We start from the raw sequence: 51,836 nt of genomic DNA, 5'->3' as shown, positions 1-51,836 counted from the left end.
TAAAAACACTCCCTATGACATTGAAGGCAAAAATGTTATCCCTTCAAATTCAAATGACCCCTTGATGACCATGTCAATGTGAGCAGCAACCAGGAGCTGGAAGGCTTTGTAGCTGCAGCAGCTCAACCCTTCTGGAGCCAAAGTCCTCACATCAGATTGTCCTTAATCTGGTTTTTATCTGTTGATGCAGTCACCTGAAGAGTAACAATCATTAGCGTAGACTCACTGCCAGAACTTCTTCAGTGATTAAAAAACATAAAATATATTATCACAGTGACACCATTTTAGTCATTGTGTCGGGAGTGAGTGCCAAGTCTCATCTTTTCTACGGCACATGGTTGCAGGTTGTGCGAGTCATCAGAAAGCAGGGATTAGAGTGTATCTCAGGAAAAGGGCAGGTCAGACAGGTGATGCATTGTACAGTGAGGCTCAGTGGATACAAAGGGTTTGGTATAGATGTCACAAATGCTCAAAAATCTTTCATTTAGTTTCATCGGTGACTTTGCTCTGATTCCTCTCAATGCAATTCTTTAGAAGACTTCACAAGTCACCTAATTAGTTAATATATTTTACAGCTGTTCTGGCTCCTCTGAGGTTTGTTAGAAAACTTTGGTGATCAAACTCCTTTAGGAAGACGAAACACAGCTGACAGGTCAGAAGTAGATTTGTAGAAAAATAAATCAAGGTTAGCTTATAAAACATCTCAAGCACTGTCTAAATCTACAAACCTACCAAGAAGTGGCAAGTCGCCTAACCTGACAGGGAGGCATTATTCACACAAGCGGCCAAGACACTCCTGCCACCTCTGGTGTTGAACTCTAAAAATCTGACACTCATGCAAGAGTTGCAAAAAGAAAGTTTAAAGAATAAAAGCTGTAAAAAAAAAAAAAAAAGTCTCATATTTAGAAAACAGCACATCCTGCACACAGCCCCACCACTAACAGTTTCAATGTTGCTATTAGTGGCAACATTATGCTCTGTAGATGTTGTTTCTTCTGCGTCTAAAAGGAGTCATCAGAATTGTTAAGACGAATTGAGCAAAATACTAGACTGCTTCAAAGGAAATGGGATTGGGGTATTTTCAGCAGGGTAACTACTGACAATACACATCCTAAGCTATAAATGAATGCTGTGTATAGAATAACTGTGTGTTACAATGACTCAGGGAAAGTCCAGGTCTAAATCCAAATGAAAATTAATGGCAAGGCATGAAAAGTTCAAGTTCACACTCCATCTGAATTAGCTATTTTGCAAACAGAATAAAAGCCTCCAGATGGGACAAACTGCTAAAAGCATAAGGTGATGCAACAAAGGATTGAGACCCACAAAGCCTGAATACAAGTGGATGTTTTAGATTATTCAAAAAAATACTGCAAATCATGCATTTTCTTTCTACTTCACCCTTTTGATGTTCGTCACATTAAATCCCACTAAAATAGGTTTATGGTTTTAACATAAAGAGGAGGCACGAATACTTTAGGAAGGCACCGTCATGTTCATTTTTTTCCCCACAAGAAAATGTAACAATTTTCCCATTTATCCTGAAACGCCAATGCAACAAATCCGTTTTTATTTATATCAAAGACTTGATTTAGCTGCAGTGAACAACTTTACAGTTTCAGAGTAACGTACTGACTTTCAGAACAATTACAGGCAAAGTTATTTAAAACCAGCAGGAAGAACTCTTCTGTAAAACTGGAATACAAAAGCTTTTGTTTGAAAGGAGAAACAAAAAAACCTCATGTAACCTTGAACATTGAGGGGAGGAGTGAAAGGAGAAGCAAAACATTTGAAAAAATTAGGCCAAATGGTCCATTTTACGTGGCAGCTTGAGCTTTTTGTGCCACTGAACATTATCCTCTGCCCCTGTCTTCACCCTCCGCCATTAATCTTCAGTCTCTCAAATGTCCAAGCAACGTGCCTTTCCTCTTTGGGCAGTCGGGCACGCTCAGAACTGTGGTGTGGTGGCTGAAACTACTCAGGCTTGAAATCTGAGCCCATTATGTCAACAGATGTTACAGACGGGGAGGAGAGTAACCGTGAGGGGAGAATATATCAGCAGGACAAAACAAGAGAGGTTTCAGAATCCAACTGGGGAGAATGAGCATTCAATAGTACTTATTTCAATGTTTTGCATTATAGAAAGGGTCCAAAACCATTGAAAGGAGCAAAGGTGCACATCAAGATTATTGTTGGGTATATTTTCATGTTGTTCACAAAGTCTAAATATAATTTTAATTCCTTTCAAAGAAAAAAAAAATTGCAAATATGGGTGTGGATTAGATTCAAAGAACTTTGGCCTGTGGCACTTCAGAAAGCAGGTAAAAAAACAAACCACAGATTGACTACAGACACACCAATTAACTTTAACAGTTTCATCATTGAGACCTGACTTATAATGTCGATTGAGTTTGAGTTTGTTTTCCCAGAAGACAATAAAAAAGTAGCTTTGAATAAAAACAGAAAGGGAAGGAATTACAAGATCATTGGCATTAACACCTTGAAGCATTTGTTATCTTTAATCAGAATTGGACATCATAGTGTATTTTGCTAGTTAAAGACTGAAAAATCAGATTAGAGTTTTGATGCACTTCATGAAAAAAAAAAAAAACTTACAATATTTTGCCCTGATGATGACCAATCAGTTGATCAAGAGAAATGGCTGATCAGAACCAGCCAATTGCACTAACTGGTGCATCTCTAGTTGTAACCCTGACATTTTCATATTTTGTGTCCCATTCCAAAAATAAGTGAGAAATTTCATAGGCATTAATAATTTTATATTTTCAGCATGACCTTGTAATAAGCGGGAAGTGAGAAACAAACAGGCAAAAGTCTAAGAATCTCCTCTTGACAAATAGTCTCTGGACATTTCTTTTGGACCCTGGCACAAAGGATGTGAAGGCTGAAGTGTGCATCTTGATTTTATTATGATTACAACATTGAAAAGTAACAATGGCAGGTGGTTATCTTACACTCCTAGGTGGCCCCTTTCTTTTCTCTCCTCTCTCAGTCCTGGAATAACAGAGCCAGACATCAACCACACAGACTTTACGTCGCCAAGTCTCTTTCCACACACCTCCCACCTCTTCACGTCGGCGTTCCCTTTGCATACATCTTCTATTTCCTTTCATAAGAGTTTCAGTAGCAGCTCGTAGGTGGCGTTGATGATCCCCCAGGAGATCAGTGACCGGTGGTAGTTGAGATGGGCTCCTCTGAAGAGCATGACCACGCTGCCCCCCCTCTCCCTCCACACCGTTAACAGCACCTTCCGGCACGGCTGGAAGGCTCCGCCGACTTGAGACTGAGCCCGCGCCTTGACCACGTTTAGCGGGTAAAACATAATGCCGAGAGCTGCTCCCAACACCCCTCCGCACACAAAATCATTTACCAAGTGACCTGCCTGGTTATTAGCTTCTGGCAACAGCTCCTTGATGGGCCCGCGCAAGCCGAAGAACAGCACATTGCTGGGACCGTTACGGAGGAGTATGGGCACGAGGCCGCGGTAACACTCTCGGACGCCGTACTCGGTCACAAGTGTCCGGAAGGTGTGTGCTGTGTTGTTGAAGCGCGCATGGTGCCGATGATCCTGCAGGAGAGTCTGAACGCGCTCAAACGGCGTGAGGATGGCTTCTGTGGTTCCTGCCAGCGCCGCGGCAAAGCTTCGCGTGACGAGCTCTGGCACGCCACTGCCGCCACCGTGGTTTTGGAGTACCCTGGAGAAGTCCTCGTACAGGCCGAACATGATGGCCACCGTGGTGCTCTTCTGGAGCAGTGGGGGGAGCAGGCCCCTGTACAGATTCCTCAGCCCGTCCCTCTGCAGCTGCTGCACCGCCTCGGTAACCAGCACACCGTGCAGCTGCTGGCGGAACAGCACTTTCTGAATGGGGAAGGTCACCAAGATGTTGGTAAAGGCTGCCATGGAGCCACAGACGTAGTGCTTTCCATGAGAACCCAACTTGGCGCCGAGAATCCCGTCAGGCAACAGGGAGGAGCCTCCTTTTGTCAGGCCGGCCCCGGGTTGAGGTGTTCGGGTCGGCTCGGAGTCCATGGTGCTGACAGCCATGAGAGGCTCAGTGCACTGCCTGATCCTCCGGCATCACATCAACTCTGTACAGCACTGAAACAATATGTTAGAAACAGGCATTACAGCATGTTTACAACAAGTACATTTATGTGAAACAACTAAAACATTTTAATTAACCCATTGTTTTTTTTTACACAATGTAGCCTCAAACATATGTATTTTACTGGGATTTTATGTTATTTATCACAACAAAGAAGCACACAACTCTGATGTATTGATTTTATTTTGTATTCTTATATTTTCTATTTTAAATAAACATCTGAAAAGTGTAGTGTAGATAACACATGTTGTACCTCTAAATAAAATTCAGGACAACCAGCAGCCCTCACAAGACACCGAATTAAGTGTAAGTATAACCGTTCTGTGAAAACATCAGAGGTTTGTTAGAGAACAATAATTAGTGAACAATAATGAAACCCAAGGAGCACAGCAGAACAATTAGGGATAAAGCTGTAGGAAGCAAAGTCTTGCTATAAAACAATTTCCCAAGCTTTGAACAACATTAATCATTGAACATGGTGGTGGCAGCATCATGCTGTGGTAATTTTTTTTCTTCATCGCCAAAAGAGGGAGAGGAAAAAAAAAGCATTTCTGAAATTTGTGTATTCTGCTCCTTCCACTTCACAGTTGCACATTACTTTGCAGGGTTTCCCCCAGAAAACTTGCTAAGCCCGGTGGTCGGGGCATCGAGGCGGTCCACCGGCGGTCTACCGTGTCTTTGTATTAAAAGATGTTAAGTTGACAGGAAATTTAAAAGTATTACCTTATGTTACAGGAAAACATTTCCAGTTTTAATCTGCTATTTAAACCCACAACTAGTCTAACGCGGCGGGTTTTAAACTCTTATCTAGAGTTCTCCAAAGCATCATAATTCCTCATAGTAAGTTGATGTAAATATCCATAAAGGCCAGCCTTTGTCCAGTTTGAGTGAAAGGAGGCGCGCGCGATCCCGCTGAGGTAAAGCAGCAGCAGCGTGCGAGGCAAAGCGCAGAGGCGCCAGCTGTGTGATTGGTCCGCGCGCTGTCGGCTTTAAATGCATAAGCTATAAACCTATCTATTATAAACCTATTATTTAGGAATACATCTGCTCTGCTAGTGAAATGCTCAGAGCAACAGAGACACTTGCAGCCCGGCTTCAAAAAAAAAAAAAAAAAAGCGATTTTTTTTTTTTTCTAGAAACGTAAACAAGTAAGCCTTAGCCTGGCGGTGGGGCTAGTAAAGCATGGCGGGCCGCCAGGCTTATAATACACTGGGGGAAAAACCCTGCTTTGTGTAATAAAACAAACCAACAGGCTCACTATCATATCCAGTCACACCTGCAATATAAACCAACAAGTTTGTTATATTACAAAAATGTAAGGAGTATCAATACATTTGCAAGGCACCTTTTAATAAGCTACTTTTTTACAACATAAACTGGGACTTAACAGTATGTACCAACTCGAAAATATACTCTAACTTGTTTTAAAGACATTTCAACAGTAGTATCGCCTCATTACATCTGAGGTGATTGATTTCACGAGTTTCTTTTTGCATATCTGGTAATAATAAAATCATTTCATGTCAACCATCATCTGACAGAAATTAAACTGTTGCAACCAGACTAACGCCTGTACAGACAAGCAGCCTCAACAGCCGACTGATAAGGATTATTGCACAACGGACTGATAAGTTAGGGCCAAAGTCATAGGAAGGGCCAGGACAACTATAAAAGCATCGACACAAGTACAGAGCTAGAAGCACCGTACATGTACAGTATTAAATGAATCATTAATATTTAAAACTATTTTTAAACACACTTTTCCTCCTACCAGAAGCAACAAATCAGCTCCAGTAAATAAAAAAAAACACATTTGAAAATAAATGTCTAGAAAAGTGGAGAATTAAAGCACTTTTTTATGTAGTAAAGTACAAGAGGCAAAATGTCTTCACGTTATCTAAAAACAGATTATGAAGACACCAAAATATCAAGGCAAAAATCTTTAGACAGTTTCAGGTCAGAACATGAGGGTACCATTAACCATGACACAGTAGTTTTCACGCAGGTGTTTTGCCCTGAAGATTTCTACTTTCCATGAATAAATACAGGCCAATTTTAATTTCAGACCAATAGTTACATGTGCATTGTTGATGCTGCAATTCTTGCCATGCTGCTTTTGAAAATTATCATCTTTTGTGCTTTGAATATCTGCAACTTTGCCACAATTGGCAAGATGCTTCTCTATATGCTTGCTGATTAAAGAATAGAACTACATGAATTTTGCCAACTGCGGTAAAATTACACAGGAAACCCGTTTAATAGACTGAGACAAACCCACACTCATATTGTGTCACACTTGGATCTTTTATTCTTCCCTCTATGCAGCAAGTATTATTTCTCAGGAGTTCACAAACATGTCCAGTCACGCCTGTTTTCCTTTTACACACGTAGTGTGTAAAAGGAAAACAGGCCTATCTAAACAACATTTTTCAGTTACAATAATTCAAAACCATTAGTAACTTTTGTGTGTCTGCATACCAATAATAATAACAAGAAAGATTATAAGCAGCTATCATGCTTATCCCAATAATCACACAGAACGCTAAAGAACTTAGCAACATAAGCTAGTTCAAGCCTGCTCTTTCTTGCCTCCTCGTATTGATTTTCAGTCAATACATACTCAGAAAATATTGGGACAACGCTCAGAAAACAAGCCACAATCCACAGAAAAAAAATACCTGTCTGCAAAGCATGCTAGGTTTGGCACAGTCAGGTGCTGATTGACGGCTGTTTTGAAGACCCCAATGACAGCTACTCAGTGCCAAGCAGTAAAGTAGCCGCTTCCCTCCAGTTAAGCTTATAGATGAGTGCTTACCTGCTATGTGCGCTGATCGGTTGCTGTCCTGTACCTGGACAGGTGGGTCGGTTTTGCAAGGTAAACAGGCCAACGCTGTGTAGGTCGTGTCTGGAGTTACAGCAGAATTACCTGTCGTGACACCAAGGAAGCTTCTGCGCATGCGCATTGCTACGAAATTGAATCTACCGTTAGGGCTCACACAGATTTAAGATAACATTTTATACTTTTGAAACTCATTTAATTAAGCTTTTTGACATAGGTAATGAGTAGTATGGTTTTACCAATTTATCTACGTGAGTTCGACGCACATATATACATTTATCGCGCTGTTTGGAGACACTAGCTAACTAGCTGTGCTAACTCGGTTGACCTGCTTGACAGCAGTGTGCCGTAAAGTAAGATTACTGTAACCATAGTAACGTTCCAGCCGCGGCACCCATAGACATAAATGGCGGCACTGATGTGTTTGTAATTTAAAAAGACACACTTCAGTAGAACTACTGTTTTGGCCATGCTCTCAGAAGGAAAAAGAAAATGGCTTAAATTGGTAGTTTTAGTTCAATTGCAAGTATTTTTAATTGGAGATTTGGGGTTCCTAATTTAAAGATCAATTTGTTATTCAGTTGTTTGCACTATAAATAACTCTTTGTGTTTTTATATATTAATACCTTAACTTTCTACCCTTGTTTCCAAATATTTCTCCTTAAATAATTTTATATTCATGTGTGTCAATGTTTTAACTGGAGCTTTCTTATAATCACTTGAACGTTTTGACGTCAAATTATAAACTGTCAACAAAGTCTGCGATTTGCTCATTGAACAGAAGGTGGCGGTGGGGCACCTTCTGTATCAATTCCAACTATCTTTAAACAAATAGAAGAAGATGTTAGCCTTCTTCTATTTAGCTAGGCTAAATCAAAGCTAGCCTAGCTTTGTTTGGCTAACTCACGGTGGTTTTTAATGCTTTATTATTTTCTAAGTGTAGTATTTGCTTTCTATATTCATGCAAGACGTATTTATAATTTAGAATTTCTGTATGGCCGGTTATTGCATAGATATCAACTTAAATTCGGGTAGCTATAGCTAGCTAAATAACGTTTTTTTTTTTGCTAGCAGTTTATTTATATTTTGTAGAGAGCGGCTATCTGTCGTTATTAGTCTTTAATACAGCCCTTAATGTATTTGCGCATGTGGAGAATCCTTGTCTTACGCCTCAGTCTCGACTGCTGGTGTGGTTTCTTTGTTTATTAGTCTAATTTAATGAAAAATAATAGATTAATGAAATGTCGGCGCAAAAAGACTGTGAGTTTTTGGTTAAAAGAGCCCGGGAGTTGGTTTCCGATGATCCCTGCGCGGCCAAGGCCTGGCTAATAACAGCCAGAACCCTATACCCAACAGATTTCAACATACAGGTAACATTAAGCATCCATTTGTAGCAGAACGTACCTCTGTCATGATTGCTTAGAAGCTCGTTTCGCTTGCTGTTTTTACAGTATGAAATGTACATCATTGAACGCAATGCAGAGAGGACAGCTTCGGCTGGGAGACTACTGTATGACATGTGAGTTACAGCACGGGATTCAGTTACCATCTTATGTCCAGCTTGTGCTAAAAGTTGCCAACCATGTGTTCCCCCAATAGGTTCATAAACTTTCCAGATCAGCCGATTGTGTGGCGTGAGATCAGTGTCATCACAGCTGCCCTCCGCAGTGACTCTCAGGACAAACATGCACAATTTCTAAGAGGTGAGAGAACAATATCTTGCAAAATAGGAATACTTATTGAACTTTTATCACAGCTTGTCGCACCACCACAATAAACTGCTTTCATGGGGACTTTTGTGACACTAACATAAAATAGTAGATAATTGAAGAGTGGAACGAAAATAATAGATGCTTTTAAATTTTCCCTTTTTTATATATTTCACACTGAAATACTGAAAAGTGTCCTAAGAACCTGTTAAACATTCTAGCAGTACTTTATAGAGCTGCCTTTTGTGGCATTTGTAGCTTTTGTTGTATTTTGAGGGGAAGTACCTACCAGTTTATGGAAAGTTGAGGATTTTCTCTATTCTTTTTTGCAAAATTATTTAAGCTCATTGTGTACAGCATTGTTTAAAAGTTATTTCACAGATTCTTATTAAGATGTATCACTGACAACCATATGTGTTTGTCTTTTTCCCTTGCCCAGCTCTTTTTGAGACGCTGCCTGGCCGTGTGCAGTGTGAGATGCTGCTGAAAGCCACAGAGCAGTGCTTCAACACCTTGGAGAAGGCAGAGATGCTGCTGCTCCTTCTGAAGCGCTTTCCAGAGACTGTCGTCCAGCACGGGGTGTGTAATAACACCTTTCCAGCAACTCTTAATGTTTTGAGATGTGAATCCAGTGTAACCTGTTTAGTGGTGTGCTTTGTGTTGTTAGGTCAATTTAGGCGAGACTTTGCTGGAAGCAGAGGCATCAGAAAATGTGGAGACTCCTGTCAACTGTTTCAGAAAACTTTTTGGTCAGTAATGGTTATGATTAAAATGCATATAATCCAAGCCATTTGAGGGAGAAACATAATTTTTTTTAACACAATTTTCTATTTTTGTAGTATGTGATGTCCTTCCCTTGGTCATAAACAACATGGACATGCGTCTGCCTGCAAGCCTAATGCAGAAATATATCCTGAAAGCAGCTGAATTCTACATCGGTTATGTTACCCGTGGACCTTCATCTGATGTGCAGTTACAAGGTACACCTTCCTGCCAAAATTTTGCAGATCTATCATAGTTTCTATGTTCTTACATTTTTATTTGCCTTGTATTCTTTAGGTAGCCAAGATGGTGCAACTCTAAAGTCTCCTGGAGTGTCTCGTGGCTCCCAGCGGTTTGTGATTGATGGCCTGTCTGAGAAATCGTCAGTAGTAGCAGAACCTTGGGAGAGGCTGCTTGATATCGTCACTGTCGTTGGTGCTCGCTGCGAGTGGCAGGGAGACAAAGGACAGAGGTAGCCCCCCTTTGACTCACTCAGACAGAATCATGAAAAATATCCAGTAAATGTCTGATTTATCATTTTTTTTTACTCTTTTAGAGACTCTTGCGGCGTGTTTGCACAGGAAACAAATTTTGGGATGAAAGTTTTTATGTTACTGATAAAATATGTGTGTATCTGTGTGTGCTAGGAGTTACATCGACATGCTGCAAAGAGTGAAAGAGCTGTGTCGCTATCTGCCTGGTCTTGAAGGAGAAACAAGGTCGCGCTACTGCAGTCAGGTGGTCATTTGTGCTGCACTCGTCCTTTTTCGCAGTGCCTTTCTCTATGTCTCAGCTGTACAGCCGTCACTGTTCCAGGGTCAGTCTCTGTGCTCAAAGCACTTAAAGTTTGCTCTGTTTTTTTTATCATCTTATAAGTTTATATGCGCATTTCTTTTTTTGAAGGGGTTGGTGCAATGACTTCAGGACCATGGATCCTGGTGGAGGACTTGAGTTCGGTGTACAGTGATGTGGAGGTGGACAGAGCAACGTTGAAGCATGCACATAAGAAACGCAAACTGGCTGACGGGAGAGAGAAAACAATGGTCAGAACAGATTTGAGATCTTTTTAGAAAGCAAAGAAAGATTGGTATATTTCTTTAAAATACTGTCTTGGCACTAAAAGGAGCACATAAACGCACTCGTAGTGTGATTTCCATTTTTTTTTTTTTTTTCTGGACATATTATTGTAGAGCTCCGATGATGAAGAAGGTTTGGGGAAAGGCCGCGGCCGACACATTCTGGTCAACAAGACAGAGATGCCCAACTGGTCAGAAACACTGGAGAGTTTCCGTACAGCGAGGGAAAGTTGGGACCTGCTCCATTCTCACGATGGTCTGGAAGCTGGTAAGCACCACTAATGGATTCCTGTGGTGTTTTTGGGTTCCATATTCTCTTCACCTAGATTGCTCTTAAGATCAGACAATTGAATCACTATTTATTTAAATGGACTTTGTTTCTGAATGTCTTTTAGAGTTCAAGAAGATCTGTGCAGCATGGAAGATGGAAAGCTGGCTCTGGTTCAGAATCTTCCTCTCTGACATGATTATACACCAGGCAAGGATCTTGTTCAAAGCCTTGTTCGCTTACTTTGTCAGCTGCTCTGAACTTACCCACAGCATATTTTAAATGCAGATATTTACTTAATATCAGGATTTCTGCAAGCTCCTAAAAGTAATTAATTTAATAGTTCAATCCATGTTTTAGGCCTTCAAATATATTAAATAGTTTTAAATTAAATGTATTTAAGTTTTAATCGTGTGTGCTTGTTTATCATTATATCCTATATATGATATGTTTATTCTTTGGGGGTGGTTGAAATATGTTCTGGTAGCATTGAATTGTTGTATAATTTGTAGTTCTTACTGAAGAATTTGTTGTTTTGCTGTGACAAAACTACAAGTCCCACGATGTAGGGAAGCAATGAACCCTGGAAAAGAACAGTTTACTAACTGCTGTAGACACTTGTGGCACATGCCAAGGACATTGCAATTTAAGTTTATTAGGGCTAATCAGTAATAAGTTAAATAAATAAATAGTTATTTGGTGATTAAGTTATTATTTTTCAAAATTCCTGTAGGTCTTAATGCAAGTCATAACTGTTTAAAAATATCTTAGATTGTCCTGAATTTAACTTGCCAATTGTTGCAGAAATCCTTTGACATATTGAAATTAAGGGGAATTTAACTAGCAACTAAGACATTTATTTAAATGTTAATATTGTGTAGTGACTAGAGCAAATGCAATAAATTATGAGGGCTGATTACACTAAGTAGATAAACATTTGCTTCATTATATATCTGTTTATTTTTTCCATGCCTGCCTTACAAGATTTATTTGTCTGTACTAATTGTGTTTGCATATGGTTGTTGCTCCCAGGGCCATTATCGCAAGGCCGTCTCCAGCCTGCATCAGATGGCGTCAGTGCAGCAGCCTCAGCCTGCACAGCAGAGCCCCACAGGCCAGGCCAGCCTGGAGCACCACAGGGCCCTGATACAGCAGGCATCCTGCCACTATGCACTGGGAGAGTACAGGGTAAACATATGCACACCATCTCACTCTACTAGTGTTTCGGTCGGTGCATGTTGGTAAGCATGCATGGGTTAGTTCAAAACATTTGACACAAAATGCATTCAGTCTTCAATCTTACCGTCTTTTAGCACTAAGCTCTGGATGAAAGGACTTTTTCAGTTTGTATTCAGTTGATTGTGTAACTTTGTGTTTTTTAGGGATATTGACCTAATATATAACCAGTTTAATGTCACAATAATTTATCAGCAAAGTGCCATGAACTTTGTCCTAGAAAGAAAACTAACAGCACTTCACCTGAAGGTGGCAGTATTGGTTAAAACTACTTCTGTAAGGCCATGTTTACCAAATTTTGGTTGAGAAACATAATGCACAATTACATTACAAGTGTAACCCTCTGGAATTATAATGGAAATTGTCATCCATTTGGTAAAAATGTTCCTGTTGGTGCACTTGGTATCTTTTTTGCATAAAATCTCTGTTTCAACAAACATTTTGGAACTTTCAAAATTTTTTTAGAGATTAATAGAACACTATATTTCAAGTAGTTTTTGATTTGGCCAAATTTTGTGACCTATTTGAACTTCAGTCACAAAAGGGAACCAATTTTAGCATTAGAAAGAGCATGAAAAAGTCGGCTATAGGTCGCATTTCCCTGCTGTATGGATGTAGCCTAAGTGGCTTAGCATATTACTTATGTGCTAAACATGTTTACTTGGAAGAGGGCTTTTACAATAGTAGAAAATGATGTGGTGGCAATAACCTTCTACTATTTTGGTGACCTGTCCAAGGTTTACACTGCCTCTCGCCTGTTGACTGCTGGATGTAGGCACCAGCCTCCCTCACAACCCCACAAGGATGACCGTGTTATTGGATGGATGGATGGAAAGAAAAATATTTTCTCCTGTTTATTTTAATGAGCCTTTGCATCTTTATATACACTGTGTTGTATTTTGTTGATCAGATGGCCTGTGAAAAGCTCCTAGATGTTGTGAGTGGGCTGGTTCCCCCAAACCAAGAACTGACCAAAGCACCAGAAGATGTGAGCAGAATCAAATCCAAGACCAGGAAAGGTAAGCATTATAGTTTTATCCACATATTCTGATTATTAGTGGGTTTCAATTTGAATTTCTATTAGATAGAGTTTAGGCCATCATGTTATTGCCGGAATATTCCTGACTGAAAATAACAGGTTTTCAGTATTACCATCAATATTTTTAACAAAAACATATCATGATGTGTTTAAAACGACTTCCTACCCATCCTGTAGCTTACTAAGTCTATTAAAAAAAAAAAAAAAAACCTTCTTACTTTAGCAAGTGAAAAGTTTTTCTTTGTTTCCACACTATGAATATCAGTGGTTTTCACAATTGTCAATATTATTTTATGTAAGAATGGAAAAAAAAACATTCATCTTTTCAGCTCTTCTACAGTGTTCACTGAAATAATTGGGGATCGTATTAGAAGAAGTTTTAACCTGATGTTTAACCTTGATATACTTTCAGTGTTATGAACAGTTTATGCCTTGTAAGTGACATAGATTACTTCCTTGTTGAAGATGGATTTATGTCCTGAAATGTCTGTTCAAACTCTGTACTATTACAACCATTCAATGCATTAGATTACAGAAAAGTAAATTTATTTCAGTAACTCAATTCACTGAGTTAGTACAACACATTGTACAGATTAATTGCACACAGTCATGTTTTAAAGCCTTTGTTTCAGCTTATGAAAACACAACATTTAGGAGTAGAATATTGTATCTCATAAGTAAGTGAAAATTATGGTTTTAATGTAGAAAGTAAATGTATGATGAAAATGTTTACTTAGTTAATTATTCATCCAAACAATTCTTCTATATCTGCCTAAACTAGGTAATGACCTACGGTTGCTTCCCTGCACCAGCAGAGCTGTGTTACCTTTCTGTCTCCAGCTCATGCTTGCTTGCTTTAAGGTACTTGGATTAGTGGAATCTTTGAAATGACAACCACTGATTTCTTTCAAATGTGACGCTTTGATCCTTTTTCTTCTTTTTTCTTTGATTGACCAGCTCAGAGCCTTCACAGACAGCCGTGACGACCTGTCTCTCGGCCATGTGGTGGTGCTGCTGCAGCATGACTGGCCACAGGGAGAGATGCTGTTCTTAAAGGCTGTTGATAAAATCTGTCAGCAAGGGAGTTTCCAATATGAGAACTTCTTCAACTATGTCACCAGTATCCTTATCTGTCGCTGCAAACACAATACGGTCAAAGTTGATAAGGACACATTTGCGTGGCCTGTTTGTTCATCGGCTTTTCTGTCATGTCCGGTATGTTGGTTTACTTAAACTCATTATTACACTCAGACATTGACATGCTGGAGGAGTTTGCGTACTTGCGGACTCCAGAGGGAGGGAGAATTCAGCTGGAGCTGCTTCCTAATCAGGGAATGCTGATTAAGTAAGGGGCAACCATATGGAAGTTTTCCACTTTGCATGGTGACTCTGCACTTCCCCTTTCTGTTGATGGTTTTAATGAAAGCAGATTAGCTACACAGACTTGGCCTGTGGGGAAAATTGTTGCTTTGGACTAAATGAACTGTTAATAGAGCCGCCTTATAGATAGGAGAACAGTCCCTTGCAAAAATATTCATACACGTTTAACCTTTTCACATTTTTTCTCATTAGAACCACAAACTTCACAAAGCTCTATTAGAAGTCTGATAAGTACAAGTGGAGTTAAAGGAAGTTTTTGGTTTACTTGCAAAATGCTATATGTGGAAGAAAACTAACCGTGCACCTCACCCTGCACACACCATTTCCCCAGTGAAATGCGATCATGGTGTTTTTCTTTAGCAGTGAAAGGACAGCTGGTCAAAGTTAATTTGAAGATGCATTGAGCTCAGTACAAGAAGTCCTAAAAGACCTTGTTAGAGTCTGCAAAAGACTTGAGACTCTGGCGGACTCTCTAGATCTGCAAAGCTGTTCCAAGCTACCTCACAAGATTTGCTCCAAAAGATTGATTCAGGAAGGCTGAATACATCTGCACACCACACTTCTATCATCATTTCCCTACATTTCACAATTATTCAAGTCTATCAGAAACATACACTGATGTTTCAAATAGTAACCTAACGAAATATGAAAATGTTCAGCTGCTGTTAATATTTTTGTAAGTGACTGTATGTGCTAAACCATAAAACCATTTAGACTCTCTCTGGTTCATTGCTGTAGCAGTTGTAGATTCTTAAGTTAACTCTCACTGACAGAGTTGTTGAATGTTGCTGTCCCTCAGGAACCCTAGCCCCGCCCTGGGGGTGGAGTTAAATACCCTTCTGCTCCAAGGGGTGCAGACAATGGACAGGTACCCCAGGCCCCTCCTCCCACAGTCCCCATCCCGCCCACACCAGTCACCCTTCCTCCATTCCCAGCTTTAAGGCTTGTCATCCCCTCCCCAGTTTTAATTTGGGACATTTTGCATCAAGAGTTGGTTGTTCTTTGATTTCCTGTTGCTGTTTGTTAATTTAATTCATTTCCCCTCTTTTCTGTGGTCATCAGTGTTGTTGTTATCAGAGGATGATGTCAGTGTTTTTGCACAGTCAGTTTAGTTTTTTTTTTTTTACAGTTCATAGCAATCTCATCCCATTTGTGGACATGTTTTTATAGCGTTTTTATTTACAATACTCAACATAAGTGGTTTAAAGTAAATTGTCTTATTTGTGTGTGGAAGGAATGAAGCAACATGATGTTACCATGACTGTGTTTTTGTTGTGTTTCTCATATTAATGTCAGTTTTGTCCGTCAGTATATTTTTGACCGTTTGTATGTTTATTTTTTTTTAAATAATTTTCGTCCTGCAGACACCACACTGTGACTCGAGGGATCACCAAGGGAGTGAAGGAGGATTTCCGCCTGGCCATGGAGAGGCAGGTGTCACGTTGTGGAGAAAATCTACTCAGTGTGCTTCACCGTTTCTGCATTAATGAGAAAATAATCATCATCCAGTCTCTTCCTTAACACCTGGCTTTTTTATTTGCACAGATTTAGTGCAGTTGGACTTATATTAGAACTCAAACAGTGGAACTGTTCTCTTCTCAATTTATCAGTTTGGGATAAATTTGGGTGTCCGTTGTGCTTTTTGTCATTTTCAGAGAACTGTAACGTCCACAACCTTCACACATTTTGTGTAGGTGTTGATGTCGAGTAAAGACTCAAATGCTTTTTGATACTCTTTATTGTTTTGCTATACTGTTTTGATCAGACTGTATGTTTATATTGATGTTGCCATTAAATGTCTGACTGGTTAAAATGCAGATAATACATTATTTCATGTCATGCAAGCATATCTATATAAAAATGTAATTCTTCAACGTGGAAAAAAAAAAAAGAAGCAGAAAGTAAAAACTGCACATTTTTACCAAAGCTAAAGCATAGTCATTCCCAAAATTTCTACTGTCACAAAATAACAGGAAAAGACTTTTCACAATCACAGCCAGCAAGCATTTCTATTACATCAATTAAACGGGGGTGCGAAGGCAACACAGAGCAACAAAACCCAATTTATAAGGACTTTTTAAAATTTTTTATCTCATCTGACATTTCCAGGATAAATATGCTTTTCCATTATGACCTGAACACCCCACAGCTGTTTTGATTCATGATTTCAGGTTTGGTCCTGATGCTCACCTTGGAAAGCACTGTTGTAGTCTAACTAATCTTTTTATTACACTGTCCAGCTCACACTTCCTTTAGTGCTCATATGCACTCCAGAAAAGTACAGAGTCTGATCAATATATTTTGTAGGACTGGCTAGTATTGAATAAGAAAATGTAGTTTGGGGAAACATCTATAGCTCCACCCTTTTTCCCTGTCGCATTATTCACAAGTTCCTTGGATCAGTCTGTCCAATCGTCTATTAATTTGTTTATTTAGTCCCTCTGTTTTCCAACTTTTTTTTCTATATGTAAAATCTGACCAAGGTGGATATATTTGCCATACATTTATTGTGGTCTTTTGTATCTTACTGTAACAATCAGCTAAGCTCATCTTGGTGATTACGGAGTTACTCTTCTGTTTCTGCCACCAGTCTACTCGGCAGGTCAGCCTGCAGAGCAGCCCTCAGATTAGCCCAGAACAGCCTGTGTTTGGCTTTGTCCTGAGGCCATTCCAGGTACGTGTGTCGTTTCATCATAGACTTAAGCTGGTAGTACTTGGACGGGATCAGATACTGGGGCAGAGGCTCAAGCAGCACCAGCACGAGGCTGTCCGACCCCTGAGAAAGACGTTGATGGCTGGCGAAGTAAAGCTCATAATGGCACCATTCACTCTTGATAAAGTGAGCGGAGAGCAGAAACACTGAGCGGCGACTTTTCTCCACACATGTGATTATGTTCTCCATAATTGTTTTCCCCGGCACAAAGTCTTTTTCATGGTGGCAGATTCTGAGCCCTCCTGCAGGACCCTCGAGGTTCAAAAGCAGGAAATTCTTCACCCAGTCTGCGTCGTGCTGGCTGTAGGACACAAAAGCATGGAACTCGATGCCCACCAGGTCTTCGGGTCGAAGCTGCCTCATTCTCGCTCGATGTTTGGCTCTGGTCCACTGCCAGATCATGCCCATGTACCAAGGCACATCCAGACGTCGGCACAGAAAGAAAATGCTGACAATCAGTACTACTGAAGGAACCAGGATGGTGGCTGCCAGAAGGCTGGCGCTGCAAGAGATCTCAGGAATCTGGAAGATTTCTAACGTGGAATTCCTGGCTGCTTCGGGGTAGATGCAGTGGTAACCCTCTGGCCATTTTAACAGTTCAAGACCTGAGTGGCCACTCTTATATTCGGTCTGAATGCCAAGACGGATGAAGTGCCTCAGAGGGCAGGTGCAGGTGAACGGGTTGTCACTTGCATCCAGGATTTTCAGATTAGGACATCTTTTCAGATTTCTCAGTGAAGGTGCATGGAGGGAGTTTGACTTCAGCAGAAGCTCAGTCATTTTTGGGAAGTCATCACATACCGGCAGGTCTCGGAGCCTGTTAGCATTCAGATTCAGAGAAGAGAGATTTAGCAGTTTGTGGACTAACTGTGGTATTACAGAAATCTGGTTGTTCTGTAGGTCCAGTGTTTCTACCCCTTTTGGTAGACAATTAAAAACATTATCTGTTAGACCTCCAGAAGAAAGATTCATAACAGTGATGCTCGGTGGCCACTTACAATAAGGGGAACCGTCATACACAAAGGAGTTGATACTGAGGTCCAGGTGTCGCAGAGATTTCATGTACTGCAGTCTTTGACTCACTACTTGTAGATTCTTCAGATTATTGCCTACCAGAGAGAGATTTTGTACGTTGCCCAGGGTCTCGCATTCAACTGTTTTTTGACCTTCGAATCTGGAGAAGATGGAATCAGACAGCGCGCAGAAAGAGAAGTCCAATTCAAGGATGGGGCTCTGTTTTTTCGGACACGTCATGTGAATCAGTGAAGTCTCTACGATTGCACAGTGCTCTACTGGCAGGTTGATGAAAAAGTTGTACAAGGCTTCCTGAGAGAAAAAAAAGGAGGTTACAGCAGCTCGTGAGGCTGTGAAGGACTGCATTGAGGATGTCTCTGCCAGAGGGGTGTCTTTAATTGGGGGCTTGTTTATTGCCACATCAGAGGCGCTCAGTTGGGCAATGGATGTGTACAGAGTGGCATTTATTAATTGAGTTAAATCGTCCCAGTCAATTACAATGTTGTTCACGGAAAGAGTGCGAGTGGAAATTATGGCTCTTTTACTAAGCTGTGTTTTTACATATTGGTAGCCCCCACTTATATTCCTCACTTCGACTTCTACAAAAAATGACAATGCATCAGCAAGCAATTCACTCTGGGTTATTTTTCCACCATTTAGATCTACTTGAATTTTTTCAGCATGACTATCCATTAAGCTGTTTGCTTCATAATCAAGTTCCTCCTCCAGAGAAAGGGTCAAGCAGTATAACGTCACGTTAGCGATGTTCTTGAAATCCCCCAAGCTGATGACTTTCGCTCCAAGTGTTAAACTCTCCAGTTTTCTTAAGAGACTGAACTCTCTTCCCAAGGTCATGTTCTCAAACTTGTTCCATGCCATGTTCAGCACTCTGAGATTCCCTGTAAATGACAAGTAACGTTGGTCTGACAGGTTCCTCAGCAAGTTGTGCGACAGATCCAGATTTTCTAGAAGCGGCGTGTCATGAAACGTCTCTGTGTCAATGAGCTCCAAGCCATTCCACGACATGTTCAGGAACCGAAGGAGGGTTGTGTTTTTAAATTCCCCTTTGTGGAGCTGATGTATGTGGTTGCATGACAGGTCAATATATTCTGCAGCAAGAGGCAGGTCTGTCGGGACAGAGGAGAGGTTTCTAGACGATCGGTCTACGATGCCGTCATGGGTTGAAGTACACATCTGCAGCATCACCAACACGGCCGCTGCCCAGAGGAATGCAGTCGATGGCCCCATCGCCTGTCTGGATAAATGGAAGATAATGTGGATTAATACCACTGTGACAGTGTCCCTGCAACATTTCCTGCTTACTTCACCTTGATTCAAGTTTTTAATGTAGAAGAAACGCTTAACGTATCCTGCTTTTACTTAAAGCCTTTTGAAACAAACAAACAAAAAAAAAATACTTCCAACTTAAACTTTTTCAAATATTGCCATGTTACAATTGGTGTATCCCATTGGTTCTCCTGTAGATCAAAACAAAGGCGTCCATGATTGTGAAGTGGAAGGAAAGTAATTTGTGGTCCTAATCATTATTGTTATTCTTGTTTCAGAAAATACTGGAAGGTGCAGTTTGTATGCAATCATGTGTGCACATCTCACTCTATGGAAGTCTGTGTTTCTCTAACATTGCTGAACATGTGAATATTTAATATCAATTTTAACAGTACTGAAAAAAATAACAAGATTATATACCAGAACTCTCAAAACCAAACAGCAGAATATCACTCAAGTAAGAGCAGTGATACTTCATGATAATATTACTCAAGTAAATGTAAAACAATACTGTGATGATGCATTTAGTCAAGGTTATTTGCTTTGGGATGCAATCCAACGTGTCTCTCCTGACGTGTACGATTATATGGGATGAATATTTTACCTTTAAACAAACTAAAGTTGGTGTGGATCAGATAATACAACCCTTTAGTACATTTCTTCCGAAACATTACTCAAGTAAATGTAACTAAGTAGTTACTACCCACCTTTCACAGACTAGATATTTATATGTGCACACAGATCTGACTGACACTTGCATGGTTTCATTTTAGCAAGATCTAGTAACACTAGAGGACGCCATTGTCTCACCGACAGTAAACTAACACTGTAGTTAATGAATAAAAAAAGAAACGCTCAGAATTGTTCTTAAAGAAACTATCACAACATCAGTCAAATACACTCAAAGAAATGAATCATTGACTTAATATAATTTTTTTATATATTGACTTGTATCAGGGCTATATACTATGATCATTACAGGAATTTATTTACAGTTATATCATAGTAAGTTATTCCGTAGCAAACATTGGTACTGACTAAAACCAAATAGCTGAATATACAACCATATAACAGTTTTTCATGATTTCCTTCATGCTAATTATACAGTGAATTTTGGAAAACAACCCTAAATATATAGTAAGTGCTATAGTGGAATGGTTTAGATTATAGCTTGTTGTGTGTTAGAATGACCCAAACAAAGTTAGAACTAAAACCAATTATGAATACGTGACAGGACTAAACAAAACTACTGTTCACAGACACTCTGTCCACTCCTGTCGCACTGAGCTCGAGCTATTTTACAAAGAAAAAAGGTAAAAACTGCAGCTTGAATGTGTAAAGCTGCTGTAGACATAACACAAAAAAACTGTAGCTGGAATACCATTTGAATTAAAAGCACTTCATATGTCTTCGGCAAGCATATTATTGTAAAAACAGAGGAAATAGTGCACAAACCTGAGCCAGCTTCAGATGCCTTTTTAATCCAAATCTTAGTCGCAGAAGACTGATTTCTCAAAGATGGGGAAAAAGTGCAGTTTACTCATAATAATGTTGGTTTTTCCACAAAATGGGTGGAAAAAACAAAAAAAAAAGGTTTCTCAAAAGACAAGCATCAATTCTACTGTTGGATTGGCTTCTGCTCCTTATTTGTAATAATGTTGCACTAAATAGCCACATTGATGTGAAACAGATATAGAAACGAAAGCTCCTCTCTAACCAGTTGTGTCTTTTCTCTCACATCCCCATCCTGTTTTCACTTCCTGTTTTTATTTACAGCACAGAGTGACAAAGAAAACTTCTGCCTCTTGACAAGACAGTACAGATACAGAAATCTGATTATTTTAGTGCTTCTGAACATTCAGTTCTATTTTCTTTATTTATTAAAATAATTCATTTAAGATATCTTCCTTCATCATTTTTAATGGCATAAAATTAAAAAATATTTTGTTCATTTCCAAGAAAGGTGTCGCAACATAAGCTTCATAAATGACAGATCAACTCAGTTTCAGCAGTTTCCATCCTTTAGCGTCATGGTGACCCAATAATGGCAGTGGGGATAGTAAATAGACATTTGTCACTTTTTAATTTGCTTACGCCTCGATCCCTTGAAGCAGAGTGACTGTGTTGTTTACCTTACTACAATCTCTGCCGCTGGACAAGGTGGAATCATTTTTTGATGTGCTTTAACTGTGATGGAAAGGCTTTTTTTTATTTTTAAGACACACATATCCCAGCAATTTCCTCTGCCACCCTGTGCGATTTTTGCCTTGGGTGACTGACTGGCACATATACAGAGAGGAGAGCTAAATTTAATAAAGTCAGATAATGCGGTGTGTTTGTTGTCACCTGGTACCATTAGATCAGATCTAGGTGGGAACACTGCAAACGTCCTTACCACCTCTTACAATAAGAAAAACAATGAAAAAGGAAAACACCTTGGATCATCTCTTGTAAATCGGCTAAAAATTAACCTAATTTGTTTATTCGTCATGAACATTTGGCAACTGTTAATTCAAACCTCATCACTAAGAAGGGTTTCCAGAGGAGTATTTCTTCAGGATCAGAGTACAAGCTAATTATTGACACGAGGATGTTCTGTGTAGAAAAATACCCCAAAGAAGAACAAGTCATTAATAATACAGTCACAAAGTGTAATGAGGTCTTACTCTTTGCTTTTACATTTGATGATATAATCAGACTTTTCTATTACTTTGCTTAAGTAAGAATTAATCTGTTGTAAGACAATAATAGCAGCTTGCTTGGGTATGAGTCAACCTTTGTATGTGTGAATCTATGTTGCAGGGAGGGGCTGAGTGGGAGCAGAAGTACACAGAGGGAGAGACAGATAGGGAGAGACAGACCAGGTTGTCAGATGGACACAGCAGCACCTTGAGGCTTCCAATGTCCCTCTCGCTTTGTTTCTCTGTTTTTCTTTCACTTACAATGGATCTACGTTCAGCTAGAAAAGGACTTATCATGGTGAAGCTGACTGGCACCTGCTGTCTTCAAAGTGGATTTTAAAGACAAAGTGGACTCCTTCAGTATGCTGAACCATCCTTCCTGTCACACACACCTTTTGGTTTCCCTTCTGTTGTTGACGTTCGCTTGGGACCGGGCGGTCTGTTCTCCTGGGGAAGGCAGGAGTATCTGGCAGCGACCTAAACCGAGCCCCATTAGCAAAGACCAGTCTTTTCTTCAGGACACCTTCCCTCCGGGGTTCATCTGGGGCTCAGGTACATCGGCCTTCCAAAATGAAGGCGCCTGGAACCAGGATGGGAAAGGCATCTCCATTTGGGACCATTTCACCCACTCCTCCACCAGTGACTATTTTCCCAGAGAGACTGCAGACGTGACAAGTGACAGCTACAACTGCTGGGAAGAAGATGTAGAGGCACTGGGATATCTCGGTGTAAGATCATACACTTTCTCCCTTTCCTGGCCCAGACTTTTCCCTGAAGGCAATGCCACTGGCGAGCCCAATGCAGCTGCTGTGGATCACTACAGTCGCCTCATAGAGAGGCTGATAGAAAAGAAAATTGAGCCTATTGTGACTCTCTACCATTGGGACCTACCACAGGTGTTCCAGGATCAATATGGAGGCTGGAAAAATAACACGTTAGTGGAGCTTTTTGAGCAGTACGCGACGTTTTGTTTCAAAACGTTTGGGAGTCGTGTAAAATACTGGCTCACAATGCACAACCCGTACCTGGTGGCCGTGCAAGGGTACGGGACAGGCGTGCACGCTCCTGGAGAAAAAGGGGGGGTCTCCGGCTCTCTCACTGTAGCCCATAACCTGATCAGGGTGAGTCGTGCAGGGTTACTCAACAACTTTCTTTGTACAGTTTATAAGATCACACACACAGTCTGTGAGCAAACTTTGAACTCCTACAGCTTTATCATTTTATGATAGTCAATGAATGTTTATATCTCCAGAATGGCTGTTAGGTCACAGGACAGAGTAGCAAACACAGACCGGATCGGTGGTCTGTTACTGACTTTTACAAGTCTCTTAATCCAATCTACTGCATACAATTAAGGCAATAATCCACAAAACATCCCCACTCACTGGTGGTTTTATCTTCCTGACGATTGGTTGGCTATATTCATATTGACAGGTTTTGTGATAAGTAAACAAGACACTTAAAGAGACACTGGGGTCAAAGTCCACCACATCAGCACTTTTGTGGTGGAGGGAATCTGCGTGTCTGTGTGTGTCAGGAAGTCACGGAGATACGCCTCATTAATACTCACTTACGTTTATGCAGTCAAGCACAGCTGGTCCGCTCCCAGCTAACACCAAGCAGATAGAATAAGTAAATAGTGATTTTCCGCTTCCTCATACTGATTAAAATGCTGTTACAAATGTACTTCTTTTTCTGCCCTATTCAAAAAAAATCTATCAAGCATGACATATCAGCTTGATATGTCATGCTAATATATCATACATATCAAGCGAAATATGTATGAATATCAAATCACTTATTTTCTTTAAATAAAGGATTTGATGTAGTCTTGTGTAGAGAGCCCTGCAAAAGTATTCCCCTTGAATGTTATTTGGTCAGAGCAAAGGAGGCTAAATACAAACGCATGCAATATTTTTAAGATGAATGAAATATATTTTTTCCACTTTACAATTATGTAATAATTTGTATTAGTCTATCTCAAAAAATCCTAATAAAATACACTGAAGTCTGTGGTTGTAATTAGACAAAGTATGTTCAAAGTGTAATCATACTCTTGCAGGCCACTGTGTATTAATATTTAAAAAGGTATTTAACATTTGTTTTGTTTTATCTCTATTTAATATTTTACTATTTTAAATAGAGAAGTAGAGAACAGAGAATAAAGTTTGTAACGTTTTAATATTGCGAGATTTTTACAAAATACCATAAAATCTATTCAGGCTGTCACATGTAACAGGTATCCAAGTAAGATGAATTTTATTAGTTGAACTGCTTTTGTACTGTTTTAGTATTTTGCCAACAAATTAACAACATCCTTACAGAGTCTGTATTGTTGTTTTTAGGCACACGCCAAAGCATGGCAGACATACAACAATCACTTCCGTCCAACTCAGAGGGGTAAAGTATCCATTGTTTTAGGTTCCCACTGGGTTGAACCCCACAGAGGCCAGCCTACAGCTGCCAACGTGGCTCTCTGTCAGCAGTCCATGGAGGCCATTCTTGGATGGTTTGCTGATCCCATCTTTGGTGCTGGGGACTATCCAGTCTCTCTCAAAATAAAATATGCCGGTCTCATGCCCATGTTCACCCCTGAAGAGAAGCTCTGGGTGCAGAAAACAGCTGACTTTTTTGCTCTGTCGTTTGGGCCAAACAATTTCCGTCTCGGCCAGAACCTGTTACACAATGGGCAGAGCATCACCCCTGACCTGCGACGCCTCCTGGGCTGGATAAAACTAGAGTATGGGAACCCGAGCGTACTGGTGGCAGAAGGGGGGTGGTTCTCTGACGCCAGTGTTGGAAGAGAAGACACAGTTGCCATCTACCTGATGAAAAGTTTTATCAACCAAGTCCTACAGGGTAAATATGAAATCTCTTGGATCTAAACTCTTAAATAGCACATCTAGTTCTCAGAAAGTAAATACTGAAGTCTTTTCATTTTTATTTTAGCCATCAAGTTTGATGGTGTGCAGGTGTTTGGCTACTCAGCCTGGTCATTGTTGGATGGATTTGAGTGGAATTATGGCTACAGTGTAAGAAGAGGTCTTTTCTACGTTGACTTCAATCAACCAAACAGAACCAGGGTTCCCAAGACCACGGCTCAATACTTCAAGCAAATTGTCACTGACAATGGTTTTCCAGCTGATGAAAACTCATCAACAGATCTTAAAGGCCATTTTCCTTGTAAATTTCACTGGGGGGTAGCAGACTCTACACTGCAGGTAAAACGCATCGTTAATTAAAGAAAGCAAAACAAATTCTGGTAGATCATTCATTTATTTTTTTTCTTAATTATTTGCTGCTTTGCAGGTCCGGTTCCACCCTTTCTCCCCACAATTTTCTGACCCTCACGTCTACAGCTGGAACCTCACAGGAGACGGATCGCTGCAACCACTCCCAGGGGTGAAGCTTAACACCAGAACTGCCCAGTGCACAGATTATCTGGCTATTCGCAACCATCTCCGCTTGTTTGCATCCACTGGGGCATCTCATTACCGCTTCGCTCTTAACTGGTCTCTCATTTTACCCGAGGGAAGCCGCTCAAATGTAAACACCGAAGCCCTGAGGTAGAGCTCAACAAACACACAAACCTCTGAGTGTGGAAAGAGTCTGCTTACTTTAATTTAATAGATTTTAATGGAAACACTTTTACAGCGAAAATTTTAAGTGTCTTACAGAATATTAATATTACATTAAGTTTTGACATTTTGTCACAGTACAACTTGAAACGCCTGAGTAGTTATTATAATTTTTTTTTTTCTGATAAATGGTTTTCAGCATATTTTTTCCAACAAGTAAAACTAGAAATTGTCTTGCGTGGCTTGCATTTGTATTCAATCATGTTTACTATGATACCCTAAAAAATAATTCAGTGTTACCAGTTGCACTGTTCTATCCATCAAACAAGAATGGAAAGAGTAAGGCCTCATAAAGGCTAGGTATTGATCAGATAACCAGTCAAAAGGAAAACTATTACTCTGGAGAAGCTGCAGAGATCCACAGCTCAGGTAGAAATGAACAACCCCAAATTGTTTGTTACATATAAATGGCCTTTATAGAAGAGTTATAGTAAGAAAGTACTTGTGAAATAGATGCCATGAGAATTTCCCTTAGGTTTTTAAATCTCAATCTTAAATTGGTTCAGCCCCTAGTAGGACAACAACCCTAAAGAGCTGCTATCGGACAGTTTAGATGAAAGCATATTCATGAGCTGGATCATCCCAAAGTCCAAACCTAAGTTTATTTGGTAATGTTTGGTGATGCTTGAAAACTGATTTTCACAGATACTTTAGATCTGACTTGACTTAGGTTGAGTTATTTTTTTAGAAGAATGGGCAAATATTCCAGTCTCTGGAGGTCCACAGCAGGTAGAGATATACCTTAAAAAACTTGCAGCTATCCTTGCATCATACTTGCATCAACAGGTGGTTCATCAAAGTATTTTCTCAGGTGTCAAGGATACAAATGAGCAGCACAGTTTTTAGTTTTATTTTTGTAAAGGATATTTGATAAAAATATTTTCCTCTCCCTTCACATTAATTCTGAACAACTTCCCAGTCTCCACTGTAGTTGAGCATGCTGACAACATATTGTTGCCACAGCTATGTATTAATATGGAAATGATTTGTTTTGCCTCATGTTATTTACATTTTTGTTAGTCTAGTGCATAAACTTGCAAGAAATACATTGAAATGTGTTGCAATATGTCTAAATGGGAACCACTTTAAGGGATATGAGAGTCTTTGTAAGGAACTGCGTTTCCCAACAATTAATTGACCTTCCTTTTTCTGAATTTGTCATCCAGAGTGCAAAAAAATAACATATTCCTCTATACTTCCAAAAGGTACTACCGCTGTGTGCTGACAGAGATCAAGAAGCTAAACCTGGAAGCTATGGTCATCCTGTACCACCCAACACACAGAGCTCCGAACTTGGGTTTGCCAGGGCCACTGCATGCGTCTGGCGGTTGGCTGAATTACACGACAGTGGGAGCTTTTCAAGAATATGTAGCACTTTGTTACCAGGAGCTGGGTACCTGGGTTCACTACTGGATCACCATCAATGAGCCAAACAGACTCATAGATGTATATTCCAATGTGACAGAGAGGCATCAAGCCGCTCATAATCTGCTAATAGCCCATGCCAAAGCCTGGAGGTTACATGAGAGGGAGTATTTCGGTGAACAGAGATCACTGGTGTCTCTCGCTCTACATGCTGATTGGGCCATCCCAGGTAACCCTTTTGTAGAGTCACATAGAGTGGCAACAGAAAGATTTCTGTTGTTTGAACTTGGATTCTTCTTGGATCCATTGCTTGGGACAAGAGATGAGAAGAAAAAGGGGAAATACCCCTCTGAAATGAGGGAATACCTGGATGACAGAGCAAGAGTATTTGGACTTCCCAAATCACCTCTTCCTCATTTTACCACAACTGAGAGACAGGAGCTCAATGGGGCATTGAGTTTTATTGCCTTGAATCATTTTACAACACGTTTAGTTTCTCCAAATCCTCACACACAGGACACCCTCCAAAAGAAACCAGCACCCGAGCATGACTGTGTAACTTTCTCAGACCCCACCTGGCCGTCCTCCAGCTTGGGGCAGGCTCTGGTACCCTGGGGCCTACGGAAGATGCTGAAATGGGTGAATCAGAGGTATGGCAGAACTCTGCCTATCATTGTCACAGCCAGTGGGATTGATGACCAAGCTTCATTTGAGGATAACCTCAGGCAGTATTACCTCAGGAGTTATCTACAGGAAGCTCTCAAAGGTAAGCTACCTTGAATGTCTTGTGGAATTATTGGGTGTAAGAAACACATGAACAGACTTTTGTTACGGATGTCGAAACAGAGATCTGTCCCCCTAGGTAGTACAGCTTTAATGACTGTATTGGTTCCTGCCATAAAAGTCAGACTTAATGAGATGGCATGAACGTAATCAAACCATAAAGGAAGGGAGAGGCAATTGCTGAGGCTACAGCTCTGATTATTGTTCCATATTTTGCTGATAGTGAACCATACAGTGAACCAATTTGTTCCCATGTTGGATAATGAAGAAACCCCTCAGAGTTAAAAAATAAATAAATAAAACTCTAATTTTTACTTTCTCTTTCCTTTACTCTCAGCTTACCATCTTGATGGAGTCAACTTGCAAGGTTTCTATGTGTGGAAGCTTCAAGATCGACATGCCCCTCTGTTTGGTCTTTTCACCTCAACCCAGCACCAATCCAAAGCCAAGGCCTCTGTCGCATTATACAGAGAAATCATCTCTAACAGTGGTTCTTCTAACAATAGCACAACGCAGCCGTGTAGATTCACTGAGCAGCAGGAAAAATGTTTGACGTGTGAGTGGATGTTGAAGAACAAACCAATGCTGGTCTTTGGGGGCTGCCTTCTAATAACGTCTGGCATGCTAGCTGCACTCATCATCTTCATTGTTATCAGCAAGAGGAATAAAAAACACGACAGACGGAGGAAGAAGAGGAGAGAGAACCGAAGGAGAAGAAATAAAGCATCAGCATATTGTATATGTCCTGATGTTATATACTAACTGTAGCAAGGACCTGAACTTGTACCAGAAAAAATGTAGAGAAGAACCACAAAATCCACCTTTCCATCATTAGTGTCTACTTTTCTTGCAGTGACAAATGAGTTCACTTGTAATGTATGTCACGAAACATGTCAAAACAATTGCTCTTAGATAGTCACGACAAAAAGAAAGTATACACTGTGTTTTAACTTTTTCATATTTTGTCACTTTGCAGACATAGACTTCAATGTACTGTGTTTTTTTTTGCTCTACTTGATAGACTAGCAGATAATGGTGAAATAGAAGGAGCACAATGTTTCTTTTTTTCTTTTTTTTTTTTTTTCTAAAAGCAAAAACCTAAAAGGTGTGGCCTACATTTGTAGTCAACCAATCAAAGCAATGGTTTGTATCATCCAGGGTATCTTTGCATGTCTGGAAACTGGATGAAGAGAACCTGTGATTATCCAGTTCTAAATTCTGCCACAGATTCTAAATTGGATTTTTTGTCAGGGAGGGTCAGTGTTAGCACATGAATATGTTTTTATCCAGACCATCTCATTGTAACTTTGAGTGATCTTTCTGCAACTAGAACCCCTACTCTATGCCAAGATTTTTTACAGAATCACCCCAAATTTAGCTTAATTCACATCTTCCTACTAAGTCTAGCCAGCTTCCCTGTCACTAGTAAGGACAAGTATCCTCACAACATATCAACGTGTTGTCAGTTTTTTATTGGCATGTTGCTTCAAGTCCAAAGAGTACATTCAAGTTTGTGCTTGTGAAATGACCAAACATGAAATCACTGAAAAAGGCTGTCTTTTAACCAGGTTCTAAAAAAAATTACACCTTTACAGATTACTATACTGACAATTTCTAAACCTGCCTAAGGCATTTAGTACTGAAAACAACATGAAGTAACTTCATGGAAATTGTACATTTATTATAATGTTTTTGTTCTGTGTGTGTGTGTTACTCTGATGTAATTTTTTATTTAATTGTGTGTAGTTCTAGTTTTTATACGAAGAAGTCTGGTCGTCCTTAGTCAAGCGTTCGTCACGCTGTGTAATTCTCCTGGGATGGAACAACAGTGCCATCTGGTGTTATTACGTGATTCTGAGATGAAACAATCAGTCTGGAAGTCTGCTGTGAGAAAAAAACAAGAAACATGAAATGCAAGGCCACAGCAGATCTTTGAAGGATTTAATGCAACTGCACCGGAGCCAATGAAGAGTTCAGGCTTTTTATAGACAAAGAAGTTGCCAGAAGGAAACTATGCATGAAAGACATGACCCTGTTGTGTTTGTTGAGTTTTTGTTAGTTTTTGTCACTTTTAAACTTCGGATATGAAGTGCTGCTAAACTGTACAGTGGGAAAATATGTGATGAAAGAAAATTTGATTTACATAAAATAGCTTACGTTTCCCAACAAGATGGTGTACATTCTTTTAAAGTCTGTGGGATTAAAAGTAGAAAAAACATTTAGGCTTTCATATAGATAATTGTAATCTATATTGTTATTTTAACTCCCTTTTATTTTACCTAATTTATTTTAATTATTAATAAATATTTTTTTTTTAAAAAAATCAGAGTTTGGCTTTTTTAAATCACATGCAAACTGTTAAACACGTTATTTCTTATTTTTATCTCATTTTATTATTTGTTATATAACGGCACTTTTAATTTAGTCTTTTTTAGGTTTAGGTAAATAAATAAATAAATAAATAAATAAATAAATAAATAAATAATAATGGGTTTTAATTGTAAATTGATCTACCAATGGGAGGGAGCGTTGACGGTGTTGATCACATGACCCTGTCTCCTCTAGACTGCATGCAGGTTTTGGTATTAAAATGTTTTCTGTTCTACCAACCATTGTGTTGTTGCTGCATATTTGAGATGACAGACTCACATTAAACTACTCCCCCCAGATTAAGCTTCCCACCAACTTCGGGGACCGACGAGACAGGAGGCGAACAACGTTCCAGCTGTTATTTTTGAGATCGTGTATTTTAAAAAAGTCAGGAGCTGTTGTCGGTAAAAGCAGCTAACGCTAGCTGACTGGTCGGACTGGCGACGAGGCCCCAACCAACCAACCGGACGGGAACACTGGGGGAACCATGGCCAATATTGCTGTTCAGAGGATAAAACGGGAGTTCAAGGAGGTTCTGAAGAGCGAAGAGGTTGGTTGTCGTGTTTGCCACTCTGAGTCGTACCTGAATTTATTTCACTTTCTGTGGCTGAATGAGTCACAGACGCTTGCTCACTAAAGTGGCTAGCTGTAAGCTAACTGTATCGGCTGTGATAATAAGTGGCGACAAACGTCAGCTCACCATAATGTGCCACTGTGGTCGTAAGTGTAGAGAGTAACAGTTGCTTTAAAATGGCCCAACATATTTTAGCTTGCAAAGTTTCTTGAGGATATTGCTAAGTAGGGTACCTTCTGTGGTTGCTAAGCTAGCCGGGGAAATCCAAGCAAATATTGAGAGTTGTATTAATTAAAGCACACATCACCCACGTGTTATCGTTACCCCAATATATAACATTTGAAATAAATTTGAAATCACTCTTACACATAGAGCTGTGAGTATGCAACAAGTTGTGGGCAACCTTTCATAATCCTGATGCATGAGTTGGCAATTAACGAGGGCTTGTTTATGACAGCATGGATGGTTAACTGCCAGTGTTTGCTCTTTTTGCTCTTCTAGACAAGCAAAAACCAAATAAAGGTAGACCTGGTTGATGAGAACTTCACAGAACTCAAAGGAGAAATAGCAGGGCCTCCTGACACGCCATATGAAGGTGAGGTAATTTTTAAGAGATACTGCCAACTTTTGGTGATAATAAATAATAATAAAAAAATCACATTGCACAACTTTCTTGACATTAAGGTGCCATCGAATTGATATTTCGAAAAACTATATATATATATTTTCAAAAGCTGAAATCTATGGATTGTTTTTAGGTGTTGCCATGAATAATTTTTCAAGGTTTTTTTAATGGCTACAATAAAGGACAACTAGAAGCTGAAGCTTATTATGCTAATGTTTGTGAGTCACTACCATGTTTGATAGCATTAAACTGTTCAAACTAGTGTGGTAGCAGCAATGTAAAAGACGCTAAGCTAAAAAGCTACTTTTAGATGAATTGCTGTCAATAGCATGCTATCTAACATTGATTAAATTTATTGGGTTTTCATAAAATGTATTCAAAACAGTTTTAGCTAAAATTTCATCCCTCATACTATCGCTCTTTTAGCATGTTGACTAAGTAAATTAATTAATGGAAATGGAAATATATCGGCTTAAAATATATGAAAAGCAAATCTTTATTTTTCTAAAATGCTAACATTAGCAAGAGGGCTACCACTGGTATATTGACAATGTGCTCCATCTAGCATGGAAGCTATAGATTGTAAACTTGAATGCTATTGTTACCTCAACAGATAATTGATCGACATTGATTCACTCTATTCTGTTTAGAAACATTTGCCTTTAGGGCCACAGATACCTTAAAAACTAAAGAGAGAAAAGTTCTAAAAGTACCCAGATTTGAAGGAGGGTTTGGAGAAGGGATGGTGTGAGAGTTGTAATTAGGGTTGGAAGTAGGGCTTTAAGGAGCATTGGGATTAGGGTTGCAAAGAGGGTCGTTAGGAGGGTTGGATGGAGAGTTTTAACTACGGTTGAAAGGGTGGCTGGAATTAGGGTTGGAATTAGCTTTGGCGGGTGGGTTGGTAGGTATTAGGGTTGGAATTAGGGTTTCAAATGAGGGCTGGAAGAAAAGTTGGAAGGACGGTTGGAATGATGGTCGGTGTTAAGGGTGGAAGGGTTCAGTTGGCGTGGGCTTTGTGTGAATTCATATCTGCCAGAGTGATGCATCTGTCAATCACCGTTCATCTTTTTTACATTCTAATTTGACACGCTTGAAGGCATGCCAAAAATAAGTTGTGCAGCAAATGATTTGTTATTGTTGGACAATTTATTAAGTGCAGAGAGCTATATTTAATCCCTATCATGGTCATCATCATCATAATGTCAAGCAACTGCTTGGATAACATTTTTTGAAAGACCACAGCATTTCAAGGGCCACACATTAAAACTGCTTGCCAAAAAAATATATTAGGCCAGTGAAATGGACTTTAATTGTTGCTGTGCAACATTTCCTTTAATTGCAATCAGAATCCATTTTGGAATATGTCGCAGTCTCGTGTTAATGTGTGCGTTAAGAAAATGTGCATGTGTAGCTCTACTATAAACTAAAATGGCAGAATTGATTGAATAGCAAGCATCTTTGCAAGATCTGCGTGTAAAATTGAATTGCAAAAGTAATTGCATTATTGCTGTACACGTCAATTATGATTTAGAGCAGTTGACAAGACTTTAATGGCCCTCAACGACAAAAAACAATGTTTTTTTTTTTCTGACTGACGAGGTCAGAGTTATGGAGACATGCTGCTTGTTGCTGTTTTTTATGTTCATATACACCCATGGATATGTTGTACATTTATCTTGGAATTAACCTGCATAGCTACACATTGTTTTTATATATAGTATATTATTATTATTTTTTTAATAACACAGTATTGTTTTCCTGTTTTGAGAACACATCCTTGCTGTAGAGTATTTTAGAGTTTTTATACTTTTTACCTTTGGGTGACTAAACATGTCTCCACACATAATTTGCTGCTGTGACACCTGAATTTCCCACTGTGGAACAATAAATGATGACTATTCTTTGATGATGTAAAAGAAAAGACTGGTGAATAAAATGTGGATTTACTGGAACCAGTACCGCTTCTGCAACATTCCTGACCTTTTGTATAGTTTTGCAGCACTACTCTTTACTAAATCAAGTTTAGCATCTTTCATCTGTGTTTTAAATTTCCTAGATATTCCAACCTCTTTCGTTTATTGTGTTACCGGTTGTGTTTTTGACAGGAGGTAGATATCAACTAGAAATTAAAATTCCAGAGACGTATCCATTCAATCCACCCAAGGTAAGGTTTCATTTGTTTTGTTGCGACTAACGATCTTCCTGCTGCGTAAAGAAATTCCCGTCACTCTGCTCATCTGTGCGCGTCTCCTTGCTTCTTTCAATACCTCAGGTGCGGTTTATCACAAAGATCTGGCATCCCAATATCAGCTCAGTCACAGGTGCAATATGTCTGGACATCCTTAAAGATCAGTGGTGAGTAAATCATTGCCAAGATTTTAAGTTTTTTTTTTTTTTATATTTTTTTCCAACTATGTAAGATAGAGTAAAGAATTAAGGCTAAATAAGATAATTGTGGCTCTTTCACATCTTCAACCCATCATTTTTAAGATGCATCGTAAATGTAAAAATATGAGGGAACGAAACACTTTGACTCATTTTTCATTTAAACAATCAGCAGCTGTTCATAATTATTGAAAGAGAACATGATCGGATGTGCCATGTAACTTAACAGCAATATAATCAATACTTGTGGCTCGCCTTTTAAGTAAACATATCCTGTGGAGAATTATGTGTTCTTGCCGAGGTTCCCATCATACATTGCTGCTCGGTTTCTAACACTGGTGGAGTAAATCAAAACCTTAAGGGAACAGATGGACTACAGCCATGCCAACAAAATGCTTCCTATAGTGAACAGAGCGAACCGATCCCCACCATGCAGAATAACACGACGGGGGCCTGACTTGTTTATTTCCTCTGTGTATCATTGCATTTGCACTGCTGATTTGCTTATGCTCCTCAGATGGTCTATATAATTAAGTGTTGCTGTTGGTAATACCTCGATTATTGGCAGTTTTCAGTTGAGTATTTTGTTACCCTACCTATAATAATGGAGCTGATTCAAATGTATCAGTTTCTGCTTCATCTTGTATAGATTTGAATGCGCCACTGAAGCTTGGATGGATGGTTAATCATACTGTTGAGTGCACTCGTGTGTAAGCACATGTTTTGTTTGTCGTTTCTGAGCTCTTTTAGTTCGTTGCTCATTGTGATGATGTTTCAGGGCAGCAGCCATGACACTGAGGACGGTCCTCTTGTCATTACAAGCCTTACTGGCAGCAGCAGAACCAGATGATCCACAGGATGCTGTGGTAGCCAATCAGGTGTGTGCGTGTTTGTTTTTCAGTTTTATGTATGAATCTGTAGTTTCCTAAAATTCACTGTTTGATCATATTAAAACATGAACTACCCCCTTGTTTGTATTTGTACTGAAAACTTTTTCAGGTCAAAGTTTTTTCATTTATTATTTCTGACTTCTTTCAGCATAAACTATTAAAACTTACAATTCGACCTACAACTTTTTGTTTTACTTCATTTCTTACAGAATGACTTGGAAATTTTTATACTTTTTTTTTATGTAAAAAAAAAAAGTTTGAGCTGCTACATCCTGTTTATCAGTTCATGTATGCAGCGCATTATTCAAGTAAGGTGTACAAAACTATGGTCTGAGGATTCCCTTACTATAGTCTGGGCTTTAAATGCATTAGCTGAACTTTAATTTGTTTAAAGGTTTAGTTGAATTCTTTCTGACAAAGGTAAAGATATGAACTTTTCTCCGGATTCTTTGGATGCGTAGGCGTTCAAGACCGTCAACTTTAATGATACTCTTATTGCCTTTTAACAGGTTTCTGGCTAAATATGTCTGGCACGCCATTGGGTACAAAAAGATTGACTAAAACTTGATTTAAAAATTTATTACGAGTAAACAACAGAGTTTAAATGCATCTTTCGGGTATTTTTGGCTTTTTGAGCAACACATAAACAATTTTTTTATTTCATATTTAATGTGCTTTCTTTTACAACATGAGACTGTAGTAATTACCGTGCAAATAAATGTTGAGGGCTCACAGCACCAGTAATGATTCTAAGTTTATAAAAAATAATTCTTTGATGCACTTTTGGGATGTAGTTGTTTTTGTCAAGGACATAAATTAATCCGTGATTCAGCAGTAGAGCAGTTTAAACTTTAAAAGAGCAGATCTGGCTTCGTGCCTGCATTATTTTGAACTGAAGACTTTGTTCTTTGTCCATTTGAAAACTATTAGCTGCTATAAATGCTTTTTGACTGATGAACTGGGTCATTTATGTAAAGAACTACTACACTTTGGAACTTGAGCAAGATGCATTTACTGTAATAATGTGTCAATAATATAGAAGTACTCAAGTGTTTATAAAATCTTTACTAAAAAGGACATTGCAATTGTATTTGCTTTAATTTTTTTTTGTACGACCTAATAAAATGACATGTTTGTAAACTTCATGAATTTGTCGGCATAAAGTGGCAAAGCTGGCAATTTTTTCCCAACCTGATATGATCCAAACAGAGAAAACAAGATGCCTTTTAGTTGAAAACAAGCCGTCTGTTGATCCCCCTTCCATAAACTCATTTTTTTGTTTGTTTGTTCACCCCTCAGTACAAGCAGAATCCAGAGATGTTTAAACAGACGGCAAAACTCTGGTCTCACATCTACGCAGGAGCTCCCGTCTCCAGTCCGGAGTACACGCGCAAAATAGACAAACTCTGTGCCATGGGCTTTGAAAAAGTGAGCATGCCTCAGTAAACTTTTACGTTTCTCTCTTCACCAGTGTGTGTCACGGCGCTGCGTGACACTGCAGATTAAAACCAAACCTTTGTTTTTGTCTCCAGAATGCAGTAATAGTGGCGTTGTCGTCAAAATCCTGGGATGTGGAGACTGCAACAGAGCTCCTCCTCAGTAACTGAATTTTGACACCCGTCGTGTTCCTCTTGATCCACACGTCTGTCTTCAACTATACACGCCGTCTTTCCTCCAAACTCCCGCTGTCTGAAGGCGAATCCTGCTCGATCCTACCCTCTGTTTTACATCGGACACGTTCCCCTTCTCCTCTCTATCCTCACCGTGTGACATCTCCTCTGTCACGTCTGCTGTATCACACTCCAATCATCTGCTCTGTCAGCTCTTACCTCTGGTTTCTTTAAGGCCACCCAACATTCCACTTAGTGATACAATCAGAAATCCACATCTAACTCCCACTTGGAAACAGAATAGAAACCAAACCCCACCCACATCTGTCACTCTGTCCCAGTTTTCTGGCTCTGTCCAAAAAGCGGCTGTTAGCGGCTTATCCTTGCCTATGCAGTGCATTTATTTTCATTCATGGTAACCTTTTCTTTGTAGAGGGTCAAGCCATTTAAAGCAGCTTTGTTTTAGGTTTTGCTCCTGATTCTTATTCAATAAACTTTTGGCTTGTTTTCCAAAAAAAAAAAAAAAAAAAAAAAAAGAAATCTGTTTTAAAAATTCTTGCTCCCAACTCATGCAGTTTAGTGTCTTTGGACAGTTGAAACGAAATCAGTTTTTTGACATCAACAGTGTGGTGAAAACTGAGAACATCTGGCTAACGATATATTGCAGTGTCGGTATATTTAATCTGAAGAAAAGATGAGCATCGGAGTAAACCCCAATCACATTTTTTGTTCTGTCACAGAGGAGGTCAGCGCCGACTGTAGTACACCGTGTAGGTGGGCTTATTCTGCGTTCTTGAAAACAACTCATTAAGCGTCTTGCAGGTGTTCTCACAGTAGCCATCCTCATGCCAAGTTTCTCCCCCACTCCTCATCAGTCAACATCTGGCAGCTCCTGTTGGAGATTCCTCTCCTCCACTTTTGCCACATAGCTTGAAATAACTTTTCTTCATCTGGCCTTCTCCTTTTCTTTTTAAAACACTTTTATTTAGGAACATGGATGCATTTGATTTCTTGTTTTTAATCTGAGAGAAACAAAATTGATGTTCAACACAACCTGTGACAAGTCTAGAATATGACATCTTAATTGCATCAACAAATAAATGTCAATGACTCATCTGTAAATAAAAAGATTAAAGTCTGTGTAAATTAATCTGTGCTCTGCTTTTTTTTTTCTGTTGAAAATGCTCTTTGTGCAAAAATATTTAAACCTCATACATTGTGTATATTCAGCCTCCTGAGTCATTAGTGTGTAGAATGACTATTTGCTGCAACTGCAGAAGAAAGTCTTTTGGGATATTAATCGATTGTTTTGCACCCTTTGCAAAATGGCTCAAACTCAGGCACATCTGTACAATTTTCAAGTCTTGCTGCAAAATTTTTTGAATTTAGATTTGGAATTTTGACTGCATTCATTCTAGAAGGTGAACGTCAACATCTTTTTAATGTGAAGACATTTAAAGTATATGAAAACCTATTTCATACACTTATGCATTTCCTTAAAAGGTTAACCATAACTGTTGATAAACAGATGATTTATTTATGCTCAAGGCAACCTTGGTTTATACATTTAATTGCTTCTGCATGCATTTGAATAAAAATCAAGGCTGACACACTACAGTAACTCAGGGATTCAACTTGCAGGGGTTTACTTTGCAGTAAAAATGGTGCAAACCCTTCAATTAAAAAAAACAAAAAAACGCATCCAGCGGCTAAGCATATCCTAAATTGTGTGGAGTCATAAAGCTGCTTTTGCATTCAGCTCTTGCACAGTATCCTTTTTAAGAACTTTGAGAAGGATGCTTGTGAGCTATGTCCAGTTTTCAGGTTTTTGCCTTTCTTTTGTTGGAAACGGAAGGTACAACAGATGACTTGTTTAATACCAACTTGTGTCTCTGAATCCATCCACAAATCCTGCCAGTTAAATGAACCTTTTTCACCTTGCTTGCACCAAATACCACTCTATAAAGTGATGAGATGTTTGGATTGAATTTTACTGCTCTGCAAAATTCATCCACCCCCAGGCTGTTTCTTCTGTTGCATATTTGAGTTCACAAAATTGAGCTCTGAGGCTCAATATTGCTATGCTGTAAAATTTGAAGTTACTGTAATCCAACTTTTGAATTCATCCTGTCCATAAAAAAATCTATGTAGAATTTATACACTGATCATGGCTGCATTGAATTTAGTTTTTTTTTCTTTTTTAGGCGAGAATGATTTTCTTAGATTTTTTTTTTTTTTACTATATTTTTTAATTTATTGTGGGTTCTTTCCACTGACTACAGGATCCAAATTATACTTACAGGCTGAAGTATATATACATTCATCCTGGGCAGATGGAATTGTAAAGAAGAAACACTACCTCTAAAGTCTTTGTCTACTCAAATCAACATCTACGCTGGTAAAACTTGAAGATTGGGTGTTCCAACAGGGCAGTGATCCCTGACATATGTCAGTTTCAGCCATATATGACCTTTACGATGGCCTCAGAAGTGCTGCCGCAAACGTCTCTTAAAACAGTCTTTCCGATAAATTTGAGGTCTAAATTGAATAGCCTTATGATGAAGCCCGTGGAAAACAATTATACCAAATGAGATCACTTTAAAAGTAACGTATCTCACATTTCTCGCCCCTTTTTTTCCTTACAGGATTTTATAATGTTGCATGCGCAGAGCGCTGGCCCTCCTGGATGTACGGCATAGTTGAAAGGAGAAAAAAAAAAAATTCTGTATGTGTAGTGAGGCGATGATTCGTGGGCATCCTGTTTCCCTCGCTCTGCTGCTGCTGCTATGTGATAGCCAGAGTTTGTTTCCGTGTCCCCGTCAGCCAGACATGCTGCCTCCCCCGCCAAGCAGTGAGAGCTGCAGGGACGGCCAGATGAAACGGTGCCCCGCTATCTACAACTGAGTTCAACTGGGGTTGAACGGGCATCATGTAAGCGTTTCAGGGGAAGGAAGCTGTTGGATTTCTTCTTTAAGTTACCTTAACTTTGATCTGGGAGATATCTAGAGATGTTCAGGACGATCCAGGTGATCTGTTTGATAGTGCTGCTCCCTGAAGGTGAGTTGGGAACATTGTGTTTTTCTCCTACACATTTGGCTTTTCTTATTTTATTTTTATGTTGTTTTTTTTGTAGTTTTTATAATCAAATAGGTATAGTTTAATAGGCGCACATGGCATTTATGCCATTTGTTTGAATGATATGTTGTTTAAAAATGCAATTTGAGTATAGAAGTTGGCAACAATAAAGAATACATTTTCCAGTGTTATGAAATGATAACAACCCATGATCTACAGCTTGGAAAAACGACAACTTGTAATCGTCTCATCTAAACCAGAACCTCGTCTTATTTTGCCCCTTCAGTGGTTTACTGCGCTCAGGGCCACTATGCCCAGAAGCTCCTGAACGACCTGATGGATAATTACTCCAGCGCCCTGCGGCCTGTGGAGGACACGGACAGAGCGCTGAACGTTACCTTACAGATCACCCTCTCTCAGATCAAAGACATGGTGGGTACTGGGTTACGAGCCGGTCTCATAAGGTACTGTGCACTAAAATGCCACATATTCAGAGTTGGGTAATAACTAATTGCATTAACTCACATTTACTTGAGTTACTTTTTGGAAAAACAAACAAACAAAAAAAACAATGTACTTTTAGGGGTATTTTTATTGTGCTGCAGTGGGACGGCCAAGTCGAGGATTGAGGCCTCCGTTCGTGAGTTGCGGGCTTCGTCCCCGTGCTGCCGCTGTGCCCTGTGCTGCACTTTTTGCTTTTACTTGAAATTTTATTACGAAGTACACATTTCTGGATAGTTTTCCCACTGTGAGTAACTTCACTGAATGAAGAACAAGCTTATTCAGGCCAAAAATTCAGGACACATGTCCAGTTTCTAACAAAGTTTCATAAGTTTTACTTTATTCCAAATAAAACAAAATTTATTTGGATTTTTTTTTTTTTAACTTGATTTTGTAATTTTGTTATTTTTATTTTTGTCCTTGAAATATAACTTTATGTTTTGGTCCATCTGATTATTATGTAGTTTTTAAATGTTAAATGGTTGATGTTGTGATCAGTTACTCGCCCTTTTTCACCCAATGCTTTTTAGTCTTACTTGATTAATTTCTTGGATGGCTACTTTTACTTTCGCTTGAGTAAAAATATTTTGAAGTTATGCTACTCTTACGTGAGTACAGTGCTTTCGCTGCTCTGCCCACCTCTGCACACATTAAAGCGTTCCACACATTAAACATTTCCACTCTGAAGCAAGTAAAGTGTTTAAAAATCCCAAATGAACCATCTTCAAACATAGTTTTGCATTCAAAATGTGATGATTCTGGGCACAATGTTTTTCAGTAGCATGACAAAAATAACAATGCTACTCGCTTAGTCACATTGCTGTAAAACATAATAGTTCTGATGAAATTAATTTGTTAAAAGCAGAGAAAACACAACGAGCTGAGATGAATCACATGAAAATAAAACGGATTGTTTGTGCTGAATGTTCCAGAGGGTGAGTTTTCCCTGAATTATCGTCACTGCATTGATGCAGCAGATCCCTCGGAGCTTTAACCACTGGTGGTAATAAACCAGAGGCAGACCCTGTACCTGTTAAAACCTCCCTGTATGGCCTGCTTGTACACAACTGGTTCAGATTCCCGTTCAGGTTCAGTGACGTGTCACCCACCCCTCGGTGAGTCACCAGCTGAATTGTGAATGCGTTTAGAGAGACCGCGCACCACCTTAACGTAATCTATCTACCAAGCTGTGTGTTGCTGCTGGCTTGTTATATCAGAGTACACATGAAAGAGAGCTGTGCAAAACTCTGAGGGTGTTTTGTTACTCGATGCGGCTCTTTGTTCTTTGCTTATGGGCCCTCTTTCACCTGATATTGATAGACGACCCTGGACTTCTGTTGTCTTGAACGTTTCAGTGTCTCTTGCCAAGCTGTGTTGATGAGCGTCAAAGAAAGAAATGAAGGGCTCGTGTCTTTTGTTGCAACTTTTGCAGGATGTTTAGGGCACTTCTGTTCTTGATTATGAATCAACATAGATTACAGAAAGCATATCAGGATCTACAGCAGGCTGCTGCAGGGAATGTAATCCAAGTCCTGCCCTGACAGCCCCCAGACTATAAAGTATTAATGCCCTTGAATTTGTGGAAGTGGAAGCAAAAATTTGCTTAGCTTTCATTGCTTCTTATAAGTAAAAAATCTGCAAGATATGGATTTAATTTGTATTCAGTCTTTCTAACTCTGATGCTCCACTCCTGAGTCAACACTGCAAATAAAATCCCCTTTATTGCAATTTACAGCTAGAACAGTTTTAAAGTTTGTCTCTATCAGCTTTGCACACCAGGAGTCGGATTGGATGACGAGAATATGAGCATAGATTTTTTTTGAGTCTCTCCATACATTCTCAGATGGATTTAGCTGTGGACTTTGACTGGGCCATTCCAACACATGGATCTGCTTATCTAAGCCACTCTGGCTGTTCAGGGTCGCTGTCCTGCTGGAAGGTGAAACTTCACCCCAGTCTAAAGTCTTTTAGAGACGTTTAGCTTCATCTTCAAATCAAAATGAGCAGATCTTTATTATTATTACTTTATAATAATTCTTACACAGTTGGTATTTATCAGGTTTAAAAATACAGTATTTAACAAGTATTTAACAAAAAAAAAACACACAATAGACAGACAGTAGTCTTCCAAAAAGATTTACCCACCTGATCTGTGCATCACTGCAGCTCCTCCAGAGTCACCATGCTCCTCTCTGCTGATCCTCTCATTAATTGTCTCCATGGCCTGGCCTGTCAGTTTAGGGGGACAAGCTTGACTCGGTTGGTTTGCAATTATAAGACACACTTTCCACTTTTGAATAATGGATTGAACAGTTCTTTTTGAGATGTTCAAAATTTGTGATATTGTTTTATAGCCTAAGGTTGCTTTATACTTCTCCACAGCTTTATTTCTGATCTGTCTATTGTGTTCCTTGGTCGTAATGACACAGTTTTTTCACTAATGTTCTGTAATGTCCACTTCCATGTGAAGTGGACGGAATGGAAGATTCTGTCCACTGAGATTAGATATAGCTTATTACACAGATATTAGATCTAGCTTTAAATATTTTGCTCTCCCCATGCTTTTTCACTGTGAGCGTTTTTAAATAGCTTTTCTCATCTTTGTGCCTTTGTGCGTGTGTGTGAAGGACGAGAGGAACCAGGTGCTGATTGCCTACCTGTGGATTAGGCAGACGTGGCACGACGCCTACCTGAGATGGAACACAGAAGACTATGATGGTCTGGACGTCATCCACATACCCAGCAGTCTGGTGTGGCGGCCCGACCTCGTCCTCTATAACAAGTACGCCAGTACGTCGTCCAGCGCAAAGACATGTTCACGCCAGATATCCATCTGAGAGAAACTGTGAAAATGTTCTTGGTGGCCTGTTTGGATGAAATATCATCAAAATTACACGTTGATTGCGTCGTCTATTTTTAGTTATTTTGTTGGGAGTCAACTTTTCTTTTCTACCTTCAGAGCTGATGATGATTTCTCAGGACCAATGGACACCAACGTCAGGCTGCGCTACAACGGAGAGATAACTTGGGATGCTCCTGCCATCACTAAGAGCTCCTGTGTTGTGGATGTCTCTTACTTTCCATTTGACAGCCAGGAATGCAATCTCACCTTCGGTTCTTGGACGTACAATGGCAACCAGGTGAAGAAAGACGGGGGTTTCGTGCGGGACTTATTTTCTGTAGTGACACATTTGTAGGTATCTGTCTTCTCAAATTTCAGTGCGCCACTTCTGCTTTGTCATCCATCTCTCCACTTCCAGGTGGATATCATTATGGGCATGGATAGTGGTGACCTCTCTGATTTTGTGGAAAATGTGGAGTGGGAATGCCACGGGATGCCGGCCACGAAGAACGTGATAATGTACGGCTGCTGCTCCGACCCGTACCCAGACATCACCTACACTGTGCTCCTGCAGCGCCGCTCCTCCTTCTACATCTTCAACCTCCTCCTGCCGTGCTTCCTGATCTCCTTCTTGGCTCCTCTGGGATTCTACTTGCCCGCAGACTCTGGGGAGAAGGTTTCCCTCGGGGTGACGGTTCTCCTGGCTCTCACCGTGTTCCAGCTCATGGTGGCTGAGAGCATGCCACCATCAGAAAGTGTGCCTCTCATAGGTGAGAGTGTATTTTTATTGTTGTGTGCACTGAATAAAGTATCATTCTGTTCATGTTTGCACTTGTTCCACAGGGAAGTACTACATTGCCACCATGACCATGGTCACGGCCTCCACAGCGCTCACCATTTTCATCATGAACATTCATTTCTGTGGCGTAGAGGCCAAGCCAGTCCCACACTGGGCCAAAGTGCTCATCATCGACTACATGTCCAAGATTTTCTTTGTCTACGAAGTGGGCGAGAACTGCGCTTCTGGCTCTTCTTCGTCATCATCTTCTCACTACCTCCAGGATGACTTTTGCCACCCGCAGGTCAACTCTCACATTCACGCGAATGGAAACCCCCTGGGCCCCGGCAGCCAGGAGGACCAGCAGCACCACCACAGGTACCCGCGGCCCCAGCCCTCCAAGCAGCACCAGCAGCACAGAGTGAAAGTGCAGCACCACATTACAAGAGAAGAGAGCAGCTATCTCTCCAGATCCGCACCTGGAAGATATGAAGGCTCCAACGGTAAATTTACAACGAGCGACTGCTGCATGGAAGACCAGAAGCCTCCAGGTCACCTGGAGGACCAAAACTTTCCATTCTGTCCTGAAGACAAAAAGCCTCCACCTCAGGGTCCCACCGTGACCTTTGGCCCCTGTGTGTTTTGCAGCTTTGGCAACGGGTTTCCTAACGTGGACACCAAGCTGGTCCGCAACGTGGAGTACATTGCTAATTGTTTCCGAGAGCAGAAGGCCACATGTGCCAAGGGGGCAGAGTGGAAGAAGATTGCTAAGGTGATGGACAGGTTCTTCATGTGGATTTTCTTCGTCATGGTTTTCCTTATGAGCATTCTCGTAATTGGCAAGGCGAAATGACCAGCCGGTGTGGCTGGAAATCAGACCCAATCAACGCTCTGTGGTCTGATGCAAACTGACGATAAGATCGTATCATGGTCAACATTTGCTGTTATAAATGTGTGAGAGTTGATTCGTAGGGGTGGAATATTAATGAAAAAGATAGAAAATGGCAGAGAAAATTTGTTCTCTGTCATTAACAAGCAATGTGTGCTATACGTCAACAAGAAAAATGTTGAATTAACAACGAAATGGCATTTTAGCCTTACAGAAGGTTTCTAAAATTTCCATTTTGCAATTCAAGACTCAAATTGTCAGATATCTCTGATCATTACACGTTTTATGTGATTTGATCTGTTATTTTTTTTTCTCACAGTGTGTAGGTTTGGCATCTTTTTTTTTTTTTTTTTAATCTTTCTGTCTTGAAATAAGGCTTTTGGTCCATTTCTGCCCAGGTAACTTCTTGTAACGGGTCTGGTTTAAGAGTGGCTTACACAGGAGGTGTGACCTAGTTGTAACTCAGGTTTTATTCTTGGCTCTTGAGTCTCTGGCCACAACCACGACTTGTTAACCGTCCAGAGGTTTTTATTCAGGATGGTTTCACTAGCCTGTCAATGGTATTATCATCACTAATGCGTTCGGCTTTTCTGCCATATTTTTCCTTCCACTCAACTTTCCATTAACATACTTGATGCAAGCTCTGAACATCTGTTTTCCTATGTATGACTGTGATGCCTATAACATGATATTTCTGCATCAAAAAAAATTGTAACATTAAAATTTTCTGGGTGACAAAATTTTAAGTTTGTGTTCAGCTGTAAGTAAAAGAAAAATCAAAATTAATAGAAATAAAAGGTTGAAATACAAAGGAAACTCATCAGGGGATCCCAAATAAAATGTTCAGTTCATTTTGCTGTTGCAACTATATAATTATATCCATATCAGAATACTGTGATCTGAACCTCTTTGTTGCAAATAAACTTTCAACATCTTATTAATTTGAGGTAAGGTTTTTCAGCTTGTTATGTTCGGAGCATTCCTTCATTTTCTCATTATATCGAAACATCAAAGCCCTGTTTTCTGAGATTATGGGAGGATTTTCTTTAATTATAATTTTAATGCAGAGAGTGTGATAGTGATGCTGGCAGGTGGGTGAAAACATAAATTTCGGTCATAGATTAGATCTGAGTGTCGCAATAGTGATGCTGAAGGAAGAAGCCACACATTTTGAGACATTAATCATCTTTCAATCTTCTAAGCAATTTCTAGTCATTCTCAGTTTCAGTCTATCCATGTTGGTACAAATGTATTTTTTAAACCGTCTTTCATTGTCAATGCATATCCAGATTTGGAGAAAAAAAAAAAAAGACTTTGTACAACCTCTGTTTAGTGCATATTAAACGTGTTAAATTCTTTGCTATTCTTCTCCAGCTTCACAATATGGCCTGTTTATGAGAGCAATATATTCATATATTCCTCTAGTCTTATTGATAATTTATTTTCCCAAGCAATCGAGTCCACACGTGTAGCATGCCGACACACTCATAGTTTTGATTTGAATGTTCGTCATCGTCTGATCACTGACTGAACACACGTGGGTGGATCTGCTGTCAAGTTAAAATATGACCAGCGGACACAGCACATGTCTTATTAACAACTCTGAAATCAGATGCCTCAGGGCTACGAGGTGCTGCGGATCCACAGAATCATTTTTCTGTTCAAATCATCCAGTGAATAGTTAATGAGCAAGCTTTGTTCGCTGCTCTGCCAGCACAGCAGTGAGGACGTAAGGCAATAGGGAGCATCAATTATGCAACACAAAGTGTACACTCTTACACCCCCTCTTTAAACCCTCCCCCCCCCACCCACCTTAAACTTTGCAAGTCCTTTAAATGTGTCGGCGTTTTTGTGTTTGTCTGTGTATGCACACATGAATCCAAGGCAGGACAAGGATAAAAATAAAGGGCTTGAGGGCAGAAGGAATGATGGGATGTTGAAATAGCTTGAGAAAGAACGCAGGAGGTTTTAAAAGTTTTGAGGCACCAGACCAAAGCTTAACAGAGCTATTTTTTTTATTTTGTATTCTCCTGCGTTTTTCTTCGTAAACCATGTTTTCTGCATGTTTTAAATGTGCTTTCCTTGGCTTCAGTGGCCCAAAGAGCATTGCTCCAGACTTCTTGTGGTTTATAACTTTGCAACCATACGCCATGATGTCAACTTCTCTTTTTTAAAAGAGGCTTTCTGCTGGCAACCGTACAAGTAGATTTGTCCAGGATTTTTTCGAATTATATTTTCATAAACTTCAACAATTTAAATGCTAACTGGGGGCCATAAAGTCTTAACTTCGGCTATTTACATTTTTAACAGTTTCTCTGAGGAATTTACAATCTGATCTTGAGTCACATTTATTCCTCACAACAGGGACTATTTTAGCTGTTTTCAGTCAGTCTGTTTTTAGTGTGAGTTGAGATTATTTGCTCATTTGAGATTTCCCCACAATAGCCAAACCTTACAGTAGAGGGCGCTCATTTTTCAGGCATTACTCTCTTGCCCTCAGGTTTACTGCAAGAAGCTTGACATGGCACCATGGGAGCATCAGATTTTCAAATAGTTCCCAATGTCGTTTTATCTTCTAAATTGACCCAGTCATGCCATGTTATTATTGAGAGGCAAAAATAAAAATGGCAATTGTCTGTTCCCCGCTCCCCAAAGTGTTTAAACGAGGGCAAATCACGTCACATCTACTCAAAACTTTCATGAAAACTCTAAAGGCTACAAATGAAAACTGAGTTCACGTGTAGAACATGCTTTGGGAGCAGGCAGTCTGCTGTTTTATTGTGCTGCTGAGTATTTCCAGTGAGGGTCTCTCCCTGCAGTAGTCTGCATACAGAAATGAGAAGAAGCTGTTTGTTTGATTCATCCCGTCCCACAAAGTGATTACTATGCTGAGCCGGAGTGTAAGCTATGTAATCTGAACAAGCAAAGCAGCTGGGTCACTGAGGAAAAGACTGGTGGGATGAATTTTCACAGCTTTATCGTGTCTTTATATTTAGGTTTATACTGCAAAGTAGCATCACTGGGATGATATTTTACCTTAAAACGCCAAAGCATACAATTTGTGATGAAAATAATTTCCAGGAGCTCTACTTCTTTAATTAATTTGATTACTTCTTACATTTGTTATAATGAGTAAATATGTTACTAAAAGTATCATACACTTTCACTATAAAAATGTGGTGTGTCTGTTTTTTTCTGCTTGAGGAGAGATTCGACTAATTCTGGTAAGGATTATATCCTTTAGATGCTGAGTCCTATAAATAAAGGAGAAATGCGATGAGATAGCAAGAAGAATGCGTACATATATTGTTTTTGACAAAACATACAAACAAAACATCATTCTTGTTTTCACTTATTTTGTGACAACAAAACAAAAAACTCCTGGAATCTTCCTGCACAAGTTTGTATGTTCTCCTAGGGTGTGTGGATTCTCTCTGGGTACTCCAGCCTCTTCTCCCAGTTTGGTTAATTGGTTGCATAAATTCTCTCTCAGGTATGAGACACATGTGATTGTACATTCACCCATTCACACACACACACATTCACATGTCTGTCTCATATCGAGCTTTTTAGTGAAATGAAAATATTTTTTTTAATTCTAAATCATCCAGGGGTAAAAACAGTGTTGGGCTTCCCTATATGTTATGTAGATACATAGATGGAGGTATTCTGTGTCTATATTTCTATCATTTTTTTAAGTCAACTTATAGCTGATAAAAACTTAAAATTCACTTTTATGGAAAATTTGAATAGTACAAAAATAATGACTGAACAGAGCTGATGTATTTGTCAAACATATATCTGTAGTTCCCAGATAAAAACATATATTAGTCAATTAAAAAAGTACTGGTCATAATATTCAGATTGTAAGTATTTCCTTAATCCTTTCTAAATATTCATACATGTCATACCAGCCAGACTGCAGAAATTTGTGCTACTTTGTCTTTGGAATATATATCATGTACTTGCTTTTAGCCAGTCTACCAAGAGAAAAGAGTTTACATTCATGTCATGCATTCTGCATCTTATGGCTAAAACATATAATAGAAACAGAAGAGCGATTGAATCATTTAAAATCAAAACGTTAAGGCTCTGTGAGAGCTGTCTGCTGTTTGATAGCAGAGAAAGACAGGACACAGCTCAGCCGGTGTGCTACAACTTATGATAACTGAAGCCATGCAAAATGAAACATTATTAAGAAACAAAACCCTTTGAAACTACTGCTAAAGTCTGGAGTTTATATATATATAAAAATAGAAAATGCTGTCTGTCTTTTCTAAAAATCCCATGGACATAAAATTCAGCATGTGAAAAAGCAGACAGTGATGCAAACAGAGCATCTTTTGAGTCTTATCTATTATCTAACAGCTCACCTGCAGGGCACACTGCAGCAAGCCTCAAGTCAGCCAGCACCCAGCCTGCCAGAAATGATCAAATTCACAGTTACTGTCTAATTTTTCAGCAAATGTATGTGCATGGGCTAAGATAATATTTTCATGCAGCTTAAGTCTGTAGATGCTCAGCTCTGTTCTCCATGTCCTGTTGTTGTCCCTGTGGCGCTCCAGGGGATCGGCGCTCGGGGGCGGGAGGGTCTTTGGATCTGTCTCCCTCGGATCTCTGCATTTGGAAGCACTTAGTCTGCAATGTGTTTGATTTTTGACAAAAATCCTTGACCTACATTTGCACAAAAATGATCTCCATTTTGTGCATTTTGTGTGTTCTGGATATGAGGGTTACTAACAATGCTCCAATGACTTCTTCGATTTAGTTAGACGCCCCAGTTTGCAAGTTAAACCTATTTGATCCCTAACAGAATGAATCACCATTTCAAATGATAATTAATTGCTTTGCTGCAGTTATTTGACAGGCTGAATTGAATGTGGATAGATTGATGAAGGGCATGTGGAAGGGACAAAAAAAAAAAAATGCTTGACTGACCAGGGGGAAATGTGTGAAGCTACAAATCAATTTTGCCCATAATCTCTTTACTGGCACTAGGGTGGGGTTTGGGTGACTGAAGTCACAGGGGTGTGTAATCATCATGTTGATAAGGGGAGGGAAGTGAGCCAACTGCCACTGCAGGAGGAGAGGAAATCGATTTGACGTGATGTCAGTGGATAGAGAGGTCAGGTAGCAGGAACACCCTCATAGGCATGAAGGTTTTCTTTCACACTTGAAATTCATCCACTGAACTCAGATTAACTTGATCTACTTATTCCTCAGTTTATGCAGATCACATTCCTCATTACCTGTTCCATAATCGTCTTATAGTGGATGGAATTTATCAGAATTGTAAGCTTAACAAAGGGGAACTTCAGCATGTTTATTTGAGAATGTCATATTTGAGAATATATATATTTTCTCATCAGGATTTCCTATTTTACTCTTTGAAAGAAAAGCCTGTTAAACTCAAGTCTGGTTTGTCAGTGTGCTTGTGAGATTATTTACCTTGCCAAACTCAGTTCCAAAAAAAAAGTTGACTTTTGTCATTGAAAAAAATCTTAGAAATGTTACAGCGGGCCATTTGTATATAGTGGATCTAAATCCAAAACCTTCTAAAATCAGTCTGAAGAGTGAACATATTTTTATGATCAGTCATTAAGGTAAAACAAAACAAAAGCAAACACCTAACAACAGAAGATATATTTGATTCTGAAGTAATTTACAGTAATTAAAAGTCTAAAAGTTGCAGCGAGTTTAGCATCTGACAACAACCTCAAAAGAACAAACCGGAGTACCTTAGTTGAAATGTGCCAGGTGTGATCTGGGCACACGGGGTCCTGAAACCTTTCTCTCTGATTGGACGACGTTCCGGCCTCGGCACAAACGGCTATCCAATCAGAGAGTGGAAAACCTAGACATGGGAAGCAGTCCTGGTCCTGGTGGCACATGGTGTTGGCTTTGTGAACGGCCCCCCCAACACTGGACTATAATAGAAACTCATACATGACAGGGTTAACTGGGCTCAGCTGAGCTGATCCACAGCGTGTGGAAAAATAGTGTTAGAGAAACTTCACACAAACTAAGTAGGTGGAACTTACGAGACGTCAACAACCTCCTCAGTGTAGAGGCATGCTCACTGGATGGAGATGTTTCTTCAACCCATTTGCTCAAACTCTGTTTAAGAATTTCATGGTTGATTAGTCAGGAGGGATGTGACTTAATCAATCAGATGTGGATTTATGAAATGTGTAGAGTAATCACCTTTACCTACCAGGAATAAAAGTAGCTCACTGTAATGTCAATATGTGATCGCTTAATTTTAACAAAGAACATTCAGATTCATAGCTTGAGACAGTGAGCAGCATTTCGAGTTAAACTTAAATCTTAATTATTTAAAACATTCTTGTATTTCTAAACTAAAACTACAATAAAAAAAAATATATAAATACAAGCGTTTTAAAAATATCCTATTAAAACGCTTTTTTTCTCATTCACAAGAGAAACTTTCATTTATTCTGTCAGCCATTCAGATAAACCTAACAAAGTTGAATTCTTCATATGATTTCTGATCCTGGACGACCACAAAGACGGACGGTTGTTTGCTTTGAATGGACATTTGAGTGACTTGGAGGTTATGTGGGTTCACATTCACATCTGAGGTATGCAAGAATTTTTGTTTCTTGTGTCGAATTTACTTGGGAAAAAAAAATTTGATATTACAACCCCTTTATGAGAGATTTTTTATCTAGTTTGTAAATTTATTATATCTAGTATTGTTACAGGAACAACTTAAAATGCATTTTCTGCCAGATGGGTTGTATTTATTTATTATGTTTTCTGTTCGGTCACACAATATTTTAAAATAATACAACCTGAAAGCCAAGCTTTACTCTTCTTTTCGTGTCAAATTTCTGTTGCGTAAACTGATTGAGTGATGACACGATCCACCCACAGTGGCAGCCACAAATACAATAAATGTACACACACGTATACACATAATGCCTTTGTATCTTTACAAGGAGTTTGCATTGACTTCCATTCATTTTTCATTCGTTTCTGTACCCGGACCCTCACCCTAAACCTAACCATTGACATGCCCCACCCTAACCTAACCTAGTCTCAATTCACATCTTAATCTTAAAACTTTAAGAAATGAACCCCAAAACAGCACTTCTTTTTATTATTGAGTTGTGGGTCCTCACAATGTAGGATTTGATGGAAAAAAAAAATGAAATGGGCCTCACCAGGTGAGGAATGCTGAGATAAACTCACACTCACACACACACACACACATATTACATGTCATGCTTCTAGTGACTGATCCAAAATTGAGTTGAGATCAAGAAGAAGTGCTTCAGCAGCAGAAAACGTACAAAGCAAATGCTAATGAGCTTTGCTATTGATCTTGTGAGTATTACTCCTATCTACACATAAAGG

At 39.5% G+C, this 51,836-nt stretch overlaps 6 protein-coding genes across 11 annotated transcripts; 4 read left to right on the top strand and 2 right to left on the bottom strand.

Annotated features, from left to right (window-relative positions):
* Positions 1-1,553: 1,553 nt before the first annotated feature.
* On the bottom strand, positions 1,554-8,438 carry slc25a51b (solute carrier family 25 member 51b). Of its 4 annotated transcripts, none has more exons than XM_015031496.1 (3): positions 8,371-8,438; positions 6,943-7,092; positions 1,554-4,120 (listed from the first exon to the last, which is right to left on the bottom strand). In XM_015031496.1, exon 3 carries the CDS (start codon positions 4,064-4,066, stop codon positions 3,131-3,133), a length of 936 nt encoding a protein of 311 aa, XP_014886982.1. In that variant the 5' UTR covers positions 4,067-4,120; positions 6,943-7,092; positions 8,371-8,438; the 3' UTR covers positions 1,554-3,130. The 4 variants fall into 4 exon arrangements, with proteins under 4 accessions (XP_014886982.1, XP_014886984.1, XP_014886983.1 ...); XM_015031498.1 differs by lacking the exon at positions 8,371-8,438 and adding an exon at positions 4,381-4,448 and having other exon boundaries at positions 6,943-7,332; XM_015031497.1 differs by lacking the exon at positions 8,371-8,438 and adding an exon at positions 7,206-7,330.
* ints10 (integrator complex subunit 10) lies at positions 7,741-16,253 on the top strand. 2 transcript variants are annotated; one of them, XM_015031493.1, is made up of 18 exons: positions 7,741-8,336; positions 8,418-8,485; positions 8,566-8,669; positions 9,115-9,254; positions 9,343-9,424; positions 9,515-9,655; positions 9,735-9,909; positions 10,085-10,254; positions 10,341-10,480; positions 10,628-10,781; positions 10,909-10,991; positions 11,814-11,969; positions 12,928-13,036; positions 13,838-13,917; positions 14,014-14,176; positions 14,308-14,401; positions 15,236-15,304; positions 15,801-16,253. In XM_015031493.1, exons 1-18 carry the CDS (start codon positions 8,208-8,210, stop codon positions 15,955-15,957), a joined length of 2,214 nt encoding a protein of 737 aa, XP_014886979.1. In that variant the 5' UTR covers positions 7,741-8,207; the 3' UTR covers positions 15,958-16,253. The 2 variants fall into 2 exon arrangements, with proteins under 2 accessions (XP_014886979.1, XP_014886980.1); XM_015031494.1 differs by lacking the exon at positions 15,236-15,304 and having other exon boundaries at positions 7,743-8,336.
* On the bottom strand, positions 16,161-21,126 carry tlr1 (toll-like receptor 1). 2 transcript variants are annotated; one of them, XM_015031491.1, is made up of 2 exons: positions 20,906-21,126; positions 16,161-19,418 (listed from the first exon to the last, which is right to left on the bottom strand). In XM_015031491.1, the coding sequence occupies exon 2, from the start codon at positions 19,409-19,411 to the stop codon at positions 17,003-17,005; it is 2,409 nt and encodes an 802-aa protein (XP_014886977.1). In that variant the 5' UTR covers positions 19,412-19,418; positions 20,906-21,126; the 3' UTR covers positions 16,161-17,002. The 2 variants fall into 2 exon arrangements, with proteins under 2 accessions (XP_014886977.1, XP_014886978.1); XM_015031492.1 differs by having other exon boundaries at positions 16,161-19,414.
* Positions 21,127-22,316: 1,190 nt separating this feature from the next.
* On the top strand, positions 22,317-30,214 carry klb (klotho beta). The gene is made up of 6 exons (XM_015031489.1): positions 22,317-23,252; positions 24,477-24,990; positions 25,081-25,352; positions 25,441-25,697; positions 26,975-27,900; positions 28,255-30,214. The coding sequence occupies exons 1-6, from the start codon at positions 22,494-22,496 to the stop codon at positions 28,677-28,679; spliced, it is 3,153 nt and encodes a 1,050-aa protein (XP_014886975.1). The 5' UTR covers positions 22,317-22,493; the 3' UTR covers positions 28,680-30,214.
* A 253-nt stretch (positions 30,215-30,467) lies between these two features.
* ube2ka (ubiquitin-conjugating enzyme E2Ka (UBC1 homolog, yeast)) lies at positions 30,468-37,517 on the top strand. The gene is made up of 7 exons (XM_015031488.1): positions 30,468-30,837; positions 31,363-31,456; positions 33,592-33,650; positions 33,759-33,841; positions 34,650-34,749; positions 36,061-36,189; positions 36,294-37,517. Exons 1-7 carry the CDS (start codon positions 30,775-30,777, stop codon positions 36,366-36,368), a joined length of 603 nt encoding a protein of 200 aa, XP_014886974.1. The 5' UTR covers positions 30,468-30,774; the 3' UTR covers positions 36,369-37,517.
* Positions 37,518-37,620: 103 nt separating this feature from the next.
* On the top strand, positions 37,621-45,766 carry LOC106946839 (neuronal acetylcholine receptor subunit alpha-9-II). The gene is made up of 6 exons (XM_015031487.1): positions 37,621-39,428; positions 39,733-39,878; positions 42,575-42,729; positions 42,907-43,087; positions 43,208-43,559; positions 43,633-45,766. Exons 1-6 carry the CDS (start codon positions 39,380-39,382, stop codon positions 44,418-44,420), a joined length of 1,671 nt encoding a protein of 556 aa, XP_014886973.1. The 5' UTR covers positions 37,621-39,379; the 3' UTR covers positions 44,421-45,766.
* The last annotated feature ends 6,070 nt before the right edge of the window (positions 45,767-51,836 follow it).

Source organism: Poecilia latipinna, unplaced genomic scaffold (assembly GCF_001443285.1).
Source record: "Poecilia latipinna isolate Pla-1442-1.1 unplaced genomic scaffold, P_latipinna-1.0 Scaffold209, whole genome shotgun sequence".
Lineage (NCBI taxonomy): Eukaryota > Metazoa > Chordata > Actinopteri > Cyprinodontiformes > Poeciliidae > Poecilia > Poecilia latipinna.
This window is presented reverse-complemented; position numbering and strand designations above follow the sequence as displayed.

Bases quoted from the DNA above. Each gene is read 5' to 3' on its own strand.
- slc25a51b (XM_015031496.1), bottom strand. From the start codon at position 4,066: ATGGCTGTCAGCACCATGGACTCCGAGCCGACCCGAACACCTCAACCC.
- ints10 (XM_015031493.1), top strand. From the start codon at position 8,208: ATGTCGGCGCAAAAAGACTGTGAGTTTTTGGTTAAAAGAGCCCGGGAG. The intron at 10,992-11,813 runs GCAAGGATCTTG...TGTTGCTCCCAG, and splicing joins CTGACATGATTATACACCAG to GGCCATTATCGCAAGGCCGT. The intron at 14,177-14,307 runs GTATCCTTATCT...TATTACACTCAG, and splicing joins CTTCTTCAACTATGTCACCA to ACATTGACATGCTGGAGGAG.
- tlr1 (XM_015031491.1), bottom strand. From the start codon at position 19,411: ATGGGGCCATCGACTGCATTCCTCTGGGCAGCGGCCGTGTTGGTGATG.
- klb (XM_015031489.1), top strand. From the start codon at position 22,494: ATGCTGAACCATCCTTCCTGTCACACACACCTTTTGGTTTCCCTTCTG. The intron at 24,991-25,080 runs GTAAATATGAAA...TTTTTATTTTAG, and splicing joins TATCAACCAAGTCCTACAGG to CCATCAAGTTTGATGGTGTG. The intron at 27,901-28,254 runs GTAAGCTACCTT...CTTTACTCTCAG, and splicing joins TCTACAGGAAGCTCTCAAAG to CTTACCATCTTGATGGAGTC.
- ube2ka (XM_015031488.1), top strand. From the start codon at position 30,775: ATGGCCAATATTGCTGTTCAGAGGATAAAACGGGAGTTCAAGGAGGTT. The intron at 33,651-33,758 runs GTAAGGTTTCAT...TCAATACCTCAG, and splicing joins ATCCATTCAATCCACCCAAG to GTGCGGTTTATCACAAAGAT. The intron at 34,750-36,060 runs GTGTGTGCGTGT...TTCACCCCTCAG, and splicing joins ATGCTGTGGTAGCCAATCAG to TACAAGCAGAATCCAGAGAT.
- LOC106946839 (XM_015031487.1), top strand. From the start codon at position 39,380: ATGTTCAGGACGATCCAGGTGATCTGTTTGATAGTGCTGCTCCCTGAA. The intron at 39,429-39,732 runs GTGAGTTGGGAA...TTGCCCCTTCAG, and splicing joins GATAGTGCTGCTCCCTGAAG to TGGTTTACTGCGCTCAGGGC. The intron at 43,088-43,207 runs GTGAAGAAAGAC...CTCCACTTCCAG, and splicing joins GGACGTACAATGGCAACCAG to GTGGATATCATTATGGGCAT.